Genomic DNA, 71,761 nt, shown 5'->3' with positions numbered 1-71,761 from the left:
GAGAGTTTTAATCATTTGAACTGAATTCAATCCTGCAGGAAGAGATTGTATCTGCAGGCTTTCCATAGACGTTGCCTTCCTGCCTCCCTTCTGGTCATGGCGTTTTGGCCATTTTATTCCATCTCACGCTTCCAAAAGGAGATGAAATGAAACTCAAACTAGTCAACAAGTCACTGTTGTTCCTTCTGTTTGAATCTATAAATATTTATTGAGCACCTGTTATCTACCAGCACACAGCAAGTTATGCATGTACACAGATGACTGAGACCTAGACACTGCCCGCAAAGACTCCACAGTCTAGCCACGGAGACAGAGGCATGGGCAGATATGAGACCATGCAGCCCTAGCTGGATGGGGTCAAGGGTATCTAGCTTGAGCTGATTGTTAAAGAATGGATTATCCAGAAGAAAGACATGGACAGTCTATACCAGGGAGAAAGATCAGCCTACAAAAAAGCTGGGACGCAAAGAACCCCAGGATACACTCCGGGAACTACAAGCAGATAGAGCTGCGGCAGTGTAAAGCCAAAGACAACAGTGGAGCAGGAGAGCAGGCTGGAGAAGGAAGCAAGAGCTGGGTCATGAGAGAAGTCATGTGCCATGTTGATGAGCCTGGATTTCATCTTGTAAAGCAATGGAGAGCCACCAAACAGTTTCAACAAGGGACTACCATGGCCAGCTTTCCATTTTAGAGCAAGCCCTTGGACGGTTGAGAAAAGGATGAAATGGAGACTAGGTGTCCCACAAATGCCATAGCCCAGGCAAGAGGTGGTAAGACCTTGAACTAGGACAATAGCAAGTAGAAATGGAGAGATGGGGTGAGGTATGAGATATACAGTATTGAAGGAGATAAAAAAAGACAAAAAAAGAAACTCTATAGAACAGTAACTGAAGAGGTCAAAAGTAGGAGATGAAATTGGTTTTGAAGATTCTCAGTGGGTAGCAGGTATTTTATCTGAATGCTTGTCATATGTCCAAAAAGCTTCTCACCTTATAGGTTCTCCTCTAAACCCAGGATGGGCCTTGATCATGGGTTCTGGGATTGAGATGCGCTAACAAATTTCAGCCTTGGGCACATGAGCAAACTGCTGAGTCCCATATGAAAACTCCTAGTAGATAGTCTAACTTCTACTTACTTTCCCATGCAAAACTCACACAAAACCAGTTCCCTGCCATAAGTCTAAACTAAAATATACAGAAGCCTGGAAGGAAAGAAAATTGTGGTGAATACATACTGTAATGGTTAATTTTATGTGTCAAATTGACTGGGCTAAGGGATGCTCAGATAGTTGGTAAAACATTATTTCTGGGTATGTCTGTGAGGGTGTTTCTCGAAGAGATTAGCATTTGAATCAGGAGACTGAGTAAAGAAGATCACCTGCACCAATGTGGGTGGGCATTATCCAATCTACTGAAGGCTTGAATAGAAAAGAAAGGCAGAGGAAGGGTGAATTTTCTCTTTGCTTCAGCTGGGACATCCATCTTCTCCTGCCCTGGGACATCAGAGCTCCTAGTACTTGGGCCTTCAGAATCCAACCAGGACTAACACCATTGCTCCCCGTACCCCCCCGATTCTCAAGCCTTCAGACTTGGACTGAGTTATACCACCAGCTTTCCTGGTTCTCCAGCTTGCAGACAGCAGATCGTAGGACTCCTTGGCTTCTATAATTGTGTGAGCCAATTCCTATAATAAATCTCCTGTTATATATATCTATATAGATCCTATTGGTTCTGTTTTTCTGGAGATCCCTGACTGATACACTTAGGACAAACTACATATATTTTTAATCACTATATCATATTAGACTCATTTATGTTTTAATTTTTTAAAGAATGCAAAGAGGACACTTCTCAACTCATTTATGAGCCAGCTAAACCTTGATAACACTCCTGACAAGGACATTACACTAAAGGAAAATTACAGGCAAATTTCATTCACGCACATTGTTGTAAAAATTATCAAAACCTGCAGCAATACATAAAATAAATAATACATCATAACCAAGTCGGGTTTAGTCCAGAAATGCAAGATCAGTTTAACATTCAAAACCTATTGAATAATTCACCACACTAACAGAATAAAAGAAAAAAGTCATATGATCATTCTATAAATAAGTGAGTACTTAATTTATGACAAAAGTATCACCTAAGAGCACTGGGGAAAGGAAATCTTGTCCATTAATGGTGTAGAAAAAGTAGATAGCATGGAGGAAGAAACAAACTTGATCCCAACCTCACACCATATACAAAAATCAATGCCATGTGGACTAGAGATCTAAATGTGAAAGGTGAAACAATAAAACTTCTGCAAGACAATATAAAAGCATATTTTTGTGGCCTTAGGGTAAGCAAAACTCTCTTAAGTAGGACATAAAAAGCACTAACTATAAAGGAAAATATTGGTAAATTAGAATACATTAAAATTAAAATCTCTGTTCATCCAAAAACACCATAAACAGAGTAAAAAGTCAAGCTCAGTATAGTATATGATATTTGCAATATATATAACCAAGCAAGGATCCTATCCAGAATATATAAATATCTCCTAAAATCAATAAGAAAGATGAACAATACAATAGAAAAATTAGCAAGACACTTGAAAAGCTCATTCACAAAATATCCAAGTGGCAAATATACATGCAAAGATGCTCAACTTATTAATAATCAGGGAAATCAAGTTAAAACCACATGAGATTCAGCTACATACCACCAGAATGACCAAAATCAAAAAGACTAAGAAACTAGAGGCTAACAAGGATGTAGAGAGTATAACTCTCACCCACTGCTGGTGGGAGGGCAAACTGATCCAACCTCTTTGGAAAACTGTTTGACATTATTAAACCTGAGCGTAGTCACACCCTACAACATAGTAAAGTTCCCCTTTAGTCTCTATACCCAACAGAAATGCATGCACACACCCACCAAAGAAGTGCACAAGAAAGTTTACAGAAGTTTACTGAAATAGCCTAAAACTGAAAACAACCCAAATGTTCATCAAGGCTGAAATGGGTAAACTGTGGTATATTATTGATACAATGGAAGGAAATACAGCAAGGGAAATATACTATAATTACACCCAACAACATAGATAGAGCTCACAGACATAATGTTGAGAGAATGAAACCAGACACAAAAGAACACCTACCATATTATTCCATTTATATGAAGTTCAAAACAAAACAAAACACACCTCTGGTGCCAGAAATCAGGATAGCACTTACCTTTGAGGAGGAAGGGGGCTCCCATCACAGGGCAGTGGGGAATGGTGGCTATATCCTCTCTCTTGTCCTGGGGAGGTGGGTACAGAATGTGTTCACTCCAGGAAAAGACATTGAGTTACATGCTTCCGCTCTTTGCAATCTTCCATATGCGGAATCCCAATAAAGCTTCAAAAAATAGTTTCAAATGTTGATTTCCATTTCTTAAGTGAAGGAAATGGAGGGACTGACACATAAAATACTATAGAATATCTTTATTAAAATCCATCAGTGGTTTGTTCTTACCTGTGTGCAGTTTGCTTTCCTGATGTTGGCTACAGAGGAGAAAAGAGGAAGACCCACACATATGATTACAGGTCAGCTGGACTAGGAAGAAGAGAATGCCTTCCCCTTGAGGACAAAAGGAATAAAACTGGGGCTGTTTGCAGTTTAGTTAAGAGGCGAGTAATGCGCGAGGAGGAAAAGAAAGTTAAAGGCCCAGCGTATAACATAGTGACAATAATGGAGGGTCCGATGAAGGCTCGTACGTTTCTAGCCTTACTATATGAAGCGGGATGAAATCCTAAACAAATTTAGGCTGGCTACAAGGAAATGCTCTCTTATGAAATGTATAATTAACCTGTAGCCAACGGTTTAGTAAATCCAACTCCTCCCTCAAAAAACAAAAAAAAAATTAGCTATTTACAGCAGCAGAACCAGTATTGCAGTTACACTGACTGATATTGTATTACAAAGACTCCCCCTGCTTCCGGGCAAAAACTGATAGCCAGATGGGGTCAGGGAGAAAACCTTCCCTTTGGTGTAGTATTTCACAGCTCTGTTATCTAATATTGAGCAATTCGAGGGGCTGCGTGGTGTCTGCACCTCCGTTCACGGCACCTGGCTCTGGGATCCAGTATGCTGCGTTGAAACAGGCTATTGTTTTAATCCTGGATGGCAACACCTGTAGGCCTGTATTTAGGCAACACCTTGTGTTTCCAAAAGGTAAACACAATGAATATAATCAAAATTGTTCCTAACACTACTGTTTTTGCATCAACAATCTATAAATATATGGAAGAACCTAATATATGTGTGAAATAAACAGAGCAGGTATGCCTACACTGAGGTAATTCACAAGACAGCTCTGTAATTTAGCAGGTTGGATTTCAATTGTTGCATTTTTAGGTATGAAAAACACAGATATTATTCATCAAAGTGATTGTCCTGTGCACTTGTATACTTTATACAATTTATTTTTTCAGGGCTTTTTACTTCAAAGAAATCACTAGCTAATGACATTTCAGACTTGAGAAATTTTTCTGATAGCACACTGGAATTCCCTCAGGGACAGGATTGTGAATAAGTGGATTTTTTTAAAGATCATTAACAGATATTACAAACCAATTCAAACTGAGCATTTTCTTTGCAAATTACCTTTAACTTTTAAAGCCATTGAAAAAAAAAAGACAGTGAGTGATTTAATTTCCTTAACCTGTCTACAAATTGCAGCTTTGTACTCCATCGGCGATTGCGTTTTCAACCAAAAAATATCTCTAACTAGCTCTAATAGACACATTTTTCTAAATTATCACACTCGATGAGTGATATTTCAAAAGATAGTAATGTTTATTTTTTTTCATTTAGCAAGTTGCCCTGGAATTGAGAATGTTTATTTTATTGATATGCTTAAAGTGAAGACATAGCCCTGTGACGTCTATATCTGTTGTTTAATTAAAACTCTGAGGTAATTAGTAGGTTTATCATTTCCTGAGCAAATGAATGGTGGAGATTTGGTGGTAGACTGTGATTTTTTTCTGAGTGGGAGGGAGCGGCTCTTTTATTTAATGATCCAACCATAGTTTCTGGGCGAAAGAGCTAATATTTGGGGTGAGAAGCATCTTTATTCCTCGAGTACATCAGGCCTGATTCTTATTTGCATCAACACCCCGTTGTGTATTTTCCATTCAAAGAGCTCCGGAGGACTTCAAAGGGAGTTGCCTGCAAGGACGGACTATGTGGGAGTCCTGAAAGTCTCCAGAACAGGCCCAGTGACTGGAGAAACCATGCCAAGACTAGCTCACGCAGGAGCCCCCAAACCATGTCACAGAATTAGACGGGCTCCCCTGCCCACGCCATCCCACAGTGCACGTGGGAAATGTCCCCAGGCTTGCCAGGCACTGCACTGGCTTCTCAGGCTACTACTCATAAATGTTGGATGAGTGGCACTCCATTTATAAGAAAGTATGTTAATAAGAATATTCTTTGAAATTGGAGTCCAATGAACACTTTAAAAAGGCTCATTGTTTGAAATACTACAAGTTTCCTTTTTTTTTCTCTTTTAAAGTGCCAAGTCAACTTACCACAAACCAAACAAAGGAATCTAACATCCTTTTGGATGTCTCATCAACAAAAAATGGGTACAATTCTACTCTGAAGGATGTCCTATTTTTGGAAGGACTCATTAAATCATTGAGGGTAAAGGAACATAGAAACTCCTATTTCTTGAGTGTCTGTTGTGTGAAATATTTTAATTCTCCTCTTTTTAATTATTTTTTTTCTTTTTTTTCTTTTTTTTTAATTTTTTGTTTATTGCAGTAACATTGGTTTATAACATTGTATAAATTTCAGGTGTACATCATTGTACTTCTATTTCTGCATAGATTACCTCATGTTCACCACAAAATACTAATTACAACCCCTCACCACACACATGCACCGAATTATCCCTTTCACCCTCCTCCCTCCCCCCTTCCCCTCTGGTAACCACCAATCCAATCTCTGTCCCTATGTGTTTGTTTATTGTTGTTATTATCTACTACTTAATGAGGGAAATCATATGGTATTTGACCTTCTCCCTCTGACTTATTTCACTTTGCATTATACCCTCAATGTCCATCCATGTTGTCACAAATGGCTGGATTTCATCGTTTCTTATGGCTGAGTAGTATTCCATTGTGTATATATACCACATCTTCTTTATCCATTCGTCCCTTGATGGGCACTTAGCTTGCTTTCAAGTCTTGGCTATTGTGAATAGCGCTGCAATGAACACAGGGGTGCATGTACCTTTGCAAATTGGTGTTTTCAAGTTCTTTGGATAAATACCCAACAGTGGAATAGCTGGATCATATGGTAGTTCTATCCTTGATTTTTTGAGGAATCTCCATACTGTTTTCCATAGTGGCTGCACCAGTTTGCACTCCCACCAGCAGTGTATGAGAGTTCCCTTCTCTCCACATCCTCTCCAACACATGTTGTTTCCTGTCTTGTTAATTATAACCATTCTGACGGGCGTGAGGTGATATCTCATTGTAGTTTTGATTTGCATTTCCCTGATAGATAGAGATTTTGAACATCTTTTCATGTGTCTGTTGGCCATCTGTATATCTTCTTTGGAGAAATGTCTGTTCAGGTCTTTTGCCCATTTTTTAATTGGGTTGTTAGTTTTTTTGTTGGTGAGATGCATGAGTTCTTTATATATTTTGGAGATTAAGCCCTTATCAGAAGTATGGTTTGCAAATATCTTCTCCCAATTATTAGGTTGTCTTTTCATTTTGTTGATGGTTTCCTTTGCTGTGCAGAAGCTTTTTAGTTTGATGTAGTCCCATTTGTTTATTTTTTCTATTGTTTCTCTTGCCCGGTCAGACGTGGTGTTTGAAAAGATGTTGCTAAGACCGATGTCGAAGAGCGTACTGCCTATGTTTTCTTCTAGAAGTTTCACAGTTTCAGGTCTTACATTCAAATCTTTAATCCATTTTGAGTTAATTTTTGTGTATGGTGTAAGGTAAGGGTCTACTTTCACTTTTTTGCATATGGCTGTCCAGTTTTCCCAACACCATTTGTTAAAGAGACTTTCTTTTCTCCATTGTATGTTCTTGGCTCCTTTGTCAAAGATTAGCTGTCCATAGATGTGTGGGTTTATTTCTGGGCTTTCGATTCTATTCCATTGATCTGTGTGTCTGTTTTTGTGCCAGTACCATGCTGTTTTGGTTACTATAGCTTTGTAGTATATTTTGAAATCAGGGAGTGTGATACCTCCAGCTTTGTTCTTTTTTCTCAAGATTCCTTTAGCTATTCGGGGTCTTTTGTTGTTCCATATAAATTTTAGGATGCTTTGTTCTATTTCTGTGAAAAATGTTGTTGGAACTTTGATAGGGATTGCATTGAATCTATAGATGGCTTTAGGAAGTATGGACATCTTAACTATGTTAATTCTTCCAATCCAAGAGCACAGAATATCTTTCCATTTCTTTGTGTCTTCTTCAATTTCTTTCAGCAATGTTTTATAGTTTTCTGTGTACAGCTCTTTCACCTCTTTGGTTAAGTTTATTCCTAGGTATTTTATTCTTTTTGTTACAGTTGTAAATGGGATGGTATTCTTAATTTCTCTTCAGTTGCATTTCAGTTGCATTTCTAGTGTACAGAAATGCAACTGATTTTTGTATGTTGATTTTGTATCCTGCAACTTTACCATATTCGTTTATTACTTCTAAAAGTTTTCTGGTGGATTCTTTAGGGTTTGCTATATATAAAATCATGTCATCTGCAAATAGTGAGAGTTTCACTTCTTCCTTTCCAATTTGGATCCCTTTTCTTTCTTTCTCTTGCCTGATTGCTCTGGCTAGGACTTCCAGTACTATGTTAAATAGGAGTGGTGACAGTGGGCATCCTTGTCTGGTTCCTCTTCTTAGAGGGATAGCTTTCAGTTTTTCACCATTGAGGATGATATTAGCTGTTGCTCTTTTTAATTAAATTGATATTTTAATTCTCCTCTTTTTAATCCTCTCCAATATATTATGAGTAATTTGTATTACCCCCATTTTAAAGATAGAAAAATGGGCCTCACAGAGATCATGCAAATCTACTTCAAAGTCTTACACCAGGAAATGCAGAGCTGGTCTGGAATCCAGATCTACCCAACCCTGGAGTCCATGTTTGTCTCTCCACCTCACACTAGCTCCCAGGTGTCTGCCAATTTCAAATGTCACGTTCACATCTTGCAGCAGCTGCCATTTTTCTGAAGAGCTGGAACTCAAAGATTACAGGTTCCTTCAACTGAAGCTCAGACAGGGAATACTGTATTCCACATCTGCAGATTAGGTTGCAAAAGAATTGTTTTGCCCCAAAGAGTTCCCGGTGGGATCCTGCCAAGAAAGACAGTATCCCAGGTGACTGGAGATCTACACTAACAAGTCTGAATGCCACACGTATGTGTCCCAAAATGCTGATGCACCTCAATGAACCTCAAAACCTAGGGGTGATCCTAATGATCATGGCAGTCTCCCTTGGAGTTCAAAGAGGAAGAGGAGGAAAAGCCAGGGCTCGAGGATGATGGAGGACCCAGGTGTAATCCTTAGAGGGGCAGCATGTCCAAAATCATCACAGCCCATATACTAAGTGTTGGGATGGGAGAAGTCAGAACTTTCATTGACTTCAAGATTTGGGAGCCCCGATTAGGTCTAGGATGTGGGCACAGAGTGAGATCAGGGGAGCCGAGTCTCCTGTCTCCTGATGAGCAGACACTGGCCAAGGGCCACAGAAGTAACGAGGCCAGCTATGACCGCCCAAGACCTCCTTCCTGTTTCTACCAACTCCTACAACAAGAGCCCCTGAGGCCACTAGAAGGAGCCCAAGGACCTCTGTGTGGCCACCATTTGCCCTGGGCTCACCAAAAGTTCACCAGAACAGAGACAAACATTCCCAGGACTGCTCCCAGGAAGGTGGCCTTGCCAAGTCTTTTTTCACTTCTCTGAGGCTGTTTTCTCATCTGCACCAGTGAGACAGTATGACTACCCGCCCAGCCCAGCACGCTGGGTGATGAGAAAGATGGGACAGGATCCCGTTTGTGAAAGCGCTTCCTACAATCCATGCTTCGGGGACAGCGTCTCATTAACCTTTCCTTTAATTTCAGATGCATTTCTCAACATCAGAGTTTTTATTGGTATCACTAGTGAAAATAAATCTAAATGGAAGTGATTTTTCATGTAATAGACGTCAAAAACAAAGTTTAAAAACAAAATAAAATAAGATGTTCTCTGAACATGGAACATCAATCCATTTATTTATTTTGCACTCATTCAACAGATCTTTACGCATGCTAGTTGAGGCTTAGATGCTGCATCATTACGTTGGATTTCTAAGCACACTTGACCTTGTCTTTGCACTTAGGATAAAATCAAACTTCTAAACATGAACCCAGTGTGAGGTCAGGTGTGATCTGACGCCTACTGGCCCCCTCACGTCTCATCCTGACCAGCTCCCCACACTCACTGCTCCCCAGACACACTGTGGAGAGGCTGAGAGAGGGTCCCGCCCCTCGGGTCTCCCTCCTGCCAGCTGGCTATTCACCTGCTGGCCCCTTGTCTTCACTCCTGACTCAGCTTAAATATCCTCTCCTCAGAAAGACCTTCCATTGCCTCTGGATCCAAAACAACCCAGTCCTGATCTTTCCGCCCCTTTCGGTTTCCTTCAGAGCATCCTTCCGGTGTATGACCCTCTCTGTTGTTTGGTCCCTCATAATCCATCTCCCCAACTCAGCTGCAATCTCCAGAAAGTCAGAGATCATCTCAGTCTTATTCCCCCACTTTGTCCCCAGGCCCCAGCACAGTGCCTGGCATGTGAGGGACACAGGAAACAGTGTTGCCTTAAGTAGCTTGACCTGATCTAAAATAACATAAAGCCCCAGTGAGATACTGTGTTTCATCAGCTACAGTGGCAGCCCTTCAGGTGAAGGAGAAAAGTTCTCCTTTTTCCTCCTCATCAAGCTCAGGTTCTTTCCCCTGCAATTAATCTGTGCCTCCTCCCTGCAAGGTGGCAATGCACACCTGATCTGCAAGGCAGGCCTGTGTTCACTCCCAGTCTGGGAAATGTCTTACCTGTTGGCCAGGGTCCTGCCTGCTGATGGAGGCACGGCTTCCCCTGTCATCTTAAGAGTGTGATGGCAATGAGCTCAGTGCCCTGCGGGGCCCAGGTGTGACTCTCAGGTGCTTCCTGGGGCTCCTCCGTCCAGGTGAGCATGGGCTCCAGTGACAGCCCAGAACTTTAGCTCCTGCTGCCTTATGAATTCCTCACTGGTGCTTCGGAGTGGAGAGTGGCAGGCCACACTCACAGCATGAATGTCTTTTTAGTCTTAAAAGTTTTTTCTTTATTGGATCAATTTCAAATTAGAGAAGTAATATGTACTAACTGTAACAAGTGAAACAACACTTAAAAATGTGAGTGAAAGCCAAGATAATTCTTTCTCCCTGTCCCTTTGGAGATTACTACTCTCTGGAGATTACCATGGGCATGCATGCATATGCCTTTATCTATGTATTATATATATAATTATATAATGCAATATATATAATATTTATATTTAACATATTTGTATTTAATTATATATTACATGTATAACATAATTATAATATATGTAATTTCACATAAGTGGTGTCATATATATGTTGCGGGAATTTCAGTGCAGTATTTTATCTTTATTTAATTACCATTTATATATGTATTTTGCTTGCCTCTCCCAGGTGTGGTTACTCCAGGTACTTACTGGAAAGCACAGGTGTGCTCTGGCCAGAGGACCACACCTGTGTGCAGTGGCACGGGTTTCCCTTTCTGTTCTTAAACACACCTGCCTTAGTCACACTGGAATTCAGGTGAGTCTTCAGAGAAGTGGCACTGCTGCTGTTTTCTCTTCCCAGTTGCTGGTTTGGGGACATCTGAAGAGATGTCTGTTCCCCCTCCCCCTCAGGAGGCCACAAACCACCCTTGAGGATGGTCTCTGGTTTCCTGTAGTTCCCTGGCCCGTTGTGCTCCCTTCTATTTCTAATTGGCTCCCATTTTGAGCTCCCGGCCCTTGTATTATCTCTGACCTTGTCTATTTCCAGTGACCTTCTCAAAGTAACAAATCTCTAGGCCAAGGCCTCTTTCCCTTTCTTCACAGATGTCCCTCCCCATCCCTCCTCTGCCAAAGCTTACCCAAGCCTTTCCTCAGTCCATGTGTCTCTAGGTGACCATTCCTTCTGACCTTCACCAACAGGTCACAAATTGCATCAACACGTTTGTGTATTGCTTTGTAGGTTTCAAACATATTCAAATAGATTACTTCCACTAATTCTTACAATAGCCCTTTGAAATAGAGAGGGGTAAGTATATTGGCCACCAAAATATACAGGGCTTACAAGACATTAACAGGCAATTTGCAAAGAAGACATTAAAATGGCCACATGAAAAAATACTCAGTTTCACTATTAATAAAAGAAATGCAAAGTATAAGAACATTGATATACTTTGTGCCTATGAATTAGCAAGTATTTAAAAGAATGATAATACTCACTGTTCAGCAAGGGAGGAGAGTGGCAGTACACTAGATTGTTGCAGGTTGAAGTACATATTGGTGGCTCCTCTCTGACCAGTAACTTGCCAACACATTGTGAATTAGAAAATCGTGGAACCATGCAATTCCTCTTGTAGGAATTTATCCCAAGGAAATAAACAAAGCTATGTAGAAAGTTTAAGCTACAAGAATATTTTATTATGTGACTGATTAATTTGAAATCATGTCATGTAATAAAATGCTCTGAACAAATTAAAAATATAATGTGGAAGAATATATTATCATGCAAAGCTTTTTGATATAAGTAGAAAAAGATGACACAATAATACATATTGTCTGAGGGAATATGATAGATATGCCTATAAATATAAATATCATGCTCCCCAAAATGTCAAGAAAGATTATCTCCAAGTGACGGCTTATGGATGATTTTTACTTTCTTAATTTCTGACCATCTCTATTTTCTAAATTATTTTCAATAACCACATATAATTTTGTAAAGAGAAAAACAAGAAAATGATAACATTAAAAAAATTGCCTTTGTCTAAATGGAACCAGTTCTACATTTGATTATTTCATCCACTCACTCACTGATTCAACAAATATTTATTGAACTCCTACTATACACAAAGTATTCTGCTAGGTGATTAAAATTTTTTTTAATTAAAAAAAATGAAGTGGCCTCTGCCCTGAAGAAGGTATTCGCAGTAAATGGGAGAAAGCCAGTGGGGATTGCTGGTTTCAACAATGAACGCCACCAGGCACAGCTGGAGCTCATTAGGCATTATTCTTCCCTAAACCCAAGAAATGGCTTCAGAGGATATCAATGCATCCGGTCATGCTAGGGTGAGATTTAGCCTCAGAACTGGACCTGGATCTGAAAAAGTGGTTTCTGAGAGAGGAAAATGGAGAGAAAGCATGAAAGTGAGAATCACCCTACTCTTAAAGCTCTTAGCTACTGTGTGTCCTGCTACCTTGAGACAAATGGCTGGAGTGGCCTGGCTGGGGGAGAAAAGGTCCTATGGGTTGCATGACTACAGACATTAATTAGAAGACCCAAAATGATCCATCTTCTAAATAAGTGATTAGTGAAAATTCAACAAAATTTCCCTAAAGCGTCCCTCTGAGTCTGTCTCTTGAATAAGCATCCAGCCTCCTACTGTTCCTAGATGACACTCCCCTTTAACTTGCCGGATTGGAACCTCCCACACACATCAAAGCTGTTCTCCCAGCGTGAAAGCCACCCCCAGGAAGGGTGGCACTTGCACAGTCTGCAAGAAGTCTTTGCAGCCTCTAGGGTACCATTTTGTTACCCCATGGGATCATTGTCATATTCAAAGTTAAGTCAAGGCATATGCTTTGAGTTGTTTTTTCCCACAAATGGTGAAGAATTTGTGTTGATTCTTCCCCAGAAGGCCACTTGTGACCAGTGTTCATTTGGAGGCCTGGCTGGGCTTCAGAGAGGGACCATGATGAAGTGGACCAGCCTCCTGGGGACTGAACTCGTGACCTCATTAACATAGGGTTCTAATCAACTGAGCCACCAGGCACATACCTCATTTAAGGCACTGATGCAGTAATTTGCTAAATGTTAATTCTTAGATTAACTACAGATGAGTAGAGTTCCTAGGGGGGAAAAAATGAGATTTGTTAATTCTTGAAAGGAAATTTGGGTCATCAGTAGATGATCCCTTTGGTTAGTTTAAGATATAATTCCAGGGCCGGCCCGGTGGCTTAGCGGTTAAGTGCTAGTGCTCTGCTACTGGCGGCCCTGGTTCAGATCCCGGGCGCGCACCGACGCACTGCTTCTCCGGCCATGCTGAGACTGCGTCCCACATACAGCAACTAGAAGGATGCGCAGCTACGACATACAACTATCTACTGGGGCTTTGGGGGGAAAAAAAAAAAAGGAGGAGGATTGGCAATAGATGTTAGCTCAGAGCCGGTCTTCCTCAGCAAAAAGAGGAGGATTAGCAAGGATGTTAGCTCAGGGCTGATCTTCCTCACAAAAAAATAAATAAATAAATAAAACTGCTATAAAAAAAAAAAAAAAGATACAATTCCAGTATCTGAAGATGATACTCATCAGGGTCTATGCCACCATGATTTTTTTTTTTTTAATCAATATCCAGATCAGGAAACTTTCAAGGAAAAAGCAAATGGTGTCACTTCCACACTTGCAAAACACTACACAATGATTTTCTTGTAGATTCCTCCGCAGTTTCTATCTCAAACTCATTTACAAAACTTAAGTGGCAAGACGAAGTAAAGGTTTCCATATCTGAGGCAGAGATGGTCCTCCTGGAGTGGGAAGGCTGGACCCCATTACACCCCTGCCCCAGAACCCTAATTCCTGTGGAGAGAAGACCCTCCCTCCATGGGGAAGGGGAGCCCGACCTGCAGCCTTGTCTCAAAGCATGTTGTAACCCACCCCACTCCGCCCTCTCACCTGATCCCCCAGCCAGTCCCGGAGAAGCCAGTTTTACAAACAGCAAATAGGATTTGGAACAGAGTTTTGACACTGACTCACTATCCTGTGCTCCTATTACATTTCTGTGAATACTCCACCGACTTTTCAACTCTGAAGAAAAGTTTCCACTCTGAGACTACATTTAGGATTCAGACCATTTCAACTTCAGTTGCTCCCACCCTGACAGCGATCTTTGAAACTGATATGGCCCTGAAAGAAGCCAGAATAACTTTTAAAATATATTAATAATAATGGGCTAGGTTCCCAGTCTTTGTAATCTTGTGGAAGAACCTCTGTGAGAAAGCACACTGGGAACTGAATTGAGTGTGTGCCCACACCAGCTTTTCCACGGAAAAGCCTGCTTGAAAATGCATAGCGGTTCTGCAGGAGAATTTCTATGAAGTAGAAGAGGATGGAAATCTGGCCTCACGTTTTGCACTTATGACCTTTTGCCCCAAGGAGCTTTAAGACCATCTTTAAATACCCAGGTCTCTGCCCACTGTAAGAGAAGCCCCACCACACCCCATGCGAAAGAACCAACCTGACATCTCAGGAGCATCCCACTCCCGCGGCTTGCCAGCTAGGGGCCTACGGGAAAGTTACGTATCTTCTTTGAGTTGTCAATTTGCTCACCTGTAAAATGATGATAATTATAGTTACCGCAAAATAGTAACTGTCTCCACATGAAATAATGGACATAAAATTCTTTAGTCTATTGCCTGGAACACAGTAACTACTCACTGAAACTTAACTATTGTAGCTACTCTCTGCCTCCTGAGCAAAACATGACCATCTCAGTATAATATGTCTGCATTCCAGATATCCCTTCCTTTAGAAATCTAAAATAAAAATTAAGTCAGTCCTACAGTGTACATCCATGAAGAAGGTACTAATGATTAAACTGACCACAGCTAGGCTTAAATAGCTAAGAGATAGCAGCCTAAAATGAAAATAGCTAGTCCTGATTTCTAAATAATGCCTTTAAAATGTTTTCCTATGAAATACATTATAAAATGGCATAGGGAACTTTCCAAACTAGCATGATCAAAATATATGATCTTAAAATCATAATTCTCTTCAACACACCAAAATTTTAGTCAACTAAAGATTCTCAGGAATTTCACATTCTGAAGGTATAAAAAAAAAATCCACCAATTCAAATAAAATCAGATTAAGTATATTTTCATCTGAAAATACACTCTGAGACAACTTCATTTTCTATTCAAGGAACACTCTTATAAGCATTTAGTAAGTTACAATTTAAAACTACTCAAGTTCAAGTTGACAGTTAGGAACTAAATAAATAGAAACTAAATTGCTGAATAGTATCCATCTTACAGTTGTGGGCTCGATTTGCTACTTTAATCTCCAGCAGGGAATATTAGTTCAATAAAATAAATATTTTTAATTTCCTCCATGCATTTCCTCAAACCATGCCAATGAGCTTATCTACGGCTCACTTAAAAGATTTGTTAAGCAGCCCCCCACTTACTTAAACGAGGATGTTTGATTTTCTTATGAAAATGGAGGAACGGGCGTGAGTGCTCATTGTTTTAATGCCCTTAATCACTTCCAGTTCTGATTCATCAGAAAAGTAGTACTCTTGAAGGACTTTTTATTTTTGGTCACTAAATATTGTCTTTCATTTTCAGATATTTATTTCTTGCTGGAAAATGATACTGTATTTTTACCCTAATGATGAAGGATGAAAGATGGAGAGAATTCCATTTGGTGATTATTGGACCACGAAGAAGTAAACTGATTCAGAAAACAAATCCCCACAAGAAAAATAAAATGTATTATGTGAGGTGGAAGCATGGAATTCTTGGCAAATATTCAACTGGAGACAGAATTGGTAATTTAATAACATCCTTGTTTTGTCCATATTTGGGGGTGAGGTCGGGGGTGGTAAATCTCTAGGGCTTCAGCTTTGGGCCAGAATCTCTCTACTCTCCACCATTACCTCAGCCAGCACGGGTGTTTAAAGACAAAAATGCCTGGAGGCCTTGCAAAGGATTGCTAAAACTGCACAGGCCATGGGCACGGGTCCAAGATGCCATCTTTCCCCCATGAGCCAGGGCTAGAACAGAACCTCCATATCCACAGCTCAGTGGGCAGCGGGAATCACCTCCCAAGAAAGCCCACTCTGAACACTATTCCCAGAGGCCTGGAGCCTCACTCCCAAATCAGAGCAGACAGGTAAATTCATGCAGTGAGACTGCCAGCTGCAGTGATTCTGCCAAATCATTCTGAGTCACTGGGTCATTGTGCCACTTTGCTTTGGTCCTTCTAGCTGTCCCCTGCTGGTTGATGAGCAGAGTTTGGCAGGAAAATCACTCCAACTTTAGAAATCCTGGCCACACCCGTGCACTCCAAAAGGGTACACCTGAGTTGGGTACATGGTAAAGGAGTTAAAGGAGGTGCTGCAGTAACACCCTGCTCCTTTCTGGACAGGAAAGGCACGGAGAGGGTCATTTGTCAGTCCAGTTCTCTTTCAAGTTTAAAGGAGGAAAGTACCACAGGAAGAAATTTGAAAGAAAAAAAAAAAAAAGACAAATTGAAGAGAGAGAAAGACAAGTTTAGTCCAAATCCAGTCCCCAAGACAGTTCTGAGTTGCCACTTTTCTTCTACGACCTTTTTAATTTCTGTATTATGTGATGTATAGAAAAAAAAGCAAACGATTGCTAAAAATCTTACCTAATTTTTTGGTTCCCATGGTGGTCTGAAGAGACATTATATTGGTTACACAAGTGTGTGTTTATAATGATAGATGGTGGCAGTAGTGGTGGTGGTGATGATGGTGGCAACAGTCGAAGTACTAGTGATGGTGCTGATGGTGATGGTGGTGAAGGTGGTGGTGGTTATGGTGAGGGTGTTGGTAATGGTAGTGAAGGTGGTGGTGGTGAGTGTTATGAGGATGGTGGTGATGGTGCTGGTAAGGTTGGTGGTGGTGGTGGTGAAGGTGTTGGTAATGGTGGTGAGGCTGGTGGTGGTGGTGGTGAGGGTGGTGGGGGGTGAGAGGGGTGTGGGGGGGTGGTGTTGGTGTGGGGAGTGGTGGTGAGGATGGTGGTAATGGTAGTGAGGGTAGTGGTGGTGAGGGTGGTGGTAATGGTAGTGAGGGTAGTGGTGGTGAGGGTGGTGGTGACAGTGGTGTTGGTGAGGGTGTTGGTAATGGTGGTGATGGGGGTAGTGGTGGTGGTGGTGTTGGTGAGGGTGGTGGTAATGGTGGTGAGAGTGGTGTTGGTGGTGGTGAGGGTGTTGATAATGGTGGTGATGGGGGTAGTGGTGGTGGTGGTGGTGGTGAGGGTGGTGGTGGTGGTGGTGAGGGTGGTGGTAATGGTGGTGAGGGTGGTGGTGAGAGTGGTGGTGATGAGGGTGGTGGTGGTGGTGATGGTGGTGGTAATGGTAGTGAGGGTAGTGGTGGTGAGGGTGGTGGTGACAGTGGTGTTGGTGAGGGTGTTGATAGTGGTGGTGATGGGGGTAGTGGTGGTGGTGGTGGTGGTGAGGGTGGTGGTAGTGGCGGTGAGGGTGGTGGTAATGGTGGTGAGGGTGGTGGTGGTGGTGAGGGTGGTGGTGGTGGTGGTGGCGGTGGGGGTGGTGGTGGTGGTGGTGACGGTGTTGGTAATGGTGGTGAGGGTGGTGGCGGTGGTGGTGGTGGTGATGGTGGTGGTAATGGTAGTGACGGTAGTGGTGGTGAGGGTGGTGGTAATAGTGGTGATGGGGGTGGTGCTGGTGGTGGTGAGGGTGGTGGTAATGGTGGTGAGGGTGGTGGTGGTGGTGAGGGTGGTGGTGACAGTGGTGGTGGTGAGGGTGTTGATAATGGTGGTGATGGGGGTAGTGGTAGTGGTGGTGAGGGTGGTGGTAATGGTGGTGGGGGGTGAGAGGGGAGTGGGGGGGTGGTGTTGGTGTCGGGGGGGTGGTGAGGGAGATGGTGGTGGAGTTGGTTTTGGCGATTACAGTCAAATCGCCCAAAAATGAATTAAACACTTTAACTTGCATATTAGAAACTTGAGACGTCTACTCTACCTAACTTCTCTGAGTTTTAACCTTGTTATCCATCAAATGTTGATTAATCTGATCACAAAGATATTGTTCTCTGATTAAACTTGAAAGGCACATTCAAAAGAAGAAAAAAAGTGGAGTTAAAGCAACTGCTTGAGGGATTTTTTTCCTCTCTGTGGGTGAGTTTTTATTCTTCACTATTATTTTCATCATAATCATTGTCACTGAAAGCATTTCAAAGTATCAATAGGGCTTGAACCTTCTGTATCATAAGATTCCAAGGATGCAGAACATTCAATTCATGGAACTCTCGTAGAGATATGTGACAACACTTTTTTACCAACGATCAAAAATGTCTGGGGCAGAGAGTTCTCACTGGCGGTGCTGATTACCATAAACACAGAGAAATACTTCCGCTGTGTGGTTATGTTTAATGGATGATGAGGTAGTCATAGGCAGCTTATTAATACTTTTTCTTCTCTCCTTCTAGGCTCAGAGTAGGATTGAATGGCCCCAACTACTTTGAGGTAGATATGGTCATGTGACTTTTTTGACCAATGAAACGTGAGAAGTGGTAGGTGTCACTTCTGGGCAGAAGCTTTAAGAGCCAGGGCAAGCTTCACCCTGTTCCCTTCCCTCTGCTACGGTGAATGTGGGGGCAGGTACAGAGAGCAGCCTCTGCCATCCTGAGTCCCTGAATGTCTGCATCCGGCAAAGCCCTTCTGACCCCCAATGGACATGCAACGGGATCAAGAAATAAACGCCTGTTGTTTCAAGCCACTGAGTTTTGACGGTTATTTTCTACCACAGCAAAACCTGCTGCATCATAACAGATACAGACGGCAAAGAGCCAAAACAAGAGAGTTTAAAGTCACTGGTGGTCACTTCAGAAAGATGGAATCTACATCCTTCTGAGAATAAACCAAACCCTCAAGGCTTTCTGATCAAATCCCTAACTCAATGACATTTAATGATTCCCTAGTGAAGGTCTCTTCCAGACAAAGCCTGCCTAGGAAAAAGGTACGACACTACCTGCAAGCAATTGAAAGTCACTCTAGCCCACGCAAACTGCAAGATGATTTGGAGCTCTCTTCTGGCTGAGTTCTATTTCAAACAATAAACCACCTTCTTACCACTATTCAGGCAGACAGGCACAGATCCCTTATCATTTTCAGAACTGTTCATTTAAAGACTCCACTGCTCAAGACATAAGCTTCCTTAAGGAACTCTACTTTTAAGAAAATGAAATCGCACAAAATTAGTACATTTCCACATTCAAAGTGAGGCGGCAAATGTGAAAAGCCCATCTGTGCCCACCCTCCCTCCACCCCACCAACTCTGCCACCACCCAGAGCTGAAGCTATGCATGAAAAATCTAACACATGCAAAGCATAGAGGCTCTTTGAAAATTTGGCCCAGTATGTCTTATATGTGAGTTGCAGTTTTACGGAGTCTTGCCAACAACAACAAAAAGGAAAGAAAAGGAAAGGGGTTTTTTCCTCTAAACTTGGGAATGAAACATAAAACTCCTCTTCTATGAGGCTGAATGGCTCCAATTTTCCACGCTCAGGATGATCTCTTACTAGCCATTACCTTCATAATATCTTTTTATGTGGCTTTTTAGTGGACATTTCTTTCCTCCCAAATTAATTACATGGCAGCAGGGGCCCAAAGAGATACCCCAGTTCCTTAGTGAGGGGCCAGGGGTCCTCAGCAAACTCCAGGGTCATTGTAAAGATAACATAAAATGGATGATATGAATGTGCTTGGAAACACTAAAAGGGCTATATTAATGTCTTTATTTCTCCACACCCAGCTCCCACCATATCTACCGGCTCTATTGTGTCTAACTTGTACTGCCTGCAGTTTTCTGAGGTCTCTACATAGGTAAGTACAGAGCAAATTAACACTTACTGGGAATAGTCCAAGTATGAAATTCACAAGAAAACCCTATGAGTTGGGTGTTATTATCTCCAAAAATGCAGAGAAGTGTGGAGAATTCAGTGTTTTACACACGGTGACACAAATAGTGGTAAGTGGAGAGCCCCAGTCAGAACTCTGTCTGTCCATTGACTCAGCAGGCATTCAGTGCCACCTCCCATCGAAGGGGTCTTCCTGCCAGCAGCTAGGTCTGTTCCAAAAAGGATGGGCATGGAGGTGCCATCTATTTAGCTGACGAGAAGAATGTACTAAACTGTCTATGTTAAGTTGGCTGGGCGGAACTCAAACTAGGGTTTCTTAGACGTAACCAAAGCCTGCAGGACAAAGAAGGATCCAAACAGGCAAGTGAGGAAGAAAAGACAGGCCCTGCGCCCACCAGGAAGAGAGGGCAAGAGTGAACAACTGTGGGAAAGAAGTCAGGGAGCAGGGCCAATTAGAAATTCAATGAAAAATTAGTTGTCCATCAACATATATTGGTTTGAAATTTCTAATAGCTTGGGAAATCTCTATAGGAAGAAGACAACATATTCTATCCATAAAAGCAAAGAGAACAGGGAGAGATAAGGATGCTCTAGATAAAGAATAGTCAATAGATGCATAAGAACTATTGAGAGGGAAATTCGATGGTGGGGCAGGGAAGAAATCACAGCAACATCCCCGGGAAAGAAGGGAGCCACAGAGTAGAGCAAAGAAAAACAAGTGTGAAAATAGAGATTGATTTTAAACATTAAAAAGGGAAAAAAACAAAAAGGAAGAAAATCCAAGGAGCAAGATGAAAAAAACCAAAACTGACGGGTTTGAAATGGACAAAAGTCTTTCTGCAAAAAGTAAATACATACTGTCTTCTAAGAAAACAAGTTGAAATAGGCATCAGAGCCACCAGAAAAATCGTCAAGGGCCAGATCCTCTGACTCAGGTTAAGAATGCTATTAAATACAGTAGCTACTTAAAAAGGCATAACCAAAATTAGAGAAAGGAAAGCCTTTCAATATTCAAAACATACACAGGTTTCTAAAAAATATTTTTGTTGTAAACGTCCAGATTTTTATTGTCTTTTTGTCCACCAATGTTCCTATTTGGGTGTTCCTAACACCTAAAAGGTTACACATTCATCTCAAATAATTACAAAAAATGTTTGCAAACTCTTTCTTCACTTCTTTGCAAATGGCATCATAAGAAATTCCTCAGTTGGGGAGCTGTGTCCATATACCTTTATAGTGTTCTTTGATTTTGATCTATCAACTTGAACCATCCAACTCATTTTTTAAAATTTAGCCATACTTAATTTGTTTACTGAGTTAACTGGTTCACCAACTTAGCTGGAATTTATAGCTGAATTATCACTCATTTCAGTCCCAACAGGCTAGCCATTTAAGGACACAGACACTTGATGTGTTTCCTCAATATTAATTAATTCGCACTGCTTCCTCACAGCAGATTATTGGCAAAAAGGCTTTTCTTAAATTCTGGATCTACAACGTGAACATTTAGTATTGCATAGTGAATGTTCGCCCATAAGTTCCCAAAGTTGGAGGGATAATTTAATAGCCCAGGCCACTTTATTTAGATAATTTAATAACCCATGCCTTTTCTTACGGAGAATTATACCTTGAAAAAGCACATTTCCTGATCTCTTTTAGTAATCTTTTCTATCAGAAAAATCTTCCTGGTTGATAATATGAGGAAAAGAGAAAATTTAACACCTTGAAGAGTATTCTTAGAACATCTAGTAAAAAAAGGAAGGGTTTCTATATTTAAAATGATAATGCTTTCCAGCCCAGAAAGTAAAAATATGGTTTACAAAATTGTCCTGGGTCATTTTTGTAGTGTCATGGTCATATGTTCTAAATCACGTCTATAGAAGAATCATTTAGATTTCTGGTCTCAGTGCCTTCACTGGAGAGGAGAAAGGTGGCAGAACATCTGACTTTTTGTTTCATCCAGATGCTTGTTTTATATTTACTTAGCTATACCGTCCTGGAATTCACATCAATAATTAATTAATGAAATAAATATAAAAGTTCAAGAGACATAAGAAAATACTCTCTAGACGAACACCAAACTAGAAATCCAAGTTGAAGGGTCTCAATTCTCAAATGTATAACCTCTCCAAGGTGGAATTCAGTTCTAAATAATACTTTTCAACCAAAAAAAATATCATGACAAACGAGTGGTGTTTCCAAATCAAGATAATGTACAGTAAATCCAGCAGGAATACCAGGGCCTGAGGGAAGGGACTTGAAACAGTCTGATTAAGGTGCATCACGAGAGTCAGAGATGTTTTTTGTTTGTTTGTTTCTGTATCACCTTCTGTTTCATGGGACATCTTAGAACCTTCCTCTGCACGGCAACACTGAGTCGCTGTGAAGGGAACAAGACTTCTGACCGACAAGGTAGTTTTTCTAAGGAGCTTCTGACACACTTTATTTCATTTCTTCTTCCAAAGTCCTTACAATACTGAAGTCAAATAGTGTTAACCCTGTGTATACGCATGTGAATAAACAGATATATTGTTGACTGAGGGGTTTTAGTCAAACCTAAATCAGCTAATGTTATTGATGGCATACCACTCATTTGTATTGTGGTTGCTTTATCAATATGCTCAAAGAGTTTCCCACGAGAATATTCCTAGGTAGAAAGTGCAAGTGTCGTTTCCCACACCACAGAGTTGCTGCATCTGCCTGGGTGGGACTCTGGAGAAGCAAAGGTAAAAGGACACAGAGCTCACAGGACAGCTTCGGTCACTCAGATCTCTCCCAGTGGGGACAAAACAGCACCAAACGTTGGCAGTCTTTTATCTCCCTTCCTTCCAAAGATGAAAACACAGCATTAGGCAAATTTACTCTGACCTCCCACCTCCTGGGCTTGTCTGGTACTCAGGTTGAGTCAGCCTATCTTTCCATCAAGGTAAATAACAGTAAGAGGCAGATCAATAACTTAATCACCCAAGGAAACATTCAGTGCAGGATGTATTTCTGGTTTTGACAATGCTTTGGAGTATTAAAGTTATGGTCCTTCAGAAAAAATATATATATATTTGTTTCCTTCCTCATTGAAATTTGGTCTTTGACAGTTCAATCCTTAATCGTGTCTTTTTTTGTCATTTCAATTGGTCATGAGTTCTGTCAACTATTAGAAATACAAATTAATAACGAATAAATCCCCATGTTCTCAGATTTCCTAGTGTCACCAGTATACTACATCGTAATGTATATGATTTAAGGCAAACTTCATATGAAGTCCACGACTGCAGACATCTCAGCTCTATGGGACTCCTTCAAGCCATCGTCCCTGAAAAATAGTCTCCATGGGGGCTTAAATGCAGAAAAAGTTTTCACCTCTTGTTATATTGAAAGAGTTTTAATAGATCTGCAATATAGAAAAATATCTGAGAAAAGACAGAAAGAAAGGAAGGTAGGGCTGGGTGCCCGCCTCTGAGGTTGGAATCTGGTTTATAGCACGCATGTGGAATTAGTCCTAGCGCACAGCTGCCACACTGACATGAGCAATCTTAAGGGCTCAAAATAAAAATAAAAAAAAATCTGGGAGAATCTGTCCAATTAATACCACTCAAATTAAGAATTTTTGCACAATAGATCATATCAACTTCGGAGGTGGGGTCTATATGACACCATAATAACTATCTGTACAGAAAAAACTTTAGAAAGCCTTCTAGATGTTGGAGCTACATTATGACAAATACATAGAAATGTAGAGATGCCTTACAGACTGAGCTAGCAGTGCCACCACCATTACATTCCACCTGGGAGAGGGGGTCTCTCCCAGCTGATGGTGCCACCGAAGCCTGTTGAGGTGCTACTCTCCCAGCCTACAACTGGAGAGTCCCTGGCCACATTTGCCCACTCCAAGGATTTCTCTCTGACCTCCGGGGTTGAAATATCAAGCTGAACCTTCTGGAATTTATCATCAGCCTGGCATCTGTGCTCAGCAGTAGAGCCTCTGAATTCAAAACAGGACTGTTTCCTGGCTCAGAACTCCAGCTCCAAATTCCTTAGGCTCAAAACTGATGGGAAAACAGATCTTCAGCATTCTTCTGATTTAGAAATCATTCAAACTGACAACAGATAAGAAATTGACAAGGAGATATGAAATTCGTAATTTACATAGCTGTCTCTTTTCTCCTTCTACATAGTAAAGAACAGAGCGTCCTTAACCTTGATTTTCTCACTTCTCTCAGTTTAAAGCACAGCCCATAATATTAATTAAAGTGTGTGTGAGCTGGAGGGTACGAGTTACATTTCATATGCTGTACCACATGGCATTCTAGAAGAGCTGTACGATTTTTAGGTGTGCTTTTTTTCCCAACTTGATATGTATGCAGCCCTGCACACTATTCAGCATAACCTCGCCTACATGCCACACAGAAACTCCACAATAACAACCCGAAAATGAGGGCAGTGAAGAGAACAAATACTGAGGGCACTGGTGGCTCAAGTATTTAGGTAGGTGGAGATAAGTTTCTGACTCAGAACTACAGAATGCTGGTGCTAGAAAGGGCATCTGAGGTGATCTAGTGCGACCGTTTTGTTTTACAGATAAGGCCTGCAGAAGGTAGGTGGCTACAGGAGGTAGGTTAAGCAACTAGTTAGGGGTAACCCCACGTATTTCTTATGATTCCACGTCTTTCCACTACACCAGGGTCATAAACCTCTTTGAGATACTGATGTAAGTTAGGCCTTTTCCAGGAAGAAAAAAAAAAAGCTCATATGCATATAGATACACAAAACATTTGCATATAAACTCAAGAGGTTCACAGAGCCCCTGAGGCTTATCTGTGGATACTTAACAGATCTATGATCCCCAGATTAAGAACTCCTGCACCTGAAGAAGCAACTTTTCTAAGTAACAAGTGCCACTTTTAACCCCTTTCAAAATTTATCTCCTCTAGAATATAAACTAGATTGAATGACGTAATTTATCAACTTCAGGGAAAAAGCAATTCCAACAACTCAAATAGATGAATTAAGCCCTAATCAATATTTCCATATTTTTAACATGTGTCAAGAAAAAAAAAAATGTGTAAGAGAAATTTAAACCTACGTGTATTTTACTGCTGATTTCACATATGGACATGGCATATCTTTTCTCCTAATATGGAGATGGCTCAGCAGTATTTAAATGATTCCTTATTCCAAGCCATATAAATATGCACCAGATGTATCTTTTGTAAATGTTATGTTTTTCAACTTCTCAGCATTTGCAAGTAGTTGAAAGCTATGTCAAGCATGCTTTAATGGGGCATAAAAGTGTATTGTATTCAAAGAGATGGCACCGCTCTGTAAGAGGTGAAGATACAAATGTTGTCAATGGATACATTTTCATTTTATTGATTTACACTGCATAATAGAATGCCTTCCTTGTATTCTTCCTTACATGCAAGTTCTGTATCAATTGAAATATAACTAGATATTTAAAAATCATGCTTACATTAATGGATTCTCTAGATGAAAGAAAATTCAAAACACAGAATTTTACGACTAGAAGGCAACTTAAAGATCAACTAAATCCCATACCTGATTGAACAGATGAGAAAACTATAACCAAAAAGGTTACATGAGGCAACCAAGTCACTAAACTAGTTGTGGCTCAGTGCAGGAATTTACATACCCCTGAATATAAGGAATTTTACCGAGCTCTTTATACGGTCTGCCTCTTGACTTACCTAAACAAAAAACAGAAGAAACAGTAAAACATACATCATTTATTGATTTCCTGGGACTTACTGGGAAGAAGCAGACGTGATCTATACTTTGAAAACTGTAAAATTATCTTATGGGAAGTAAACAGAGGAAGTAAAATGCCAATTGCTTGCATTAAAAATTGTCAAAGAATATCATGCTATTTCTCCAGTATAAAACTCTAATGGACTCAATGTGAGTGTTTTTATTTTTAATACAGAAGATATTGTAGTAAATTCTTCTCAGAACATTTTCTTTGAGGTTAAATATATCAAAGATGTTTAGGAGATATATTCAAGTCATATGTAATTGATAGTTCATCTTGAAAACAGTGTCTTTTTAAATAAAAGTTAACACAGATTGATAGCTTATTGTAAAACTCTTTTTTTTTTCCCCTATATTTTGCTATGGAGAAAGCAAACTCTATCTCATGTCATTTCCTGTGACTTTCTAACATCTCAAAGCAGAGTACAGCATTTGAGAGTATGCATTAGTTTATGCTGACTTTACCCTGGCTCATTTTTCCCACCTTAGTTTCTTTCTGTCATGTATTTTAATAAACTGCCTCAAATTCTTTCTTGGAATGAGGTACAATATTAATTAATTAATAACTAATTACTTAATTGGTGAAAGTCATTTTCTGAAAGCCAAGTAACCTTTTCACTTTGACCTTTACAAATAACATTTTGCCCTTTGGTAGCCAGTGGCAGCAATGAAGATTTCATTTAGAATGAAATCATTATTGAGGTTTTTTTCAACCTTTATGTCACTGTTGCTGTGAGTTGAGTACCAGTGCTTCTCCAAGTTTCATGGCTGATTATATTTCCCCTTAGAACCCAAAGGAAACCACATATTTTCGCTCTAGCCGGGAACCAGCATTTGCTCTGCTCCCTGGTTAACCGGGAGGAGCAAGGCCCAAGTCACAGCACTGGCTTGGGGGCACAGAGTCCAGCCTCCCTGATTCATCTGGGGCTCCCAAAGAAGAGAGTGAAGACCAGTGAAGAGATTTGAGAAAGTGGCTCTGCCTGGGACTGTGAGATGTCCACACAGTCCCTGGGAAGGTGGTAGTGAGCTGAGCACAGTGAGGAGCAGAACCAGCTAAAGCAGACCCATGGGCTCTCTTGTCAGCCTGGAAGCGGGATAATCTCCAGAGTCTATAGTCAACATCGTGTTTAGGGACAGTGTTTCCCATCAATAGGTTATTTTCATGCCCAGGATGCTTATATACAGAGAAGCTGACACATTGCTACTTGTTTATTTAGCGCAGGAGTTTATAGATATACATACATGCACTTTCTGAGACCCTCATCATAACTTACTATACTTCAGTGCAAATTGACCATCCAAACCAAATTGTAATCATCATTTCAGGTTATGTTGAGCCTTATTCTGTTCTCATTATCACATAGGGCTGGGAGATGTGGCTGACTGTAACAATGGTGTGCAAGGAAGCCTTAAGAGCCTTTACCATCCTTGTTTTGATATGAGATTGGTGGGGGTGCTGAACTCACAAATGTCACAGGACTGCTTTGCAAACTAGCACAGAGGTGTCCCTAAAGGGGTGGCATCTGGGAAACTCCAAGATGAGAAAGCAGCAGGGTCCCTCAGAACTTGGGAAGCAGTAAAGCATTGCCATTAAAAGCATATTGTCTCTAAGAGACATGACAGAAGTTCAAAACTGGGTACCACGGCCACATGACCTTGGGAAGGTGACTTAGCCCCTAGATGCCTCGATGGGCTCATGTCAAACCTGGATATGAGCTGTGCTTCAAAGGGCATTTAGAGGCTTAAAGGGGACAATGCACATGAAGTTCATGTTTCAATGCCTGGTATATGGTAAGTCCTTGGTAAAATTTGGTCATTATTGTTATCGCTGTCACCGTTGTTGTTATGGAAATTTTCTTTTGAATCATTATGCTTGGAAATGAGAAAAGATTTGCTTGGAAGAGCTCCCTTTTTCTCATCTCTCCATACTCAGAGATTGAGCACAGGTTGCTGAATTCTGCTCCACCATTCTCCCTCCAGCCCATTCAGAGGAGTTCAAAGTGGAAGATAGGAGAGAGTGCCCGGGGCCCAGGCTATAACCCCACTGCCTCCTGTCAGCAACGGCTTTGGAGTCCAGCTACCTGATTCCCCGCACGTGGCTACCTTGCTCCCATGACCAAGTCCAGGCTGAGGGCGGCAAGAACATTTTCAGAAGGAGCCAGAGGAAAACCTCACAGACTGACATTCTCCCTGGCTCCCCTCCCAGTTTATTGTGAGCACAATGGAATCTCCTCTGTTTCAGTTCCCTGAGGGGAAGAAGGGAAAACCCCGTCAAACTTAAAGTAATGAAAAAGAGGTGTCTGCTGGGGTTTGGGGGGCGGGGGAGTCCACAATAAACAACGTCCCTCACCTCCAGTGGTTAGTGTCCCATTGCACCATGCATTCTCCATCAAGAACACGCTCACACTGAGAGTGAGAGCCAACAACTACCCCACCGCCACCCACCCCTCCTAAGTTTCTCCAGTGCCTTGGGAAACCAGGTCAATGCTTTCTCAACCCCCTCTGTAGAGACCTGTAACATCTTTAAAGCATAAGCTTGGCACAAGATAATTTAAAAATAGACGACAAATCTATATTTGATGCTTAACGCACCTATCCCTTAGGAAAATGTATACAAAACTTGTTTTTCCTCTCCACAAAAACCAATTTAGCTATTACCCAATGCCATTTACTAAAACTGCAAGCTAAAATCAGCTCATTGACGCAGCCAGTGCTGGTCCTGCATTGACTTCTAAGACCCAGAGTGCAGAGCTAATCTGTGGGTAGGGAGCTGTGTCCAGTTTTCTATGAGCGTGAGGAACTTGCTTTAACTTGTTCTGTAGCAGCTTCCCACCAACCCCACCACACACACACACACACACACACACGCACGCGCGCGCACACACACACACACCCGGTGTTGGAGCTGGGCCTGGTGGGCTGGTCCTGCTTAATCGAGAGGAGTACGCTCTCTGCGGCCTGAGGAAGGGAAAAAAGATAAAGACATGGTCGTGTCCATGCTGTCTGAAGCGTTATTTGTGTTGTCGTAACTGATTTTTTCTTGTCCGCTGATTTTACTTCGAGGGACCTCATCACAGTGGGTCTAGAGCCTCACGGAGGAGACCTTTACTTCTGGCTAACACAATGGTTGCTGATGTATCCAATTCACCAAAGCCAGTACTGGAGAACAGCGCTTTTATATTTATTAGAAAGGGCATTTTTTAAAAATGGCACCGAAACTATTTTTGATAACTTGGGCTTTTTTTTTCTTTAAGGACACTGAGCTTTGGGCTAAGGGTAGTTAATAGTAGCCAGTCCTGACTAGACAACATCTGTTTCTTTATAGGAACCTTACTTGCCAAGTCTAGCTGGACAGTAATACCCATTTGGTATTCATGGGAAGTACTTGCTGAACAATAATGACAATAATTGCCTCTGATTCTTGTGTTTACAACACTGCCAAAGTATCATTAGGGCCTTATTTATAGATAATAATGCTTATTAATCACAAGTATTTGAATTTTGGAATGTATTAGATTAATATTCTTTTGTACCTCAGTTCTGCACTAATGCTGTGAAAGACATTTACTGAATGTGACTCATTGGGAATGCTTATTTTGAGCTGCAAAATAATGTGTGTAATTTGCAGGTGAAAGATAAAGAAATTACATGGATACCTCTCAACAGCCTCCACCATGATCAACTGCCAACATGGAGAATTGGGCTCTACCTCAAAAATGAGAGAGGAAAGAAGCAAAATAAATATCCCCATAGGTATTATGTCCAAAAAATCTTGTAAATTCTTATGACAGGAGAACTTCCTGATAAGAAGTCTATTATCTTGTTTTGCCATAAATCTTCACTGGATGGCATCATTTTATTGAAAAGGGTCTGGGGTGAGGAAGAATTAGTGATTCTGTAACAATTTCACATTGTAGAAGTTTTTGGAGGCTCAAGGGAAAAAAATAGCATAAGAAGACTAATGGTTGTAACCAGCAAAAGTACAATCTTAGGTCTAAATGTCCAGTTGTTAAACATCCTTCATTCATTTATTCATTAATATCTTTCTATATGTTTAATTACTGTACAAGCAAACATTAAACCTACTACTTCCCTATTTTTATGTGCATCTAGTCGTAGGAATCATCCAAAATTTCAAAATATGATCACACTTTTTCTAAGATTAATACAAAGAACATAATTTTTGTTAGTGTAATGAAATGACTTTATAAATAAACAGAAAGCATTATTAGCCCCTACTTTTCACCTGGCCACACCCTCCTGAAATTATAGCAAATATGAAATCAGCAATATTTTCTTTTTATCTAGCATACATTTTTATTTGCTCTTGGAGTATTCATGCTTAATGTGTTAGAACAATACTTCCCCTTGTTTAATTAGATGAATGCAAAATGTAGTGATATAATTTTCTGGAAATTTGTGAGAAAGAAAGCAAAGTTTATTAATATAGACTCTAGCTGCTATTTTTAAAATAATATTTGCAACTAGATATCTTTCTAAAAATCACCAGTAATTAATGTTTACTAATGTTCTTTAGACTAAACCCAAATCACACTCAATCTTATCCTACTCTACCAAAGACCACTTTAAAATAGTCTATGGATCTAATCACCACCAACAGTACATAATACTGTCCTCTGTTATTCTTTCGGTTTTTGTCCCCCGTAGAAAGTAAAGAGACAACACATTTCAATTCACCAAATTACACTGAGAAAATTGTCCTCCCTGAAAGATCCTTGAAGATGTGTTCAGCAAATGTTTCCAAGTCAGAGCATACAAAGAGACTAAGATTCTAATTCATTAAATGTATAATGCTAATATTTTAATCCATTGCTAAATGTAAATAACTTTAGCAATCCCAGTTGGACTATTTAATATTAATTTCAAGTATTTTACAATATGTGTGTGTGTCTCTTCTCATGGGGCTAAGTAGAAAGGTGAACAATTATCTAATAACTTCAGTCAATGTACTCAGCCAAACCTGGCAAGTCAGGCCCCTCAACACTCTTTATTAAAATCTGGTAAATGTTTCCACTGGAGTTCCATTCAGGTGTGTGTTCCATCTCTCATAACATCGGTAGAATGAAGAATCAAGCAATATCTTATAGAATTAGTTGCTATCTTACAAATTTAATCACTACTGATAGCCAAACTAGATTGTTGAACTTTCACTGTCTTTTTTCTTTCCTTCATAGCTAGGCTGAAAGGACAGCAGTGATGCCGGAATTCTCCAAACAACTAATTCAATTCTCCCATTTATTTCGCCTTTGGTAAACACTGCCTGGTTCTCTCTTTAAAAGATGCTGGTCGTTGGACGAGGGAAGAAAACAAATGCTTTGAGAGAGCACAGGTCCATCTCACCTCGAGGTGTGTCAATGATAATGTCTGAACGCTCAGAAACCCCTCGGGTTTCTCTCAGAACCTTACTAAATTAGCCTCACTTGACTGCTTACAGACTGAAGACGGAAGAGAAAAAGACATAGAGACAGAGAGAGAAAGAAAGACAAAGAAAGAGAGAGAGAGAGAAAGAGAGAGAAAAGGGGGGGAGAAAGGAAGAAGGGAGGGAAGGTGGGAGGGAGGGAGAAACTAAAGGAGGGAGGGAGGTAAAACTGGTTAGTCTATGAAGTTGGAATTTAAATTTGAGGGTACTGAAAACATAATTCACTATGAAAAATGGTTTGACAGAATAACTTGCTCTCCACCAACATCCCAGCAGTTTTCTAAGAGCCTAGTTGGATATGAAACTTGAGATCTGTCAACATTTTATAGTTGCCCTGATTTAATAAGCATTTCTCCTTCTTTTCTTTAACTGCCAAATTTTTTAATGAAATTGAATCTTGGATGCCTACATTCTGGGGAGTTTTATTTGCTATATTATAGTTCTGTCTGCTTTTAGGCCACAGCGTGCCAAAGTATTTATTCTTACAAATCTTTCTATATGTGTAACTTGAGCCTACCAAAATAGTCCTCTACTCACTTCATTAATTAAATCGACAGAAAAAATTAGTTTACATTTTTGTAGTGAATGACTCTTCACTCAAATTTTTGAATGAACATTGTGCATTTTTAAATCATTATATAGCCTATATTTCCTTATGTCATGCCACACCATCAGACAGAAAACTTTCTCAAATAAAAGACTAACTTATTTTTGCAATTGATTTTAAACACCATTTGGAGTAAAATGTTCTCACTTCTTTCCAAGTAATATTCCTTTTTTAAAAAATTTTCACTTGAGGTATTTCTACCATTTTAACTTCAAACTTTTTAAAAGATTAAGCAACAAATCTCAAAAAGCAGTTGGGCTAAATTGATTTTTATTTTCACAAGCTCATCACTAATATTTAGACACCACCACCGAGTCATCAATCTTTGAAATACTCTCTCTGAAATAAATAAGCAATAAATTACATGTGGGAATAAATGCCATCATAAACATCGTGTATGTTTTTCAGTAAAGAAATATATATTTGCATAAACATAGAAAAGCCAACAAAATATTTTATAATATCAGTAAAAATAACTCTCATTACTTGACAAAAGTCCTTCTATCACGGGCTTCAAGAAAATTTCAAAACTTTACCATTTTGATTCCTCTATCAACTAGGACAAATAGCTTTTAAAGTATAACATTCAAGTATAACATTTCTTTACATTTGCTCAGCACAAATGAGCATTTGGATTTTTGCCAATGTATTCATTTTCACTGTAATTCTTATTTTAACCAAAAAAAAAAGCCTTTGGAAATGCTAAGATTCAAAACACCATCTAACAAGAAGCAAATAAGTAACATGTCATCCCATGTTATACAAATCATTTCAAGTATAAATATATGCTTCAAATTTGCTTTTACATCTTGAATTATCACTCGACTACTGAATGTCTTTTAATGATATAAAGGATCATAAAATTAATCTACTTAAAAATGTTTTCTTTACAGTAGAACGGAAAATAAAACTAATGCTCTTTTGCATTGCGTCCAGAATTTAATTTTTGTTATAAGACAACAGTATTTCATTTGCAGGGAAAAAAAGACAAAAAAATACCTGACTTTAGATGGAATGTTTATATTTTAAACGTGCATTCTAAAGTATGGTGCCCTTTTTAGTTTATGTAAAACAAGTTATTTAAGTTTATAGTACTATTAAATGGGGGTGTGCTTAAAATATTAATAATATGCATGTATTCTTTATTGATTTCTGTGGCGTCATCTACGGTTAGCACAATTCAGATTTCAAAAGAAATTTTAAAATTTTTTTCAAAAGAGATAAGATGCACGCACTCTTCCTCTTATTTTAAGACTATCTGTTACAGAACGTATTGTTAATCATAGAAGTTTGGTATATTACACATGGGCTTGTTATATGCAAATGTATTCAGTTGGGGTATGTATATATTGCTATGTTCTGTACATAAACATCTACCCTGGTGCATATGTATATTTACATCATGTATAAATATGTGTATATTACCACACTGTACTATACTGAGGGAGGAGGAGGAGCTTCTGGGGACTGCCATACAATATTTCAGCTAACTGTTAACCGAGTGCTGTTTTCTATGAAAGTAATTAGGTTTTATTTTTTTCACAGTCCCAAAGGTGTGTGTTTATAGACGTGGTTTAGTTATTTACTGTTTTCCAAAAGGCTAGTTTTATAATCTTATGTCAACATATGCTTCAAAGAAATTCAAGTGACACCTCCCCTTCACCTCTCCCTCCTCTTAGGAAGGCCTATGGGCAAACAGCTTGATAAATAATTCAAAGCAAAGCTAAACTTTGATTCCAAAAACAAAAGTTCATCTATTTAAACATTAACATTTTACCATGAACATTCTTTATTAAAATTTAGCTGTCTATAAATTATCTTATGAAAAGGAGTGATTGAAATTGTATCAAGATACAGGCTGGTGAGGGTCTCTCGAGGTGAGGGTGTGTAAATTGTACTTAGAGACTTTCTCCAGGACAGGAGGTCTTATGAAGAATTATGGCTAATAGTAAAACCACCTAATATTAATAATCCAAGGAATAAAAAATATGTACCACTGGTATTTCCACATTATTGAAAATCTTCAGATGTAAACATTAAGGCAAAAAGAAGACAACTAAAAGTACTTATAAAGTTTCTTTTCAGGATGTTCTGAATCATGTTATCAAAAATACAGGTTAGCAATTGGGTTCATAGTCTCAGTGAAGGAGAGAAATATTTAGCCTTTTTCTGAATTCTCTCTGCCCTGTTTTCCCCTTGAGAGCTGAACAGTCTAGAGGGGACTGGTTAATGTTTTAAGAAGGAGGAATTTCATTTGGCCCAAGTTTTCTTCTGCTAGTCTGCTTTCTCTTTTCTAATGAGAGAGAACTGACAGCCCTGGGTTGTTCTTTTGTTTGTTTGTTTTGTTTTTGGTGTGTCTGAAATTATGGAAATCACAGACTGGAAGAAAGGGGAGTCATTATTTTAGAACGGAAAAGGTGTGAGTGTCTTCACTTCCCCTCCAAATTTCCCATCACTGGAAAGGAGACAGTAAATTGGAAGGGGCTGAGGGCAGTGGCACTTAACAGGACCACAACTGATCAGCTAAAGAGACATCCAAAAAGTGATTTTCAATTGGTTCCTACCTCCTCCCTATGCCTCCAAAAATAAAAACAACCTCCACACAGCAATTTTTGAGGTCAAGACAGAGAGGAACCAATTATATAAGCCCCCTGAAACCTGGCTTCCCGGTGGGTGAAATCCAGTCAGCTGAATGATGGAAATGCTCTCGGTGGCATTTCTCAGAGAACATTGTCCCTTTCAGCATTACCCTCGCTCACGTGGGTCAGGGTGTCCATGAATATCCCCGGACCACAAGGGGGATCTCTTTGGGAATCAGATGGGATGAAGGAGAAAGAAGGAGACGCATGTGTAGAGAATGAGTGTGTGTTGGGGGGAGGAGGCCTCGATGGTTGCAGATTTAGATCTCGAGGCTGAAAAGGTTACACCTGCACCAGAGCATCCTCTAACGCCTCCTGCCCTGCCCTGCCCTGCGCGCGCACCGCACTCACACGCACACCCGCCCTCGCACACTCGCACACGCACACTGCTCCAAGCCGCTCTACTCGCCAGACTGCAGGGGAAGCGGCCCCTCCGGAGCGCGCTCGCCAGAGCGGAGGCGGCCCAGCCCCGCCAGGCGCCCACCGTCGCCTCTGCGAGCCGACAGCGCGGCTCTCGGGGCTCCGGAGCCGGCGGGCCGGGAACGAGGGGCGGGGCCCCCACACCAGCCAGGGCTGCCGGGCGCGGACTGGAGAGGGGGCGGGAGAGGAGCGGCGGACCCAGGGCGGGAAGGGGACCGACGAGGGGGTGACGCCCGCTGCATCCCTCCCCACGCCTCCCTCCACGCCCTCCCTTCCTCCTTCCCCTGCGCCCTGCCGCTCCTCGGCAACTGGGAGCTCGCATTTGGAAAGGCACAGGGTGCCGGCTGTGCGTGTGCGCGCGGGCTGGGCGTGCGCGCGGGCAGCGCCGAGAAGCCACGCGGCCCGGGCACGGCCGCGGGCGGCGCGCTGGCTCCTCCCAGCGCCGGCCTGCAGGGGGCGCCGGCGCGTCCGCGCCCCGCTGGGGCCCAGCAGCCAGCCTTGGGGCGCAGAGGGGGGGCCGGGCCGAGGACCCGGACAGAGCGGGCTGTCTCTGCGCCTCTCTGAAAGGGTCAGGCGGGGCCCCGAGGCTGGTGCTCAGCCGCAGGACTGGGACAGTGTTTCCACACTTGTCACCAACGAGGGGCCGCGAGGCGTCGCAGTCGGCTTTCTGGTGCCCGCGGCTGGGGGAGTGTGCCTGGCTGGCTTTGCTTGACTTCATCATCACTATGGGGCTGGGAGCGGGGAGCTTTTCTTTTCTCTCCTCGCAGAGCCGCACAAAGCATCGCCAAGTTTCCTACTTGGAGGACGAAGGCGGATGAAGTACGAGCCTTGCCTCCTGGCTGCGGCGACCCGAACGTACCAGAAGTCTCGCCGGCGAGCTGCGCCCTCGGCTTTCCCAGCAGTCACCCTCAAACGCACACCCCTTCCCTGGCCGATTGGACCCGAGGCCGCCTAAGAAACGGCCCCGCGGACGCGGCGGGCCCGGTGCTGGGGGTCCGGGGGAGTCCTGGGAACCGGCTGCCGGCGCCGCGCCTGGGCGCTCGGCCCCTGCCCAGCTCGCGGGCCGCGCCCGCCTTCCCGTTCGGTGGGGCTCTGCGTCTCCACCCACGGAGACTTGCCCACCCTACAGCTTCGCTAGAGGAGGAAAATGAAAGCCACGTTCCCAGAGGAACCGAGTTCGCGTGCTCGCAGGGCACCGAAGGCGACTCCATCTGGGCCCGGGGCTCTGCAAATACTCCAGGGGGAGGGGGAGGGGGGAGAGCCCGAGCCAAAAGTGCCTTTGGAGTAGACCTGATTTTGTGAAACCTCGAACTCCAGGGTGTCCACGTCCCTTTCTCACTCCAGAAGTTCAGCTGAGCTTTGGGTAGTGACTGTCCCCCATTCTGATCCGGACCCAGTAGCCAAGCCAAGACGTGCGAGTTTTTTCTTAAAGACCCACATCTTATAAATGTGAGATTTTTATCAGGCAGCACAGATTACTTAAAGCGTACCATTTCTCCGCGATCCAATTTTATTAGGATTTACTCTCATTTGTGCTCGGCTTCTCTGGGGAAATAATGCTTTGATTAATGTAATCCTGGCCGGGGATCCGCCACATGCCCCTCTCCCCTCTCCCAAGAGAAGGGGCCTGTTTGACAAACAATAACAGAGCGGCAACTCTTGCAATCTGCCCACACCTTTGGGGGTGGCTGGGGAGAGGGTGACACACGTTCACACGCTGTTTGCTAAATGCAATGGTGCAAGGAGAGAGCAGGCTCCGCAAGGGGCGAACTTTCCAGACGCAGAGCCCTGGACTCGGAGGCGCGGGGACTCATGGGGAGGGGCTCTGGGTGGGGTGCGCGCGTGGGTGCACGTGCGCGCCTGCCCTCTGCTTGCTCCGAGTGTCTGCCTCTTTGTCCCCCGCCACAGGCCTACACGACCGAGATCTGCGCGCTCTCCGTGGGCAGCCCCCGAACCGAGGGCGCGTCCACAGCGCCCACCCGCGGCCCCAAAGCATCTCGAGAGCAGATCTTAGGGGATAACCAGGCACGGACCTGAGGCGCCCTGCTGCTGCCAGAACCTCGGCCAGAAGCCTAGGACCTGGGACCGAATTCAGTGGTTCTCCTCGTGCATACATGCATCCATCCATCCATCGATGCATACATGCATACAATACAAATCCGCGGACGCAGGCACGGAGAGCTGCACCTCGCCGCAGCTTCGGACTGAGAGCCGGCGCCCCGTTTCTCGCCCTCCCTCCTCCCGCGCAGCCCCGGCCCCCTCCCTGAAGGGAGAACAGCTCAATTACGAAAAGGAGCCAAGGAAGGAAATCCCAGGCTTGGAGGCGCCCGCCGATGCTCTTCTGGTCCCCGTCCCTGTCGCCCTGTCCCACCCCCACCGTCCCCAGCTGGAGGAGGGCGGGGACGTGGCGGTGCGAGGGGTCCTGCCCTACTCCGCCAGAACAAAGCCCACCGCGGGAGCCCGCGGCCGCGCACAGAGCCGGTGACAAAGGCGGGCGGGCGGCGCCGAGCTCCGAGTCTGCGCTCCTACAGAGGGCGGGAAGGAGACCCAGAAGATGGGGTGCGATTTGCACCCGGTTTTTCCTGGGCTGCAGTATCTCGCTCCTGGGTACCCAATGGCCCGTTAGGGTGACTCAGCGTTTACCTCTTTGCTGTCACGCACCCTTATCTCCCTCTCTCTCGTCCCCTCCTGTCCCCAGTCTCCTCCATCTCGCCCTGCTCTTTTCTCAACCTCACTCGTTTTACCTTACTCCCTTTTCTCTTTCCATTTTTCTTCTCCACAGAAAAGCAACGCTGATTCGACTTCTGAAGGCCGCTCTGGGTGTTCAGATAACAGCCTGAAAGCCCTTATAGGGCAGTGCTTAGGGAGAAAGGAGTAAAGGGATCCTCTTAATTTTATTATGCCAACAGTGCTCAAAATAAAATGCAGTCTGAGGAAGCGGAGTTTGGCCCTGGGACCCCAACAAGTCGCCGCCTATTCGGGAGAAGTCGCTTCTGATGGCCACAAATCACCGGGGGTGGGGGTGGGGGTGGGGGTGGAGGAGATCCGCTGCTGTGGAACCGAGACCTCGAGCGCTGGTGTCCCCCCAAAGCAAACCTTTCTAGGGAAAGTTCCAACCTGACTTTCTAATCCTGGAAAGGAATCGCTTGCCAGACCCCCGTAATGAAATCGTAGTGTTTTCTAACTTAGGCGACTTTAATAGTCAGTGTTTTTCCAAGTGAAGTTTTACTGGTTTGTTTTTGCGATGTGAAATGATAACAAATGGAACACAGCCTACACCATTTGGCCAATACATGCCTTCACTTCTGGAGACTTTGTGCACCCTGATATAATACTAAATTAAGATTTGATGTCTGTCAAGCACCACTGTAAGCCTGGGATCCTCCCCCTGGGCTTTATTGAGCAAGGAGGCTTCCTACAGAAAATTTGGGAGGAGGGGTGAGCGTTCAAAGCAATAGCAGACACATAACTTTTAACGTGGGACTGAGCCACCCCAGTTGCATGAAGCTGCAGTGAGCAAGGTCACTTAGTTCTACCATCAAAGTCTCTTTCTCACATATTTTTGTGCTGAAATTATATTTCGGCAAACCCCGGAGTATTTAAAGTGTCAAATGTCAATGAATAGTGGTACTGTATTTTAAAAGTGAACAAAATAGCCACACTTTCTTGAAGACCCCCTAAGGCTGACCCGTCCAGGGTAGGCCTAGGGAGGGAGCAGGGCAGTGAAGTGCAAGTTTCAGCAGTCACAGGAGAGAAGACACCACAGAAGCACCATTTGGGGGAAATGCCCAAAAGAGCAGCTGTCAGTCTGATAAGCTGCTGTCTGCACCCAGGTCCTCAGACAGTAGCTAGGGTCAAACGTCCAAAAAAATCTAATAATAAAAAAACAGAGGCACCAAAGTGCAAGAATTGTTTTCTGGTGTGCCACAGTGATTCTTATCCATCCCAAGACCACCTGGTTCCAACCCAGAAAAGAGATGCTGTATGATGTATAGGGAATGCTTGGAGTGGGGGTGTCCTCAAGGGAGAGGAGAGTTCAGTTCTGTTAGAACCACAAGCTCAAAGAATCCAGCCATCCCTCTGGCAAAGCTGAGTCACTATTTCTGGATTTCGTTTTTAAAAACATAGACACAAAACACAAGTTGACCTTGGAATATTTTTGTAGCTAGGACATACCCACATGCTTTTGTTAATAAATCATCATCATCGTCACCGTGGTCAATCAGCTGGGCTCTATGTTACCTAGCCCTGGAAATTTAAATTTGAAGAAGACCACTGTGTTGGTGGGTAGGGTGGGGAGGTTAGCGGGGCAGGAAAGAATAGTCCATCACATTGCGTCAGTGATGGCTTCCCTAGCGATTGGTAGCTTTCATTACAGACTTGTCAGGTGCACGCAGGCAGCTAGAGTGGGCAAACTGTTGGAATTGGGTTGTTTTAAAAGCATACACTCAATTACCAACTTATCATGACTTCTTAATTTAGATTCCACAATCCGAAATGGCCTGTAGTTTAAAGCTCTCCTATAAGCATCAGAAGGAAAGCTTCTTACTGTAGGATGAGAAATCATAGTGTCTGAATTTATAATTGTTCCTTCAAACCCATCTAAGAAAACTAAGTGCTTGCTCCTTTCCTATAGATCAGATAAATCAGTTATCAAAGTGATACAAAGAACTGAGGGGGGGAGGACACCATCGGTACGCTTCAAAAAACTCAACAAGACCAACAAACAGCTCATACACTACCAAGATTAAAAATACAAAATACTCATTTCTACCCAAAAACTACCGTTGAAGAGCCTTTTCCTTTGTATATAGCACACAGTGTGGATTGTGAGTATGCTTAACATTTTAATTTGTAAATGCTAATGGAAAATGTACTTCTGCACGGCTAAGGTATCAGAGCACCTTATCGTTCTCAAATGGAAGTAATGAGTAAATATTCATTTTGTCTTTTGTACATTTGACCCAGCTAATGTTCTTCACTCTCTCATTTGGCAAAAGCAATTTCACCATCCCCAACAATTTAAAAGTCTGTAGCTTTGCCCAGCACTTTGGATCTTAATTCATACCCAGCTTGATCGTTTCCACCTCCAAATCATTATAGAATGCTAACGCGGTCTCGATAATATGTCAGTTCTCAAATTAACTTGTTGCTTTACCCAGAATTATTACTTTCTGTTTCTTTTACTTTAGGGAAACGACTATAGATATCATGGGGAGCAAGTATTTTTTCTTTTCCTTTCAGGTTTTTTTTTAAGTACCTTTGTATAAAAGGAAAGTAAGTAGCAGCCAAGATAGTAACAGTCACAGATCTCATGAAAAGTGATAGAAAAAATTATGTTCTAAATATGTACCATTATTGCTTAACTAGTGCTTTGCAAAATGTCTGGCAAAATAGAAAAGTTTCCTTTCTCCTTAATAATTTTTCTACGCATTTCACGCCCGGGGCATGCAAAGCAAGCTAGAGCTTGGAGGCATTTGTCCAGTTCATGTGGATCTCCCCCCGAAGTCTTTTGTCTGAAATGTCCAGAGACCTGATGAAAAAGCAATGTTTGAGCTCATATTACACAGTTTCCCCAATTTTCCACTTTGTTTTATTAGCACAAACCTGACACTACATTTCCTGACCCTAAATGTGACAGCTCGCAGGCAAAAATCACGGAATTAGAATGTTTTTCAGAGTGTCTCCTTTGCTTATATCATTCCCATAATCTTTCAACTCTCCTAGATTAAACACCGTTTAAATCCAAACCTTGACTTTTTAAAGTTAGTTTCAAAGAAAAACTTCTCAGGGCTGGAACCTGGTTGACCTGGAGTTGATTTAGAAAGAATAAGGTGTCTTTTCCCCCCTCTTCCAGAGGAACATTAGAGTTTTCACATAACGTGCCCCTTCCTAACAGGCTCGGTGACACATTCACAGGTGCGTTGAACTACTGAACCGGGGAAGCCAGCTTCTCACTTCCAGTCACTCATGGCTTCCCTTTCTTAGTCATGCTCTCTAAATCTCCTTGAGAAAATTGTTAGTGACAAACTGACTAATTCCTCAGAACCGGTCAGGATTTGCCCTTCACTATTTTAGGAAATTTTCCACATCTTTTTCATCCTTTACCACAATAAAGTTCAGTCTTCACTGGCAGGATCTAAAAATCTCTGAGGCAGAAACCTTGTGCTCTATTAAAACTCTTCTTCAACTATGTTAAGTAATACTGTGCTAAAAAGTTTCAAGCCCACAGTTACCTCTAACCAGCGGCTATTTTGTATTTTCTTTTCCCTAACAAGCCTTTCAAGGAGAATCCAAAATCTTTCTACAACCATAGGCAGTACCAAGAATTAAAGTACCCATTAAGTATCAAATGGAGTAACAGATCCTGGATGCCCTGACTAAATCTCTAGGAGCTTGAGTTTTATTTAGAAGTCAAAGCATGTATCATGTTGAAGAACCTTCATTATTTAATAGATAATACCTTAGAATGCGTTTTGTTTTCTTGACTGTTTCCCAAAACATATGACCTGAAAGGCAGCTTCTTAAGTAGCTTATTATATACCCTCAAGAATTTTTTTAAAATGTTTTCGCTTCCACAGCTCAATTCTGTTTTCTAGCCCTATAGATACTTTCCTGAGAGAAATAGATGCATTATTTTTTTGAACTGTATTTCTTTCAGGACCATTTCACAGACATAGGTGGGTGGGAGAGAGGGACGTCATTGTCCTCATATTTCAAACCCTGTGTTACGCAATGAATTCACTTCTCATTGTGAATATGCATGGAAAGGTAAGGGGTGTTTGTTCCTCTGGCAAGTTTGGATGAGCAGATTCGCTTTTGAAACAGCTGCGTTTTCCTCAGTACCTGCTAAGACGAGTCAGTGCGCCCCCTGCTGACACGTCCGCAGTGCGACGCCTGAGCACTTCCAAAGTTTATTTTGTTCAGTAAACCGTGTCATATAAAATTAACAACAACCAATAAAATTAGCTTATATGTTTCAACTGTAAAAGTCCAAAACAAAATAAAGCTAGTTTTAGTGGCGCTAGAAATCTCTAGTTTGGCTTCTTCTCTTTGGCTGAACCAAGGTCCTTTTATCTAAAGCCCAGTGCACAAACATATAGCTTAATGTGACTAGTGTTCTTCCTTTTCTTTCTTTCTCTATGGCAACCAATATGCTCTGCTCAGAAATGTTCCCCATCAAGGAAACAAATGATCTTCAGGGAGCAGCTCTATATGGCATCTGGTCCAATGGAGCACAGAGAGTTAACCCCAGTCAAAAGCAACGCTGCCAAGCACACAAACAAGGAGTGGAAAACTGGGGATTCTTCCCTCTCCCTCCCCCCCCAACCGAAACCTCTTCCTCCCTCCTTACAAACCATTTCATTGATCTGGCATCAACTATTTCCAAAGAAATTACAAATTTTAAATTGCAAGGTGTTCAGAATACAAAAGTGCAATAAAATCCCAGCCATTTGACTCTACCCCTCATCACCCCAGAGGCTGCTTCCGTTAAAAAGAACAAAACCAAGAAGCTTTAAGAATCCTCTCCAGCCAATTTCACTAAGGTAAGACGCTCACATCAGCGTGGACTTGCCCTAGCTATTTCCTCCAGCCATATTTATCTAATTAACTGCACTTAGCAAGTAACTGCACCCTCCATTTTTATAAAACCCAGGGACAGTAGCAAGGAGGGGGGCAAGGCCCGCTGTCAAAAATGGAAAACAAAGTAAAATCTAGTTTGTGATGCTGAAGCTCCAGCCTCCTTTGGGAATAAAGTGTAGGATGTCCTGGTTCGTTTTGATTGATCATCCTCTTTCTGATGGACTTTCACTGTGAGCTGGGAGGCTGCAACTAACCCCCTGCTCCCAGACTCGGCATTAACCAAAGGTGCACTGACTTCCTGCCTCCTCCTCCTGGTTCCTTCTTCTCCAGCTCTCTGCCCTCCCTTTGCCAGCTCCCCTCCCTCACTCAATCCCCCTGCTCCCAGCAGGAATCCCCCCACCCCAATCTCAGGCAAGCGCGCACAGTTCACCACACCAGCACTGCCTACAGAAAGGAGGTTTCTTTCTCTCTAGTTCTGATTCTCCAGAAAGAAAAAAAACATCCGAAAACAAGAAATATTTATAATACTGCATGCTTTATAATTGCCTCTTTTCTAGGGCTTTTTCTCCCTCACAAGCAACAATTAAAATTAATAGCACTTCCCTCCCCACCCCCCAAAAAAGTAAAGTGCCTTGCTGTGGGGAGCTTTGGAATGAGTCCATTTTTTTATGTAATATTTCAGCAGGGCTGGGTTTTTTCACTCTCCCCCAACACACTTTCCCTTCCTTCCTTCAAAACAGTTGCTCTGTGAACCCTCTCTTGTCCCAAGCAATGAAAATAATCTCCCGACCCTACAAGAGCATAAATAAACCGAAAGGAAGGGGAGCAAACCAGAAAGTAGGGAAAGAAAATGAAAAACACTTACCGAGCAAACTTCCAGGGTTAGATTTTAAAATAAAAAAAGAGGTTTTATTTTTTTTTTAAATAAAGTAACTAGGGGGAAAGGCATTTTCTCAACTCCCCAGAACCGACGCATCCTAGTCTTGCCTTTACACTGACTCCTCTAAGCCCAGCTCTCCACTAGTCTATTATTTTCACCAAAATATATGAAAATGTATGCAAATGAAAATCAGCACTAACTGTTCTCCCCTTGTTATATACTTTGGATTTTTTTTCCAGACAAAACAATCACACTCCGCAAAGGGAGGGGGCGGATGGGGTGGGGCTGGGGGGGGAGGCTGGGGAGCAACTGGAGAACTAAGTGCGCGGAAAGGGGGGAGGACGAAGGAGACAGACCTCGCAACAGAAGTGTATTTCAGTTATCGAGGAGCACAGCGTTTTGGGGGGCTTCCCATACACACACACATCCTCCTTGAAAAGAAAGAAAGAAAGTGGATCTGTTTGCAGAGGCGCTATCACGTTCCATCAGGCCACCTGAGACTGCCTTTGAAAGCGTGTACTGTGAAATTCATAGCAGTAATTTAGACAAAATCCTCACTGTATATTAATGAAAGGCGGCCCCATGGCTCTGTTCCTATCCTCCCCATTCAGTGTAAACAAAACCACGAGACTCTCTCGGTTTTTGAGCCGGATCCAAGCAAAATCGGCAGGAAAGGAAAACACGGGGTGCTGGCACCGACTAGTCAAACGTCTGCACCTGGAGATCTCAGATTTATTCAATGAAATCTGTGTTCCATCTTTTATATATACATATACGTATGCATAAATATAAAAAGGAACCTTAGGGAGACGCAGAGGAAAAAATCCTTTCTGTTTGGGGTTTGGTTACCGCTGCCTTTCAGATCTATACCTTAGCAAGAATGGCTTTGCTAAAACCCACCTACGATGGTATCTCTCACCCGGCAAGCAGGAGCTGGAAGAGATCCTACATAAATTCTTCGCGTCTACAGTTAATTTTGAGATCACGCGAAGGCTGCGTGGCTGCGGCGGGGCTGGAGAGCTTTAACCGAGTTCACCTAACCGCGCTCAGCAGAGGAATTATTCATGGGGAGAAAAGGGCAGCCTCCTTCACATTTTAATCGGAGCACAGCTGCGGCTCCGCGTCCACGTCCAGGGCCGCCGCTCGCGCGGCAGGCGAGGCTGGAGCTGGGGACCCCGCCAGCGGGAGGAGCAGGCTGAGGGCGGCGGGAGCGGGGCGGGCGCACCCGCAGCTAGGGGTGCGGGGTGCACGCACACGCACACTCATTAGGAACGACGTATTTATTGAATGTCCGAGTTGGGTTAGTTCATTGGAAATCCCCGAGGAGGATTCAATTTGCCCTTGTTTTCGTTGCCACTTTCTCTTTTTTCTTGGTTCGCCGAGGTTCCTCTGTGCAGCGTTTCCGCTTGGCCGCGTCCCCCCACCCCCGCTTCTCCCGCCTACCCCGCGCACTCCCCCTCCCGTCCCCTTTAACTCTTTCAGCCGGGCTGGGGCTGAGAAAGCGTTTGTCGCCGCCAGCCCCATCCACTGCGCAAACCCATCTGAGACAAAAAAAGAAAGAAAAAGCACCACCACCGTGCCTAAGAATAGCGAGCAAGCAAAACATCACTAATAACCACACTGAAACACAGACACACACACGTACACACACAATGTAAGCGGTGGAGGGCGCGGCTGGTGGAGCCCGGTTCTGGAGGCCGGCTCCTGCTGCAACGGGAATTCCTAAAGCCATCGGGGCGGAATACACTTACGATATATCTATGGGGAAAGGCCGGGCTGATTGCTTTTCAAATACAACGCCTGGCTCCGCTGACCGGCACCTTCCAAACTCACAAGGGCACGCACGCTACTTGCAAGAATCCCAGAGGAGGGGGAGGGAGGAAGGGAGGGAGAGGGAGCGAGGCAGAGAGGGGGTGGGGGAGAGAGCGAGCCGCGGCAGCGAGCGGTCCGTCTCGCACGCGCGGGCACCGCGCTGGTCCTGGGCTGCGGGTTTCCCAGATGATGGCATCCGAGAACTTAAACAAAGGGGGCCTCCGCCGGCGCGAAGTGGCTGCGGAAAGTTGCGGTGGCGGATTTCCAGGGAGCGTGGCCACGACCGGAGCTCTTGGCTATGCGAGCTCCCCCTTCCCACCCCCGCCGAGAGAGAGATGGGGGCCGGCTGGTGAAGGAAAAAGGAAACTTTGAAACCACTGGGGACACATCTGCCTATAGGTACTAGCGTGAATGGTGCATCCATGCCGCGCGCTTTACAAACCTCTGGGCTGGGGGTGGGGGGCCGGGAGGGCGGCAACAGAACGCAGTACTAGGTGGAGCGGGTAGGTTGCTATTTTTCATGATTTTTTCCCCTCTTCGTTTTCCTTCTGATTCTCCCCCTCCCCTTTCTCCCACCCCTCCCTCCCTTTTCTCTACCCCTTTCTTCCCCGTTCCCAGACCTATTGCGAACGCCCAGAACGGCGGAGGGAACGCCAACGACTCGGCCGGACACTAAGAGTTAAGATGTGGCGGAGGGGGTGGCGGGGGAGGGGCGGGGACGAGAAAGTGGCGAGGGGGAGGGAGGCTGGGAGGGGGGACGACAGATTTCCAGCTTCTACGACGCTCTGCCTAAATTAAAAAGCAACCAATCGGAACGGCCGGAAGGGGGGCCGCGCGTCCTGAGCCAGTCATTTCGGGCCTGCCAATCACCCAGCGGGTAGCCAATCAGCGGGGGCCCTGGTGCTCGACTTCCTTGTATTTGGGAAAGTGTGGTGGTGGGTGCGCGCTCGCGGCGGAGGGTAAACATTCGACAGTCCCTGCTCAGAGAGGGAGGGACAGAGAGCGAACTGTCAGATCCGAGCGAGAGCGGGCGGGCGAGAGAGGGAGAGAGAGGGAGAGGGAAAGTGAGAGAGGGAGAGAGAGCGCGAACGAGGGCGCAGAGCGAGCTCCCGCTGCAACTCCGCTCCGGCACGGCCAGTGCCAGCGCCGTCGGTGCACTCTACGAGCCGTACAACGTGCCCACTGGAGTTGGTTGTGTATCAAGGATCCCCTATATGCACACACACACCTGCACCTCTACCAATGCACTCTTCTTCCTCCTCCTCCTCCAGACTACTGCTGGGAAAAAAATAAAACACCAACCCCAACCGTCAGCAACAAGGTAACAGAGCAATTCGACCTCATTTTTCTCCTGTTCAATTTTTTCCTTGTTATATTTGTTTCCTAATTTCTGCCCAAAAGGAAAGATGTCGCATCAGACTGTGACTGTTGCGAGGAGAATGAAAAAGGACTCTTGTTTCAGAGGCAACCAAGAGCTCCGGCAATAGCAACTTCAGAGAAATGCACCATCGCAAGAAGTTTTCCTAGGACAGAACAAAACTTGAAACGAGAGGACCAGAGGGGGAGAGCAGGAGCCAGCCTCTCTCCGCACACGCGAGCAGCCAGCATCACCACGCCTTCAAGGACGAACAAAGTTTTACTACTCTAAGGGAAAACGAGTGAAATGTGTTCCTGAGGAGGAGAAAAGAAAGCGGGCAAGGGAAAGAGCGAGCCGGCTGCTGGTCATCCCTAATTTGGTTAAGGAAGAAAGGAACGGCTTCTTTCTTTGTTGTCTCCGGTGAAATCTTCACTTAGCAGGTGGACTGAGCCCCGCGCCGGGGCAGAGTCCGCGCTCGCCCGAGGACAGGAGGAGGAGCGGGAGCCCGCGCGCCCCGGGAGAGAGCCCTGAGCGCAGGCCCGCGCCCCGCCCGGCGAGCCCCGCTGGAGCGAGCCGAACGCGCCGGGGCTGGGGGGCGGCCACGACCCCCCCTGAAGGGGGCGGCCACGGAGCGTGCCCCAAGAAGCGAGCCCCCCTCCCCAGAGCGCTGCTCCTGCTGCTGCTGCTGCTGCTGACCAAGGCCGGCCGGCGACCCCCGCGCCCTGCCGAGCGGCCTTGCAGCTGCAGCCGCGGGCCGCGGCGGCGGCGGCGGCGGCGGGGGAGGAGGCGGCGGCGGAGGCGGCGGCGGAGGCGGCGGGGCCGGCAGGGACCCGGGGCGGGGGCGGGGGGAGGAGGCGAGAGGCGGGGGGGCGCGGCGGCGGCGGCGGCGGCGGCCGCGGCTGCTGCTGCGGCGGCGGCGGCGGTGGTGGCGGCGGTGGGGTGGCGGGAGCGGAGCGGCATGGCCACGGCGGCTTCTAACCCCTACCTGCCGGGGAACAGCCTGCTGGCGGCCGGCTCCATTGTACACTCGGACGCGGCGGGGGCCGGCGGCGGCGGGGGCGGCGGCGGCGGCGGCGGGGGCGGCGCGGGGGGCGGCGGGGGCGGCATGCAGCCCGGCAGCGCCGCCGTGACCTCGGGCGCCTACCGAGGGGACCCGTCCTCCGTCAAGATGGTCCAGAGCGACTTCATGCAGGGGGCCATGGCCGCCAGCAACGGCGGCCATATGCTGAGCCACGCGCACCAGTGGGTCACGGCCCTGCCCCAGCCGCCGCCGCCGCCGCCGCCGCCGCCGCTGCCGCCGCCGTGGAGGCGAGCTCGCCGTGGTCTGGCAGCGCCGTGGGCATGGCCGGCAGTCCCCAGCAGCCGCCGCAGCCGCCGCCGCCGCCGCCGCCGGGCCCCGACGTGAAGGGCGGCGCCGGCCGCGACGATCTGCACGCGGGCACCGCGCTGCACCACCGCGGGCCGCCGCACCTCGGGCCCCCGCCGCCGCCCCCGCACCAGGGCCACCCCGGGGGCTGGGGGGCCGCTGCCGCCGCCGCCGCCGCCGCCGCCGCTGCCGCCGCCGCCGCACACCTCCCGTCCATGGCGGGGGGCCAGCAGCCCCCGCCGCAGAGTCTGCTCTACTCGCAGCCCGGAGGCTTCACGGTGAACGGCATGCTGAGCGCGCCCCCGGGGCCGGGCGGCGGAGGCGGCGGCGCGGGCGGCGGCGCCCAGAGCCTGGTGCATCCAGGGCTGGTGCGCGGGGACACGCCCGAGCTGGCCGAGCACCACCACCACCACCACCACCACGCGCACCCGCACCCGCCGCACCCGCACCACGCGCAGGGGCCTCCGCACCACGGCGGCGGCGGCGCGGGGCCCGGACTCAACAGCCACGACCCGCACTCGGACGAGGACACGCCGACCTCGGACGACCTGGAGCAGTTCGCCAAGCAGTTCAAGCAGCGGCGCATCAAACTGGGCTTCACGCAGGCCGACGTGGGGCTGGCGCTGGGCACGCTGTACGGCAACGTGTTCTCGCAGACCACCATCTGCCGCTTCGAGGCCCTGCAGCTGAGCTTCAAGAACATGTGCAAACTCAAGCCGCTGCTGAACAAGTGGCTGGAGGAGGCGGACTCGAGCACCGGCAGCCCCACGAGCATCGACAAGATCGCGGCGCAGGGCCGCAAGCGCAAGAAGCGGACGTCCATCGAGGTGAGCGTCAAGGGCGCGCTCGAGAGCCACTTCCTCAAGTGCCCTAAGCCCTCTGCGCAGGAGATCACCAACCTGGCCGACAGCCTGCAGCTCGAGAAGGAGGTGGTGCGGGTCTGGTTCTGCAACCGGCGCCAGAAGGAGAAGCGCATGACGCCGCCTGGGATCCAACAGCAGACGCCCGACGACGTCTACTCGCAGGTGGGCACCGTGAGCGCCGACACGCCGCCGCCGCACCACGGGCTGCAGACGAGCGTTCAGTGAAGGCACTGGGCGCCGCGTGCAGAGGGCCGCCGCCGCCGCTGTCAGCACCGCCACCGCCCCCGCCGCCGCCGCCGCCGCGCTGACCCCGCACCGGGGCCGCACCGGGCCGGCCAGTCCGCAGCCCTCCCCTCCGCCCAAAGACAGGCATGCCCGCCCTAGGAGGAAAAGAGAGACGGACCAAGGAGACATTTTTGAAGTCAAGGAAGGAGGGGCAAAACAAACGAACGAACAAAAGCATAATAAATACCCAGACTGTTTTATATACATATATATATAACGAGACTGGAAGAGAAAAAGGGGGCGATCATGAGATCTCGTTTATACTGTGGTGGTGTTTCGTTTTCTTTCTCTTTTTCTTTTTAAAGAAGGGTGAAGATACCTAGCGCACCAAAACTGCACTCGTGAGGTTTTTCCCACCCTGAGAAGTCGAACCCCGCAACGGTGGACAGCGCCTAGCACCTGCCTCGTCCTCTCCTCTTAAAAAAAAAAGAAAAGAAAAAAGAAAAGGAAAAGCGCATCCCCCTTCCCTCCACTCTCTCCCTCCAAAGGGCTGCCGAAAGTGATCCACCAAAACTTTCTCTCCTGGGAGGGATCTGAGAGAAAGCGGAGGCACCGGGCTTAATCAGGGGATGGCCCTGTGCTCTGGGACCCCTGTCTTTCTTGGCCATTTTAAAGTCATTTGGGGACAGACGAATTGACTATGAAATGGGAAGGTGAAAAAAAGAACCGTCTCCAGAAAGATATATATCTTCGCAGCTTCCGAAATTAGCAGACTGTATAGCAAAGCCAACAGATAAAGAATAAGTGTCCTCAAAGTAATCCTGGAAATAAAAGCATCACGAGAGAGCAGAGGGATGGGCGAGGGAGAGGGCACGTCCACCGAGGAGTGGGAGAGGCCCGGGCCCAGCGGGGGCGCGGGCGGACTGGGCGCGGAGCGAGGCCCGGCCTCCAGCCCCGGCTTTAACGGCTGCCACTCGGGCGGATGACGCCTAAAGATTCCACCGCTAATATTTTTTTTATTAATATTTTTTATTTTTTATTTCTGGACTGACTCAGATAAAGGGATTTAGAAAGACTGAGCACCAGCCGCTGCACCTCTCCGGACTTCTCTCCTCAATCCGTTGCCAACTTTGATTGAATGGGTGCTGTGGATGTGATTATACAATACTGCCATTTCCAAGCAGTGTTTTTGGTAGGTTTTAATAAACAGACTTTTCAAAAGACGGCAATATAGAATTGTTAGATCCGTTGTTGATCTAAAAATATTTGCTTTATATTTTCATTAAATGACTTCTTTTAATATTTTATTCAGAATACTTATGAACTGCTGCAAAACGGTAATTTATTTTTCCCCAGATCTTGTATTACGTGTTTTTTTCAGACGAGCACAAATCAAAATGAAATGAAAATATGGACAGTTGTTAGGTAATAAGGGTATCTTTTGATGTGATCATTTGATTGTAATTTAATTTGAGTAGTGATTCCGTAAGAGCTGATCGAGAAAATAAATTTGTTAGAATGAAATAGTCTGTGTCTGATGCATAAACACTGTGTGGGAAGAAAAGAGTTCTTTAGAAAATATTTTTTTACTAATGCAAATCCTTAAGTGATAGCACTGAGGAAGTCGAGCCTGCTCCACCGAAGGTCTATCTGGAAATCTAGAGGAAAGGACAGGCCTGACAGAAAAGGATAGGACTTTCACATAGTAGTCACTCCTTGTGAATCCATAAATTTCACAATATTTTTCTCTTTCTTAATTTTAGTGGGAGTTTTTAGTGTTTTTAGGTGAAATTGTCTAAATACTAGTCCTTTTCTTGGAGATACCTGTGTCCTTTATCATCTTTATCAGAGGATTGGCCTACATCACCAGTAAAAATGTGCCAACTGGTTATTAATGGTTAATACAGACCCCCCCAGATTTGAGCCTCTCTTTTTCCTCTCACCACCCCCACCACATTGCTATGCTATGTCCCTTTCCTCTTATTCTGAAGACTAATAGTTGTGAAGAATAGCTTACAAATCTATAACATATTTTTATATCAATTACTTCCCATTAATAACTATATGTAGTTAAGTTTAAGTTATTAAGCTGTTTTTGTTTTTTGTTCTGTTTGTTTTTCCTATGATGAAAGAGTGTAGTTCTGAATTCCTGCCTGTGATCCACACTGCATGACCCTCAGTGTGATGACAAGCTGAGACTTAAGATTCTACATTTCTGTGTTTCTGTCTTTCCCCAGTACAATTCTGTATCTTCTTTACTGGTGCTGGGGGTTTTAGCTTTTCTGATCACTCTTGAGATACACACCCTGCAGAGCGGCCACATTTATCAAGTTAATGCATCAATATTTACAATGTGGGAAAATGAAAGTGTAATGCCTCAGGTTGTAAGTACTAAAGACGCAAAAGGCTCTGCTTAGTTGAGTCCCTTCATATTGTACTTTAAAAAACAAAAGTATTTAGGGGTGATAAAGTGGTTATTTTATAGATTAATTTCCCCCAATCTCATTTAGCTGTCACTCACTTTTTGTCTTCGTCTCTCATCTTCACTCCCTCTCCCTATGATACGGATGCAGGGGTTAAAAAACCCAGAAAACTGTGAGAGCAACAAGGAACAGTTATTTCTTCCAGACAGACCCTGTGTCACTTTCATAAATCAAGCCCAGCCAGATGGCCGTGTATTGGGTTGCATTATTTTAAACACCAAATCGTACTAAAAATCACAATCATTTTGATTTGTGAAATCTGAAAAAGGCCATATTTATTAAACAGAGAGAAGGAAAAAAATGAAAACAAGAAACCACAATTTACTTTTCTCTGCCTTCTTGTTTCCTATTTCTCTCGCTATTGTAATTTCTCTGCTCAGCAAATTTACAATCTGGAGTGGGGAGTGGGGACAAACCTCATCATTTTTTGAGAGTCTACAGGGGCAAGCAAAGAGGGCCTTATTGGAAAACTAAGGATTGGGTGTGGTTGTTTTTATATGGTGCATACTACTGGCACGTGAGATGAAATCCTGTTTTCCCTACAGGAATGGTACTGGTTGATTAGACAGAGAATGGGTCTATTTAAAATTTTAGGAAGTATTTGCTTACTTGGTTTGGCTGACAACAAAAGAACTAACATTAGAATTCACACTGTTTTCTATTAAAAAGCAACGTTTGCTGGTTACTTCAGAAGAAACCCTGGTTTAGGAGTAGCAGACTAACTTTTAATTGCAGAAGCTGGCAAAGCAAGCCCGTTTTATTTCATTATTTTGCATTTTTTAAAGTGAGCTAATGCTTGCACTCCATATTTTAAAAAAATCAACCCTTTGAATGTATTTACAAAATGAAATTCATGGTTGAAAAACAAAAGAGGGCAGATATAACTGAGAGGTTTTGTGCTAAGGCTTATATTGTTACACATGTAAATAATGAAAATATTGTTATATATCACCAGATCTTTTTAATGAATTTGGTCATTGTGTTCCTTTGCAGTGCAAGTGTCTTGTGCTTCATAAAGTGCCCATTTGTTTCCTCCATTTCAATCCAACCCCTCCTCCCCTTCCAACCCAAAGGAAAGTGACAAAGTTCTGTTCCATCAATCTGGCTAATTCCGAGCTAGGCCCATTTATAGTTTGCAGTCTCCTGTGGTTCCTGATCTTGTCCAAGCCCGAGTCACCTCATTCACGCAGCCATCTTCCCCTGCAAGTCTGGGTGATTAATCATTCAAGGTGTATTTAAAATAGTCACTTTGCTGTTGTTGCTCTGCCTTTTTTTTCTTTTTAAGTACTTAGCCAAGGACTACTTCTTTGTTCCAAAATAGAACTATTCATTATTGATCTTAGAGATTCCCTCTGCTTCCCTGAAGTCACCACTGTTTGCTCATTACCATGCTTATAATCTGTTTTGTATGAATGGTTTTCGACATTCAGAGAATAATTGGTTCTAATATTAAATGCAGTATATACTATTGATAGTTTTATCGATAAGTGTAATATTTTAAATAATTTTAACAATTAAATTTGTTTTTTAAATTATATATTTGTAAAGTATTTATCCTGTTGGAAGCAACAATATATTGTTGTATTTATTCGTTTATTTTTGTAATAAATGATCAACCTCTTCAAGCTAAATCAAAAATGACACTTTTATATATTTATACAAAATGCATTTTAAGAGCTGGGCATATTTGCACCAATTTGTATGTAAATAGAGTAAGATCCATCAATAACTTGTAGCTTTCAGAACTAAATTGAAGGAAGAAACATTCTCCCCACATGGAGTTTAGTTCACCCAAGTTCCAGGGTAATTAATCAAACTCTAAAATGGATGCAACAAGTATTGGCACTGGATACAGACTTGAAATTAATTATTAAGGAGGTGGACCTGGTTTTTTTCAAAGTAGGATAGAAATGAAAGAATTCACTTCTTTCATGAAATGCATGTGGCTGACTGGAACGATTAAAACAGATGCTGTGTATCAGTGATAAAACCTAATACCTGGCTGTGCTCGGACATCTATGCTAGGAAAGGGTATTGAAAGAGAGTTAAGACTTGGAGGTTATCAGTGACCCAGCAGCAAGGTGATGTAGGAAAAAGAGTTGTTGTATATTGTTTTAAAAAAATAGATCCTCTTAAAATGGCTCCGAGTGAAGAACCTCTTTCTCTTAGTCCTGTTACTGGCAGCAGAAACAATGAGTACAGGTGTTGTTGTTGTTGTTGTTGTTGTTGTTGTTGTTGTTAAGAGAGACACACGTAAGGAGTGAGGTGGCCACCTCTCCAGCTCTCCAAGTTCTGTAGGTCACTTGGTCATCTCAGTTCCTCAGGGCGGCAGTTCCGAGGGCCTGAAGGTCACCCACGTGATCCCCCGGCTGCCGGAGTCCCACCATGGGCTTGATCTTGATTTCAATAAGGAAATCAGAGGGCTCTGGGTTTGCCTCCTGAACTTTCCAGTCTAGGAAAGGAAATAGTGCAGAGGCTGGAAGAGATGGATGGGGGTGGGGGCAGCGGAGATAGCAAGAGGGGTACTTGTGTAATCAGATTCTTTGATTTTGTTAGCCTGGCTCATGGCCTATTAATTAGATTACTCTCTCTTTCATTCTTGATTTCACATCCGTGTTTGTTCCTGTGTCCTAAAATGTGGGCGCGAGCGTGGCGAGCAGGAGCCTATGATGTCACTGCCGGCCAGCGGCGGCCGCCTGGTCTTCTGGAGGGCTGTGGGGTGCGTTCTTTATGAGTCGGGTCTTCCTCAAGGAAGAGTCGGCTCTGGAAGTGACCTCAGAGGGGTCTGGGAAGAGGGCAATTGGCATTCTCGCGACGGCACGATGTGTGCGCTAGTGTGTGTGCGCGCGTGTGCGTGTGTGCCGCGCGCCTGTCGGTGAGGGTGAAGGGAGGGGGCTGCGGAAATTCTCAGCGTGGACTCTCAAGCCCTAGGGATGCAGACGGCTTGCTCAGGTGCAGAGCCTGCCTCCAGTGGAAATGGGAGATCAGAGGAGCAGAGGAAGGTGGTGCCGGGGACGCGGGGCAGCGGGCGTCAGAAGCCCAGCTTTTCTCCGGGACACAGGGCCCGGCCGGCGCCGAGGTGGGGCGGTGGCGGTGGCGGTCGCGGTGGGGAGGCCCGGTCCCTGCTCGGCCTGGCCCGGCCCGGCCCGGCGGTCTGGCTGTAACAGCTGCTGCCAGTCCCACAAGTTGTTTTCCTCGTGGCGACCATTCAGCAAAACGCACGATCCTTTCTCAAAGATTTAAATTTCGCGGATGAATTACCATACACCGGTTGCTTAGCAACTAAATTCAAGCAGGGCTAAGAATATGCAAGCTTTTTGTATTCTCATTAATAAAAATGCCACTCTGACACAGCAACCCGACTTTGGATCACTGCAACTTCTGTAAAAGCCGTAGGAGAATACAAACCGATCCTGCCATTTAATTACAGATCAAAATGGCTTGAAACGCGATGTTTTGTTCATCTATCTTCCTAAAAGCGATGTAAAAAATAACGGCTTTTCAAGAGCAGTAGTAAAGTCTTTTTTTTTTTTTAATGGAGTTGTCTATCAGAGTTACTGATAATTGTCAACTGAAACTTTTTGAAACACAGGTTGAAATTCCCCTTTTCATCAACATTTCTCCTCTCCTCCTCAGTCCCCTATCCTCTGATCCTGCTTTTCCTTCCCAGCCTAATAATAACAATTATTATTATAATTCTGGAAATATTCAGGCTTTGGGAGCCATAGAGACTAAAGGGCAGTTGGCAGAGCAATCGACAAGGCCGGTGGCTGGAGAAAACCTACGAAATTGAGGAGAGAGAGAAGGGAAACTTGTGAAAGTTTCCTTGGAAGTTTGGAGAGTTGCTGAGCTCCAGTCGTCAGGTTCCAGAGGTTCTGGCGATAACTTGGTGCAACGCATGTGGGAAGTAAAGGTAGAAACGCCTGTCGACCTCTGCTCGCTGTTTGCAGATTTGCCGTGCTGAGGCGCAGCCTCCCCTCCCAGGGAATTCAGTTGCCGCCTCCCCCTCCGCGACCGTGGAGTCCACGGGGGCTGAGTTCAGGGCCTGCTGACCCGGGATCTCCCTGAATCCACCTCCCTGCTGCCCCAGGCCCTGGAGCCCTGGAGGAAAAGTAAAGGCGGAGCTGGACCCCCTGGGTCTTCAAAGACAGACCCAACTCTGAGACCAGAGCCTGAGATTTACATAAGGGGGCACTTTGTGTCTCTTCGCGAAGGGTGCGGCGCATGGAAGGGGACGCCCCGGCTCAGAATAAGGGTCCACTCCTTTGCTACCGTCCGAATGTGGGGGGAGTAGGGGTCAGAGGGGACTGGCCTGTGCGCGGGCAGGTCGCATTGTTTGGGAACGCGCCGAGGTCTGGGAAGCCGGGCCGGCGGGGCGGGGGCAGGGCGAGAGAGCCGGCGCCTTGTGAAGTCCGGGCCGCCGGGCCCCGCGCGCCGCGCTCGCGGCCGAGTTCTTGGGCAGCCCTGCGCTTGGCCCGCTCCTCGGCTCCCGCGAGTGGGAAACTCGAGGGCCCCACGAACGCTGGGGTAGCTGCCTGGGCCCGGCCGCGTCGCCATCACCTCCCGCGCCCAGTCCCCGCCCGGGGACTGCGGGCCCCGGGCCTGCGCGGCGATCCCGAGCGGGCAGTGGGCGAGCGCGGGCCGCAGAGGAAGGCAGGGGTGTCAGGCGGGTCGGTGCCCAGGCTACGGGTCCACGAGAGCGCGCGCCGCCTTTGCTTCTGAAGCTACAAAAGGAGGCCTTGGTCACTTTTAGAAAGATCCAGGGGCAAAAGCGAAACTCCCCAGACTGACTCCAATAACATTCCCAGGGAGCCAACCCCCTTCGCTCCCACCGTGGCAAACCAGAGAACTATAGAGGTGACTCTTGCCCGGGTCAGCCTGGGCGCGGAGAGATAAGGGACTCCCAATGACTCGCTTTAACCCGATTTCCTTCTAGTGAGTACAAAAAGACAGTGGGAATCAAACCGTAAGTTTTAATATTTGCTGTATTAAGTACTCAGAGGCATTAGAGTTCGTTTTTCAGTAAAACATACATAATAAACAGGAAGCCACTTATTTACAAATACAATTGCCCTAGACAAGCCACATTCCGTGTACGTAATTCATTAATGGAATTCGTTCCTTTTCCTCCCTTTGGAAAGAGAAATTTTAGCTTTTAAAAATAGCTGGGTCTTGGGGGAGGGAAGGAAGAGTGGTTAGTTAACCTGTTCCTAGAAAAAGGCCAATTCCGTCTGGGGGGATGTTAAACAGTGTAAAATCACCATCTAAAAGATATGGTGAGGGATTTTTCCTTTTTTACTCTTCAGAAATGTTTGTTGGTCATGGTTGCTGTCGCCAGAGTTGGGTAGTGGAAATGAGCTGGTAATATAACCCTACTTGATGTGTGTGCGTGTGTGTGCGCGCGCACATATGAACAAAACTAAAATTTAAATAACTTCAGCTTGCTGGGAACATACCAAAATTTTATCGGTAAAACTCAGTTGCCATAGTTTTAGAAATGTCTGTGGAAATGTGCCTGCCGCCCTCCCTCCATCCTGAGATGAGTTATACCTAGGGAGATGCTCGCTGTGGCTTCCTAGTCACTGGGATAAGCCAGTACCACTTACCTGGAGAACCTGAGCCTCATCTTTTTTAATTCGGGGTGCTTTCTCTAAGGGAATTCCCTTCCTCTACGGGTTGGGAGAGGGACATTGTTTGGGAGAGAGTTGTCCAGGGGAAGGCAGAATCAAGTGTGACTCTCTGGGTGACCTGTGAGTAGTGAGTGAACATCAGGAGCACAGGACGCACCTGAGGTATGTCTAGAGCTTTGTGAGGTCCCAATATGTTTACAAAGGACAAAGAGAATGATCAACTGTTGTCCACATTTCCAGCTAATTGTTGTAGCTACAAAATTACAGGACAGACACTCAGAGAAAGTAAAAATATATTGTTTAATACAAAAACAAAAGGATAAGGGATATTCTGAGGAAGAGCTTCCTGGGAGATCGCACGTTAGTTCCGTCCTCCAGGACTGCCTCTCAGCAGAAGGCAAACCCATTTAGCCGGCTGGAACATCACACACTGAAATAGAGGAGACACTCATTTCAAAGAGCTCGCCTTGCACCAGCACTAAAATAAAAGGTGCCAATACCTGCCGCCTCACTCCCCCAGGTTCAGACAGGGCAACTCCAAGGTGTGAGTGGGGGCCAGGGAGGTTTGTTCCACTCTGTCTCAGCAAGAGTTTTGGAGGGAGACAGTCTATTTTTCATTTACATTTCCAAAGTTGAAAACTCTCCAGCAGAATTTAAAAAACTAAATTCGATCAGAAAGTATAGTATCACCCAGAAACTAACAAAATGAAAATAAGTGTCTTACTAAGCTTGGTCTTGAGAATCTGTAGGTTACGATAGGGAAAAACTCATCAGTGAACAAAATAACATCTATGAACTATTTTTAATTAACATTTTTGGAGGAGAATTATTTCAAGATTGCTCAGGCAATCCTACTGATTATACTTTGTACTCCTCAAATATTTCTTCCAAACAGGGATTTAAAAATGGTTCAAACCTGAGAAATGTCTTTAACTCTTCCAAAAACTATTTAATAGTTGTTCTGGATGTTTCTAACAGGAGAGAGATGCTAAGCAAGTAGGCTTGGGTCTAGTGAAGTCTGGGGGAGTGGAAGGGGTGGATCCTCAAAGGCACTGAGCAGCCTGCACCTGAAACAGGCTTTCTGCTTTTCTGGAGGAGGGGCAGGGGAGGTCAGCACTATTTACATTTGTACCTGATCCCATGGGCTTTCCTCTATTTGTCAAAGAGGAGGGCCTGCAGGTGAGAGGGTGGAAGTGAGAGGAGAGACCAAAAGGCAGATCAGTTACCTATCCCCTTTGTTCTTGGGCCTTGAACTGGGGCTTCAAGGAGGGGAATAAAAGCCCTCAGGGAGTGAAGCCTCCACCCCCATTTGCATCACCTTGACACCCTCACCTGGGCCAGAAAACCTTGTGCTGGCTGATTTGGAGCAAAATGGTAACTTGAGGCATCCCTGTGTGAATGTGTTACATAACATACAGAACCTTCTGCAGGGAGAGGTGCTCACACTTGATTTTTCTCCAAATGACTATGTGCAGGAAGAAAAGACTAGAAAGGAGGAATTAAGACAAATTAAATTAAAAAAAAAACCTATGGGGAAATGTGTAGCCATATATGACAATGCATATAAGATACGTGCATGTAAACAGTCATTCCTTGCACCTCCTGTGTGCTGGAGCATCCTTTAAACACCCTCTCTAGAGCCGTACTTTGGCCAAGAGGAGTCATACCTAATTTGGGGGTTAGGGGGAAGGCACTCATACCCAAGAATACTAGGACCCGTTTGCCCTGTTGCCAGTGAGAGCCAAGTTAGTTCAGAGCTGTGTTATCCTCACCCCGTTCTTTCTGCAGAATCCTCAAACCCTTCCTGTGGGAGGGCAGGTTACCCCGTACCCATGCGCCCCGCTGCGCCCACCCAGTCACCCCTACCCGTGGCTGTAGAGCTACTCCTTCACCAGCAGCCCGAGGTCACATTCAGAAAGGCTGTTCTTCTAGGCAGCCTCGCCCCAAAGGCAAAGGCAGTGCAAACCGTGCTCCTTTGCCCCAAGCACGAAAGGGAGATGTAACGCAGGGACAATCATTTTGCAGGAGAGGATCTGGAGCAGGGCAGTTGATCCGGGCAGATCCCCTGAGCCAGGTCTTCTCTGCCGGGGTCGGGGGAGGAAATGGTGGGGTGGAGGGGCCGGGAGGGGGAGCCGCTGAAGGCGGGCAGGCTGACAATTCTGTAACAAAGGATTCTTGCAAAAGTAGTACCAGGGATCTTTAAAGGATCACACACCTTACAGGCGTGTCCCCAGCTCCTGGGACACAGAGTCCGCTGATTGTTCCCCGGGGCTGCGCAGACGTGACTGGGCTGTCAATGGTGCGGGGCTGACTGCGTAGCTTCGCAGCCTCGGCCCCTGCGCTCCTGCAGGCCGCCTTGGGCATGGGTGGGTGGCTGTGCCTGGGTCCACAGGGCCTTTGTCAGTGGCTGTTCCCCGGGCGCCCTGGTGAGGCGGTGGTCTTGTTGGGCAACATTCCTCGCCCTTGGTTAGCCCCGGGAAGGTCGTGGACTGCAATCTGGCCTGGCAATGCAGACCCAGAAGCGCTCCACAGGCTTCCCTGCTGGGCGAAAGAAAGAGCGCTGGAGCAGCGGGAGCTTGGGGGGTTGGCGGGTGTCTGAGTCACCATGACCTTTGCAAGGAAAGCAAGCAGGACACTGTGGAAAGGACGCCCCCAGGTCGCGCTGGTGGGGAGCTCTCGGAGGCTAGATAGGCATATCCCAACGCCTAAGCCTGGGCACTCTGCCCCCGCTGATGCCGCCTGAGGACCCTGGTTCCCCCAGCCCCTCTACCCCTTGCCTCCTGCCGCCACAGAACCCTAGCGGTGACCCAGCGCCGCCGGAGCGCAGCCCGGGCCTCCAGCTGGTGGGTAGGAAGTGGCGCCCCAGCACCGGGAGAAGGGAAGAGTTCAGACCAAGACAGGAGAGTGATTGAGTGAGCTGGGAGGGGCAACACCACAAACACCCATAACTTCGCCCTAATGCCCGCACTGGGTCCCGAAGACTGCCAGTGCAGCCCCCACGTGCCTCTCCAAGTTGGTGGGAGAGGCATTTTTCTGGGAACACCAGGGGCGCAGGAGTGGGGCTCAGTGCGGACAGGCGGGAAGTCTGAGTTCAGGACCAGAGGTAGGTGGAGGCAGAGGTGTCCCTCTACCCGTTACAAAGCGGATGATGAGGACAAAACTTGGAGAGAGGGATATAAGTGGGTGTTAAACATGGTCAGTGACTATCCCTCTACTTCATGGTGTCCCCTTTCTTTAATTCAACCCACAGGAAGCCCCCTCCGAGTCTTGCAGACCTCAGGCATCCAGCTGCCTACGCCCACCCAGCCAGGCCTCCCAGCCCCCTGAGCTGCCCAGGGCACAAGGTCAGCCAAAGCTGGCTCAAGCCTTCAGGCCAGGCCTCCAGACACGGCCCCAGGTCCCCTCACCCCAGCTGGCCTGGCCTGGGCTGGGCTGGGCTGGGGCTCCCGCCTCACAAATGGCCCCCCACAGTGGGGCCTGCTGGAAATTCCAGCCAGTCAGCCCAGCATGGCGGAGAGGGCTGGAGGCAAGGAGTGACACAGGCTTCTACCCCTGGCTACATACAAGTGCAAATGAGATGCATTTTGGCTGATCAGTCCACTGTATTTTATGCAACTTAATGTATCTATGTCTTGTCAACTCTTCTAGTCAGAAAGAATAGCAGAAAATTTTTAAAAGAATTTTTTTGTATGTGTGGTTTCCAACTACAATTCCATACAGGGAGATGGGGTGAGAGTGGACACAGGAGGCTTGCTGTCATGAACAACATTATATAAACCCTCCTAAAATGCACCCTTACGCCACAAGGAGGAAAGGAAAAAGAAGCGGGAGTGGGTTATGGTTGCTGACAAGAGACCTTGATGAAACTAAGTGGATTCTGGCTGGGAGAAGTTTAAAGCTATAACATTTCTTTTTAAGAAACAAAATTCACTTGTATTTACTTGGACAGATCTTGCAGCGGGCGGATCAGACTCCTTCTCCTGGCTTACCTGCATCTTGAACAACATGAAGGGGCCACTTGGAGGGGTCTCAGGGGTTCACCAGGAGGCGAAAGGTTTTCTGATGCCATGGAGGCCCTATCTGGGCCAGAATGCTCCCTCTCCTTTTTATATGTCAATTTCCAAACCAATTTTAAGTGGAGGAAACTTGCCTCCAACTCCCACCAGATTCCCAGAAAAGGTTTCCTGAGACAGCAAGTCCTCTCAGACCTGGGTGATGTGGGCCTCCGGTACGGTAAGGGGGGAGGTGGCAGGTCCCAGGGACCAAATGGCTTCTGGTATTCTGCCCCAGGCCACCTCCTACGGTTCACACGGGCACTTTGGGAGACTCCGGTCTTTTTTTCAGCGAGGAGCCCTAAAACTCCTTGTAGGACAGCCAGAGAGGACCACAGGGCCAGCTCCACGCTCCACCCCTGCCCCTCCTCAGGTATTTGCTGTCTCAGGCTTGTCCGCAGCTGACCCAAGGAAGGGGAACAACAGATTTCCTTAGCCCTGTTCCCACGCCCGGCCCTCTCTCCCACTGCCAGGCTCAGTGGCAGGCAGGGCCCAAACTGCTGGGAGTCCCGGGAGCTGTGTGCCAGCCTCTTGCCCCCGCTTTCATGGGGGTCTCAGGTTGCCTCTGGGTTCTTAGGGACAGCAGGGAATGTGTTGTTGGCATATGAAGCTGTCCTGTTAAGATCTGCCTCTGGGGTCGGCTACCTACTCAAAGAAGCTACAGTAGCCTTACTTTCAGGACTCAGGCTCTTATGTAGGTTGCTAAGAGCCTGGGCCAGGCAAAAGTGTCGTGTACCCAGAGAACCAGTGAAGGGAGAATACCCTCGGCCCACTTCATTCAGGTGAGGTTTTTGGACCCTTCAGGTGTCCAAGATTATTCCACGCCACCCTGTTACCTGTGGAGGATTCCTTCTCTGCTATATTCCTTGGCTGAGGTGTCAGAAGCCCTCACTGCATGGCAATTAACTCAAACAAAATAGTTTGGGGAGGGGGGTCATGTGCTTCACATCAAGAGAAGGGGCCACCCAGCACTCTGAAACTATCCAAACTTTTACGCTGCTTAGCACAGGAGTGTGTGTGTCGCAAGCAGCTCAGGTTTCTGCCATGCAGCCTGGGCATTTCCATACCAGCCTGGTAAATACATCAGAACCAGATGTGTGCTGCTGCTGTGGGCTTCCACCCAGGAGCCGAGGTGCCGGGGAGATGCCCCAAACAGGACAGACTTGAAATTCATTGCCCCAACTCACCCCAGTGTCCTGACAGGCCAGTGGAAAAGCTGAACTAGGGAGCAATGAGCAGAGATGACCTACACTGAGGGGAGCTGCTGGCTCCTCCAGTGGCCCAGTTGCTCAGCCTGCCTGCTTCATGGTGGCAGACCAGAGTCCCTGCAAGCTGCCCCCTCCTCTCTTCTTGCTATGAACGCCCAACGGCAATTTATTCCCTCCCTCTGCGCCTCCTCCTCCCATCCCAGAACCGAGCACGGATTTTCATTGGGGATAAGAAGGGGTGCCGATAAGGTGGCAACGTGGAGTGGCAAGCCATCTTCAGGAATAAACATGCCCAGCCACGGTAGCCTTGACACCCACAGACTCTTCTCACTCACTTTTTCTTTTCAAACAGTCGCTCAGCTTACGACAGGCCCAAACCATTTCAACCCATGAGCGAAAAGAAATTGTGAAACCTAGACCAAGTTTTTTATTTCTCCTTTGCTCCTGAGTTCACCATCCCTCACTTCCTCACATCCCAGCCATCCCAATATCCATTACCCCATCTGAAGATTTAAAACACTTGTTCCTTACAATCTACCAGGGTTTTCAGCATTACCAGAGTAACTGGAGAGAGAACGCACCACCCCCACCCCAATTCTGTATCCAAACCGAATATATTGTAACCACCATCATCAATTACACTTTGCATAGCTTGACAGGGGCAGAAACCTAGACTCCACTCCATTATTTACCAGGAGTAGCAACAAACTTTACTGGAAGACATAAATTCAACATCGACTATCGGATACCTACTGGAGAACTCTTTGAAAACATCAACTCTATCTTCTTACCTCCTTTATTGGGGTGGAGTGCTGTAAAATCTTAGGTAGCAGAATTTTGAAACAGCTTGATTACCTTGAGCGGGTTTGGAGTCCTTAATTCCAATCATTAGTAATAAAGTCATTAATAGTCATAATTGGTATTTAATTGCTTGATCTGATTGGTGCTTTCTTCGTGACCCGATTTAGTTTCACGGGGAAGTACAGGTGGTCCAGAATCAGTAAAGGAAAGCCATTTGCAGGCAACTTTTTCAAGCAGAAGGGAAAGTACTTTTGTTATATTTGCAGACATGTGTCTCACACATTTTTTTCCTGTTTTTTGTAAACTAAGAATAAACATTACAGATCTGGGTTTTAATTTCTCCAGATGGGATCATAGAGTACCTAAGAGATTTTTTTTAATATACTGCAGAATTGAGGGCACATGGCTGCTGTTCACACTAAAAGCCGAAAAGAAACTCAATGAGAAAGTAGAACGAACTCAACTGCTAGTAGAATCGAGTATCTGAGCAAGTTCACTTTATTCCTTCGCAGGAAGAGGGTCTGCGGCGGCGAGGGCAAGTTTCCCCGGGTCTTTGCAGAGGGACACAGCGAGGCCGGCCAGACCTTCCCACCAGCCGGCCGCCTGGGCTCACGGGCTTCGCAACCTCTCTTCCCTGATCACCGCCCGCCTCCCCCTTCGGCGCTCGGGGTCTTCGTTTCAGCCTGGCTCCCTTTTCAGAACGCTAGCGGAGACCTTCCTCGGCAAAGGTGCCCTGCCCTCCCGGCTTCGCCCTCCTCCCCTCTTCCCCCGCTCCTCGCCCACTCCCCCGCGCTCTGGACTCACCCGCGCAGAGCTTCCACTCTTTACAGACAGGAAACCAGTCTCAGTCGGGGCAGCATTTGAAACCACACTTGAGCAAACCATCCAAGACGGGGACGCACATTAGGGCTCCGAGCTCCCGAGCCTGCTTCTGCTGAAAACTGGGTAGAGGGGGAGGGCGGTAGGAGCGAGCAATCCTCCCTCCAACCGCGATTTCAGCTTTCTTATGGAAATGAACATGACAGCCCGCTCGCCCCGAGGCTGGCTCCCCGTCCCCAGCCCCCGTTCTCCGCGGCCCTGTCCTCCCGTCCGCCCCCGCCCCCGCAGCCCCCGGGTCTCGCCGCGGCCAGGCGGGTGTCGCCCGCTCTGCGCCTGGGCTGCGGCGCGCGGGGACCGGGCCGGTGGGCTCCCCTCCGCCAGGCCGGCCGGCGCTCGGTATTAAATATTCATAGCGATCTCTACTTTCTTAAAGGAGAACCTACCGAGCGGGAAAGTTCACGGCCAAGGGAAGGCACAAAGGCAGGTCTCCGCTCTTGCGTGTTCTCGAGGTTGGGGAGACGCACCCCCTCTCCGCGGCAGCGCCCGCTCAGACTGACAGGAAGGAGAGAGCTAGGGACGGGACCACCTTATTGTCAAGTCACTTTTCCTGGAGGGTGTGGAAGGAGAGAGGAACTTGGTGGCGGAGAGAAAGCACGCTCCCTGATACCTAAACAGCCTTTTTTTTTTTTCTTTTTTAATTAGCGATCGCATCTTACGCCCTAGGGTCCCCAGGGGCTTTTGTAAGAAAGGAAACTGTTTGACTTCACCCGGGCTCCACCGGCCTTGGGGCCACAAGAAAGTTTGCCCTGTGTTGTTGGAAAGACACGCACGCACGAAGTTTATGAAGCCTCACACTGAACAGCAATTTCATTTGAATGGTAAAAACAACGACAAAACCCGCACCTGCCCCCCTCTCTTAAAAACAGAGCCCCCGTGTGTTGAGAGCCCGGCGGCACGTCAGGGCGGAGGAAGGGGCTGTAACGCGCGCGGTTTCGAGGCTCGTGTCGGCGCCCCGGTTCCCGCTCGGTGCGCCCCGGGCCCCGCGTGCACCGAGCCAGAGCCAGCTTCCCGAGGCCGCGGCCGGCGCGCGGCTTCTCCCCAGTGAGCGCGGTCGGGACCCAGGAGGAGCAGGAGGGAGAAAAGGCGGGGAAAGGCCAAAGTGCTCGGTGGCCGCGCAGAGACCCTTCCCGGGGCGCCCCTCGCCGGGGCTGGGCCGACTCGCGACGGGCTCCGCGTGGTGCCGGCCTCGCTCGCCCGCACAGGCACACTCACTCACACTCACACCCCGCGGTTCTTTTTGTTCCGGGCCAGGCTCACTTTCACAAGTGGTTGGAAAGTCTTGGGCGCCATCTAACGGGAGCAGCAAAAAGTTGACGCCGGGAGGAGGTTAGGACCGCCGAAGGCGCGGGGACCCGGCTTGGAGGGCCCTCTCCCCACCCTCCGCACTCCGGACCTTAACAGCCCCCAACACACACAGCACGCGCACACACGGTCGGGAACTCCGGAATCCCCCGAAGCCCACCTTCCCAGGGGCCGGGAGCAGCGCTGGCCTGCCCACTGGGACCGTCCGTGCGCCCCTGCCCTCGCCTCCCTTTCGCGTTCCCCCAGGCCACAGAAGAGGAAGGATCGTCTTGCACCTGCCTTAATAAGGCCCTGGTGTCGTTCAAGCTCTCTCTTTTTCCTTTTGGCCGGTGATGGAAAGTCCCAAGAAGCCCCGAGCGGGTGCACCTGTTTTCCGAAAGGAACAGCCACGTAATGAAGAGGTCTGTAGGCAAAGAAGCTTCCAGAGGGATGGGGGAAGGAGGTGAAAGAGGATAACGAAGCAGAAAGGAAGTGCCCAACTGCGGGAGATCTGGTCCTGCAGTGGCCTCAGGAGAGCCTCCGTGTGTCTTAGGAGGGAGGGACTGGGTTCTTAGGAGCTGCCCTTGAACTTGGCAGGTGCTATTTGGAGGAGTCTGACAGGTGGTGAAGCCCAGGAGGGGCCTCTGGAGAGGGCAAGAGAAGCTGGGCACAGGAAGGAGGAAGAGAGGGACCCACCTACTTGGAGGGTGGGCTGGAGCTTGAGGAGGCCCAGACCTCTCCTGAGGGTTCCAGGCCGCTGTGAGAGCCAGCGGTCATGGGAGATAGAAATCCAGGCCATGCGCTCTGTCAGGTCAGGGGAGCTCCACTGAGTCTCTCGGAAGGAGCAGAAGCGCTGATGTCCCTGACCAGCTGTGACATAAGGACCAGAAGGGAGGAGAGGTGACAGTCAGGCCCAACCCGCCCTCTCCTGAGACCCAGCAACTACTACCTGTGCTGCTGTTTTACAGTGTGGATGACCTATCTCCATGCCTCCAAGCAGAGGACCAGAGGCAGCGAAGGACCGTGGGCAGCCTTAGACACCTGGTGGTTGGCCCTGGTGATGCAACCAGAGGTGGCTGGGCTGGAGTCTAGATTCCAGGGGAAAGCAGAGGATCTCATCAGTCTAGGTCCAGAGTTGTTAAAGGGCTAACTAAGAGCCTCTGCCTTGCCTTCTTGGGGTATAGAATGGAGATTAGAATACCTATTCCTCTCTCAAGTATGTTATGAGGGTAGAACATAATGTCAAATGTACAAAAATTTTTTATTGTGGTAAAATACACATAAAATTTACCGTCTTAACCATTTTTAAGTGTACAGTTCAGTAGCATCAAGAGTATTTCCATTGTCGTACAACTGTCACCACCATCCTTCTCCAGAATATTTTCACCTTCCCAAATTGAAACCCTGTACTCATTAAACACTGACTCTTCATCCCCTCTCCCCAAGCCCCTGGCAAACGCCATTCTACTTTCCCTCTCTATGAATTTGACTACTCTAGTACCTCATATAAGTGGAATCATATAGTATTTGTCCTTTTGTGACTGGCTTATCTCACTTGGCATAATATACTCAAGGTTCATCCATGTTGTAGTGTGTGTCAGAATTTCCTTCCTTTTTAAGGCTGAATAATATTCCATTGTATGTGTGTACCACGTTTTGTTTACTCATTGATCCATTGGTGGGCACTTGGGTTGTGTCCACCTTTCGGCTAGTGTGAATAATGCTGCTATGAAAGTGAGTGTACAACATCTCTTTGAGATCCTACTTTCAATTCTTTTGGGCATATACCCAGAAGTAGGATTGCTGGATCATATGATAACTCTACGTTTAATTTTTTGAGGAACTGCCATACTGTTTTCCACTGTGGCTGCATCATTTTATGTTTCCATCAGCAGTGCCCAAGGGTTCCAATTTCTCCACATCCTCACCAACATTTGCTATTTTCTGTTTTGTTTTGTTCTGTTTTTTTTAATAATAGCCATCCAAATGGTTGTAAAATGGTGTCTCATTGTGGCTTTGAAACATTTTTTTAAGTATAAATATACAAACATAATGAAATAATACTAATAAGGCAAATTAGCCACAGGTTTTAGCAGGGTAGAAATATCCTGGTAATTATTTTAAATCTCTGATCTTTAATTTTTGAGTCCAGTTCTAGAAACAGGAGAAAAGGAGAAATGGCCAAGATAGAGGGACACACAGAACTCATACTATTTGATGATCATGTTTTGGCCTCTCTTTCTAATTATGAGCTGGAAAATTGAGGAGCTGTCATATTAGTGAGCTCTATTCTTTCTTTATTTCCAGAAGGAGAACAGAGATTCACCGTCTCTTAAGAAGAGAGGAGAGGAAAAAAAATTAGGCTTGTCTTCTTCCTGAATTCTTTGATTTATTCCAATTGAAAGAGATGCTCATGTGCCAGACATTGGCCATAGACTGGTGGAAATCTCTGGAGTCCTTTTTTCCAGAAGAGAGCTGAGAAATAGCAAGTGAGCAAGCAGGGGGGTTGTCATTCTCCTCCAGAATTCCCAGGTTGGGGAGCTGTCTCCCATACAAAGCGCCCCACCACATCTTTCCATGGCCCTATTGCTGGTGACCTCATGCCAGCCTTGTTTAGTAATCATGTGAGGTGTAATTACAAGTGCTCTGTTATCCTTTTTCTTCTTTTTTTGTATTACAGCTTGGGGAAACAGGTTAGTGTTTTTATTGCCCACACTTTAAGTGAAAAATCTCTGGAGTGGGCCCAAGATACTAAATGGAAGGGACTGTGGTGACAGGGTGGTGGCTGAGGCTCCGAGCTGGAGCGTTCCCTTGGCCCACTGAACCACACTGTTTCTTTCATCTGACAGGAGGGTTGGCACAGGACGGGGATGAGAGAAACCAGTGCAGCGAGCCTTGGCAGAGACCTCGACCTCCCTTCCGCCACAAGGCCAACTTTGCTGCTTGCTGCACCGTTAAGGCTCTGTGGTGTTTGAGCTCTTGGGGTTCAGGGCGCGTGGAGGAAGGGGGCTGGGAGTGCCCTTTGGGAAGGTGTTGTGGGGGCGGCTCCCAGGACCCCAGCACGAGCGTTCGTCTGGCCCTCCCCTTTAATTGCTGTGTCTGCTCCCCTGAGAGAGGGATGTGCTGCACATCAGGAGCTGCGCAACTTAAGACAAAAGAAAAAGCACGGCTGTGACACACGCGTGCACACACAGTCATTTCCTCTCCCCTCGTTAAAGCTACTGAAAGAGAAGCTGCAGGAGGATTACCTTCTGGTGGCGCTGGGATGGGAGACCTCTCAGCATTCTGAAAGGGCTTTGTAGTGTTTGGATCCAAGCCATTTGTTTCTAGAGAGAATCACATTGGGTAGGAGCTTGCTTTTCCATTTGCAATGGCTTATTAAGTATAAGCATCTCTCTTCTCTGTTTACTGAGTGATTAGCTCTCCCTCCAACTGACCCTGCCGGGGAAGATAACCAAAGTGTATCCTTAACACACAGTTACCCTGCAAAATGTCCTTCCCAGAAGCAGAGCCCACAGGCAGGACTCCGCGGTTAATTCTGGTGTCTTCCTTTTATAGTCTGCGGTGAGGATCTCCACCGATGGTACAATGTGCGCTAATGCCACCCATGTTTCCACGGTTCCAGTCCAGTCACAGTGGAGAGCGAGAAGTGGAATCTAGCTGTGAGAGAGGCAAGCCAGTGTTGTGCCCTCTGCATGTGGCTTGGCTGGGAGGCCACAGTGTAGGGGTTCAGTTGCTGTCATTGAATCTTTTCTAAGTTATCCAATGACCTTTCCCACAGAAGACTGTCCTTCCTGTCTTCATGGGACAGGACAGAGATGAAATGGAAACGCTCCTTCATGCACCTAGATTCAGGCAGCAAATCTGGGAACTCGTAAGCAGTAAAGATTAACCAGATACTGGCTGATTAGTAGCTGGTTGCCTGGCTGAACTGGCGGGTTCTAGTAAGTCAGTTTAGTATAAGGACAGACCAGCTGTGCTTGCAGACACAGCCTTAATCAGCCAGATTTCAAAGGTCAGAGTGGAGACAAAATCATGCAATTTACCCAAATTTCAGAGACTGAATTCAATTGTAGGGTTTGGTCTGGAAATGAGGGTGAATTATTTCCAACTAAGTGGATTCTTTTTCCTCTCTGCCAATTTCTTTACTGTGATATACGGAAAGCCTAAGATATATCATCAATATTGTTATATAAATATTGTCTACCTGCATATACCGTAGTATCAACTGGAATGAAATCATTAAATCAAACTATTTCCAACATGCTCCATATTCTCAATGGAAGCCCAGTGCTTTTACTCCGCATTATGCTTTTGTGATAAGGCTGCACTCTTACTATTCAACAGTTAGAATTCTTATGCAAGTGTTGTATTTATTGCGTGAATCTAGTATTATTTTACACTGAGGCAGGACTGAGGCAGATCCTGTATATGGGAGTTGGTATCTCATCAAAGGGTTGGGATTCTTTAATCTGCCAGTCACCCCATCCTTACCATCTCCTGATGAGAAATAGACCTCTTGGATTGCATTATTGGGTGGGGGGGGTTCCTGGGTGGGGGGCAAAGGTGGACTTGAGCTTATTTGATCTCAAGGTTGACTGCACTGTGTCCCAAGATTTGTGTGTGAGTATCACATGCACTATGCACACACAACACACATGCACATACAACACACACAGTGCACACAGCACACACACACACACATAGCACACACAACACACACAGCACACGCACACATGTGTCTCAAGTCACGTCTGTGCGCTGACCACAGTTCATTCTCCTCTGGATGTCCAGGAGACCAGGTCCTAGAAGGGGACGTGAGCTGGCGTGGGGGTAAAATGGCTGCCAAGTCCTTCCAGTCCTCTGAGATGAAGTGTGGTTACCTCAGGTGACAGCACGTGAAAGAGGCAAGAAAGCCGGCTTTTGCGTTTCTTGTACTTAATTTTCTATTTCTTCTCTCCTGATTCTTTTGCAAGTCTTTTTGGAAAAAAAAATTACTTAGCTAGGCTAAGAGAAATCCCCAGAAGCAAGTTTTCCCCACATTTGGGCCAGAGCATTTAGAGAGAGCTGCTTAGTCCTTTGGCAAACAGAGCAGGGCAGCAATTGTGAGGTGAGAGGAGCTGGCGGGAGAGGGCCCCCAGTCTCCCTCCTTGCTGTGTGGCCTCCTCCTGTCGCTGCGGCCTCTGTGCCTTGTTTTCATAGCAGAGGTCCTGTCCCATAGTTGAGCTTGTTAAATTCAGACCTCCTGAGGGGTGCAGGCGATGCGTCAGGTTACAGAGAGCAAGCCATCCGACAAGCAGGCATGTCTGCCTGGAGCATCAATTTACTACATAATTCTTTGAGGGACGAGTTAAGTAGCTCAACTGATAGATAATTTCAACTGTACGTTTATTAAAAAACAAGCACAAATCTATTATACAATAGCATACAACGTCATCGTATAATTTAAAAACAAAAACCAAGACTCCAAATGCGTTTGGTGACTGGGGATGGTGGCTTTGGACCAATTCCTGCCCCTTCCTCTCATCCAAGCACATGCATTGTCTTCTGACATTAGTGATATTTTGGCGGAAATTTTTGAGAATACTACCTTATAACTTATTCCCCCTCCTGTATGTGGTTCAGATTTAAGTTTCAGGACATTATATTTTCAGATTCATCGTCTCCCCACCAGCCTCCACCCCCCACCACATGGACAGATTTGGGGCCACCTGTTCACTCCGCAGCCAGGAGGATGGAAAAGATTCCTCCTGCCAGATTCTCTCCTTCATCCTGCATAGTCTACAACAATGCCCTCTCCAACGGTAAGGGAGGAGAAAGCCTCCTTTGGCTCCACTTTCAGGTTCCGTGCTTGGATGGAGTGCAGTCTGTAAGATTAACTCAGCGGGGCTGTCTGGAGGGAGACCATGAACATCCATAAAAGACCTGTTGTTCTAGGAGGAACAGCCGAGGGGCCCCCAGTGCCTTCACATTTCCTGCCTGCTCCCAGGCACGCTCTGTGCCTGACCATGCCCCCACCGAGATCCGTTGCCGAGTTTGTGTTTCTTGCTGGTGCCTTGATTTCTTCCCTGTAAGTGTTCATATAAGTCTACTCTTGTCTCTTCAGGCAGTGCCATCAAATCCATTCTGATTTGTTCGCTTCTCCATACAAAGCATGGGTGCCAGAGCCTGGAAAAGAAAAAAACCCCTCCACTCTTCTTTACTCTTTCTCCTAAGGATCAGGGCGTGTTTGGCTGGCCCAGTCCTCTGAAAACTCCGTGGTCATCACTGTGCTCCAGGGCGATGCCTGTGGGCACAGTCCCTGCCTCTTCTCTCTGACAATGCTTGGAGCAGGGCTTATCTGTTCTAGGCGGGAGTGGGTTGGGTGCTGTTCCACTAGATAAACCAATACAAGGCTGCCCTTTGCCCTGAGCAGAGATTGTGGAATTAGACTGTTTATCATTTAAATGCTCTAAAAAGTCCATGAGGCAAAGACAGTGTATCAAAAACAACTTATTACATTAATAGGGTGAAAAATATTTTTTCTTGTAGGCTTTAGACTCTTAGAGGATA

The 71,761-nt window shown here is 45.9% G+C and overlaps 1 protein-coding gene and 2 long non-coding RNA genes across 4 annotated transcripts; 2 read left to right on the top strand and 1 right to left on the bottom strand.

The window, feature by feature from the left end:
* The first annotated feature begins 45,195 nt into the window (after nt 1-45,195).
* Nucleotides 45,196-47,171, top strand: LOC131399840 (uncharacterized). The gene is made up of 3 exons (XR_009217245.1): nt 45,196-45,463; nt 45,683-45,742; nt 46,336-47,171. It is a non-coding gene; the product is annotated as an uncharacterized LOC131399840 (long non-coding RNA).
* Nucleotides 47,172-47,378: 207 nt separating this feature from the next.
* On the top strand, nt 47,379-52,176 carry POU3F3 (POU class 3 homeobox 3). Its single transcript, XM_058534378.1, is given in 2 exon segments — nt 47,379-47,685; nt 47,688-52,176. Coding segments are annotated over 2 exon segments (1,494 nt in total). The 5' UTR covers nt 47,379; the 3' UTR covers nt 48,876-52,176.
* Nucleotides 52,177-57,235: 5,059 nt separating this feature from the next.
* LOC131399841 (uncharacterized) lies at nt 57,236-64,519 on the bottom strand. 2 transcript variants are annotated; one of them, XR_009217246.1, is made up of 5 exons: nt 64,312-64,519; nt 63,854-63,990; nt 59,204-59,526; nt 58,321-58,473; nt 57,236-57,418 (listed from the first exon to the last, which is right to left on the bottom strand). It is a non-coding gene; the product is annotated as an uncharacterized LOC131399841 (long non-coding RNA). The 2 variants fall into 2 exon arrangements; XR_009217247.1 differs by lacking the exon at nt 58,321-58,473 and having other exon boundaries at nt 57,240-57,418; nt 64,312-64,517.
* Nucleotides 64,520-71,761: the final 7,242 nt, after the last annotated feature.

The sequence above is a fragment of the Diceros bicornis genome, chromosome 40 (genome assembly GCF_020826845.1).
Source record: "Diceros bicornis minor isolate mBicDic1 chromosome 40, mDicBic1.mat.cur, whole genome shotgun sequence".
Taxonomy (NCBI): domain Eukaryota; kingdom Metazoa; phylum Chordata; class Mammalia; order Perissodactyla; family Rhinocerotidae; genus Diceros; species Diceros bicornis.
Note: the sequence above shows the minus strand (reverse complement) of the source record. Positions and strands in the feature narration are given on the sequence as shown.